General features: G+C 41.9%; 1 pseudogene across 1 annotated transcript; it reads right to left on the bottom strand.

Annotated features, from left to right (window-relative positions):
• Positions 1-26798: 26798 nt before the first annotated feature.
• On the bottom strand, positions 26799-29903 carry LOC308241157 (phosphatidylinositol 3-kinase regulatory subunit beta-like; annotated as a pseudogene). The gene is made up of 4 exons: positions 29795-29903; positions 28890-29686; positions 28231-28341; positions 26799-26803 (listed from the first exon to the last, which is right to left on the bottom strand). The product of its transcript is annotated as a phosphatidylinositol 3-kinase regulatory subunit beta-like (transcript).
• Positions 29904-72089: the final 42186 nt, after the last annotated feature.

Below are 72089 nucleotides of genomic sequence, written 5' to 3' on the forward strand. Positions count from 1 at the left end.
ACAACCACATCAAACCTACAACTAAAAGACAAAACAAATATCATCCAGAACCATGGGAAAGCTGGCTGAGTGGAAGTTTTACAACCAGAAGGAAAGAAAAACGTGCATTGAGACTGGTAGGAGGTGCAGAGGTGTGGAGGTGCAGAGGCGCATGCGAAACGGTCTGGCAACTGGATGTGCTGTTGTTTTTTTCAATCAGGAGGGAGATACAAGCTCCTGATTGCTCTGAACTCCAGTTCCAAGTGAGACTCTGGGGACCCAGACTTATACGGGGAGAAACTGGACTGTCTGGCATCAGGCCGGAATGCAAAGGCGGCTTTCTTTCAGAGGTGCTCACAGCGATCATTGTTTCTGCATGGGGCTGCGGGACACAGAGACCCAGGGACCTCTCTTGTGCAGGGCTGACTGGCAGCCATTGCTGTTTGCTCATCCCTGGTAATTCCTTGAGACCCCGCCCCACCCAATTTATAACCCCATCCAAGCTATGCGCAGTGGCTTTTGCATATGAATGGCCTGTCCTTTTGCAGCCTAAAACCTAACAAACTGCAGCTGGGTCAGAGAGCTCCGAAGCTTCCAAAAGAAGGCCCAACGCCCGGCTGCAGCAGCCTGCCTTGCTTCACAGCTGGGATGTTGTTAAAGTGCCAGTTTAATGAGGACACGCCTGCCTCATGTAAAGCTCCATGGGCCTGTGGAGGCTGTTTTGCCCATTGACTCAAAAAAGTACTCACTGAGCCCTTAGAATGGTAAGAAGCAAGTGTAGGGGGCATAGGGGTGAAGAGTGTCTGGCCTACCCTAGATGGGATTACATGGCCATGCCATCTTGGTAGCCCTAGCCTGTACTTGCATTTGGAAAACTTTCTTCACAGAATGATTCCATGTACAGGTCTCACCCAGCTACTCAACCAACATTGATGAGCTCCATTTTTGTTACTCATCTACAATAAAAATATGGGGAATCATAGGCATAGCCCAAGTATTTACTTGCCTTTCCTGTGAATCAGGACAGAAAATGGCCTAGATAGGCAGTGGGGCCATGCTTAGGGGGAGGTGTCCTTGAGAGGCAGGAGCTGAGCCTGTGGCTGATTTGCTGTGACTGGGGCTCCAAGATGACAGGCAAGATGGTAATGTGACCATTTATAATCACACTAGGGGCTCGGTGCATGAAATTCGTGTACTTGGTGGGGGGTTCCCTCAGCCCAGCCTGCCCCCTCTCACAGACTGAGAGCCCTCAGGGGATGTCCTACTGATGGCTTAGGCCCACTCCCCATGGGCCTAAGCCACAGTCTGGCCTCCCTCTGTGGGAGGCAACTGGGCCGATCAGGGGAAGGTGCCAGCCCCATCACCCCACTATTGCAACCACTGCCAACCACCACAGCTGCCAAGGTGTTTTCATCAATATGGACTCCAGTCCCTTCACCATGAAAAAATGACAACTTTCTTTAGGCATTTTCAAGATGTCTCTTTCATAGGATATGACATTTCTTACTTTCTTTCTTTTTTTATCCTCACCTGAGGATATGTTTCCATTGATTTTTAGAGAGCGTGGAAGAGAGAGGGAGAGACAGAGAGAAACATCAATGTGAGAGGGACATTTTGATTGGTTGCCTCCTACATGAGCCCTGACCTGGGCCCTGGCCAGGGAGAAGCCTGTAACCTAGGTACATCCCCTTGATCAGAATCAAACCCAGACCCTGCGGTTGGCAGGCCGAGGTTCTATCCACTGAGCCAAATCGGCTAGGGCAGGATATGACATTTCTTAGCCCCTCCAGCAGTGGACCTTCGTTTTTTCCTCCAGGAGTGTGGTGGAAAAACCCTAGATCACCTTCTTGGATTCTTATTACCCAAGTTACCATGAACACTGCAAGTGGCGGTATACAGGGAACTTAGCCAATGAGCAGTCAGAAAAGGTGTTTACGCTCGAACTGGTTTGGCTTAGTGGATAGAGTGTCGGCCTGCAGATTGAAGGGTCCCAGGTTTGATTCCTGTTAAGGGCATGTACCTTGGTTGGGGGCACATCCCCAGTGGGGAGTGTGCAGGAGGCAGCTGATCGATGTTTCTCTCTCATCGATGTTTCTGGCTGTCTATCCCTCTCCCCTCTTCTCTGTAAAAAATCAATAAGACATTTTTTTTTTTAAAGAAAAGGTGTTTCCTCTGCAGCTCATGTGCAGAGGATCTCGTGTTGTGTCCACTGGGCTAAGTGTGTGTCCCCGTGGCCCAAGGGGACACGCCCACAAGGCCAGCAGCCATCCCTGCATTGTGGGCACCAGGCCGGGGGCGTGGACCCGGGCCACCGCTTGGTGCCAGCGCACGAGCAAGCGACTGTAGGCCCAGAGTGGCCGGGGGTATTCTGGGACCCCAGCTGCTCAGGACCTACGTGCGGGCCTACAGGCTAGGAGCGGCCTGGGTCCCGAGGATATTCCTGAGACCCAGGCTGCTCAGTGCCTGCATATGCAAATCACCCCACCATCTTTGTTGGGTTAATTTGTATACTCACTCCTGATTGGCTGGTGGGCGTCACGGAGGTATGGTAAATTTGCATCTTTCTATTTTATTAGTGTAGATTCCTTATATCATACCATCCAGATGGGCTCCCTGGGGATCCAGAAACTGATCTCAAAGAGGAAAGTGGCCACATATTGCAAGGCTGCCAAGCCCTGGCTAACATAAGAGGGGATTTTGTGAGTGGCCTTGGGTGCTCCTCAGGGACAGAGCAACTGTGCGAGGCTCAGGGCCATCTGGGCAATGGGGGCCAGAGATGCATGGGCCCCTAGGAAGTCGGATGACAACATCTCCACCCAGGGTTCCCCATTCTGACTTTTGCTCTTGAGTACAACTTTAAAAACTTTTGTACATCCACAAAAATGAATCCACATTGAATTTCCAAGTAGGAAAATTTGAGCTTTCAATCAATGAAGAGTAGCTTGATCAACTGTGGGATGTGGGAAGAGGAGGATCACTTTGGAGAGGAAAAGAGCTGTGCAGGGGCAGGGCAATGGCTGGGAGGCACCCTACATCTCTACTTCTCCTCTGTCTCTTTCTCGTTAATTATGTATGTGTTTATATGTGTATATGCATGTGTGTGTGTGTACATGTATATGTATGTACTTAGGGCATGACTGTGGGATGCACAACTACTCCATGTGCTGACGGTGGAGGAGAGCTACTAGTATATTAGTGCATTGACACACCCACTTCCTTCTGCTTTTTGAGAGATAACCAGCCCCTCTCTAGTCTGTGGATCCTATTTCATTCGGCCAATCCCTCATGGTATCTGGTGAGTTCATTTCTGGACCTGGTGAGCTGGAGGGGAACCATTTTGCACATATTTACAGGAATTTAAGCCTTCTTCTCTGAGGTGGAAAGAGGGGTCCTGACAGCAAAGATGAGGCTTTGCCTTCAACAGTCACTTGCAGTTAATCTGTGGACATGCTCCCTGAAGTCTGGGATTTGCTAGTTTACAGGCAATTGAGCTTGGAGTAAATAGCTTCATTCAAGTTCTTGGGCGGGCCGAGTCTGCGGGGGCCCCCTCTGAAATGCAGTGGCTCACAAGTGGAGATGGGGCAAAACCACAGGAAACATTAGTGGTCTGTACAGTGCTTTCAGTAAGGAAGTTAGCATGTCTGGGCTACAATCTGGGATAGAGGGTGACTAGCCTTTGAATTTATGTACACCATCTCTAGGTCATTGCTCACATGAACTCTCCCTGCCCTAGTGAGCAGGAAGAAGCTGTTCAGCTGGCTCCAACAGTGGCTGGACACCTAGGACATCCTGGCGAAGGATAGGGACAGGCAGAGTCCTGAAAATACTTCAATGAGTTGGCATGAAGGCTGTTTGCTATATCTGGATTGGTCAGTGCCCTTGATTAAACGAGAAGAGCACTCTTTTCCCCAGATTGCCCTTGAGGGAGACTGACTCCTGGAGCACCTCACTCCAGGGGTGAAACTGCAGGGTCAGAAAATAAGATTTTTGTTTTGGTGACTTATCGAATTGCCTTTGGGAATTTGGAACCAAAGTTCCCCAAAGTCAGTGGCCACTTGCCTTCTGGGGTTCTGACTAGAAACGCAGCACAGCCCTTCCTGCCACCCCCCTCAGTCCTGAAATGCAGCCCAGGGCCCTGCTGTCCAGAAGACACATGCTGGACACACGCTGTGTTTCCTTCCTTTTATAAACTGGCACTTTAACAACATCCCTGGGTGACTCCCAGTAGCCCTTGGTTAGAACCACCCCCTTCACAGTAACATTTGCCACTGGGAGCTATTTTCTGGAAGACACACATTAAGGATTGCATCTATGTGACTGTCCCTCTGGGAATTTTTCTTAGGATAATTTTGATATGAAAAGAAATGGCTTATACAGTGGGCCTCACTTGACTTTTTAGATCTTTCTCACAGTTATTTTTCCCCGTTTCTCTTCTTATTTCCATGTGCAGGGTAGTGAGGTGGCTGAGGCTAGCCATGCTGACAAGCAAAGCAAAGCAGAAGTGGAAGAAGCTCAGTGTGTTTCTTTATTCAGAAGCTTTGGCACCAGTGCTGTATAGTCTGCTGCATGTCTGGAAGCAGGAATTCATAACATTTGAGCTGCAGGGAAGTTCAATGAGGAAATAGGTTCTTTGAGCACAAAAAAGAAGTTTAGGGAACAACTAGTTTAATGGTTTTCAAAACTGAATTAATCAGCAGGCCTCTGACATACAGGACAGATTAAAGTGAGGCCGATGCTGCTGATGTTGCTGAGGCTAGTGGGACCTCGATAGCTCCTGCTCGGTGTCACGTGTCCAGGCTGGCATTGATGGGCATGAGGCCCAGGCTGGAGCCGGAACTCCAGAGGGATGGTGGACATGTGGGAAGAAAACGTGAGAACATCTTTGTTTTTATTTCATATTTAAAGAAGTCATTTCTGCAACTTTTTACAACTTACATAATATCTTGATATAGTTGAACATACACATATTTATAATTTACAAATAAATATACACCTACTGGATATAGATATTCAAAGATTTTCCTGAAGTTGGAGTATATAATTCAAAAAGTTTTAAGGTCAGCGTGTTAATGGACACAGCTTCAAAAGCATCCTTCTTCCTGCTCTGAGGAGGGTGTGAAGGGAAGGTCTTTTCTCCTAGCAAACAGATGCTGTTTGGGAGTGAAGGCGGCTTCCAGCTCACACACCTTGTATAGCACACCTGCTCCCAGGCGTTGCAAAGAAGATTGTGAAAATATCAAGTCTTTTAGAAGAACTTTGATTGGCACAGTTACCACTGGATGAACTCTCATTGACCAAGTCCTTCCTTATCTGGCCAGTCTCAATCCCAGCCACTTCTTCCCTTAAAGAAGTTAATCATCTTTCTGTAACAAATATATTTTCTTTTTTTCTCCCAACATCAAACATTTTTTGAAAAGGACTAATCAGTGAGATGTAGAAGAGGAAAGGATGACCAAAGGTTGGATGTAGGTGTCAGGTGTCCATGATTAGCCTCCTCCATTTTGAGTTTGAGTTTTGTCTCAGAAACTGACAAAAGCTGGATAGAACTTCTTTGTGAAGAAAGGCTTGAACAGAGGGGTGTACAAATGCCTGCTGGGATTCTGATTGGGATGGCTTTGAATCTGCAGAACAAATTGAAGAGAATTAACATCTTAACAGCATTGAGTCTCTCAACTCAAGAACAAGGTGTAGCTCTCCATTAACATTAGAGTGATTTTTTATTTGTAGCAATGTTCCATAGATTTTGCACATCTTGCCTCAGATTTAGTCATAAGTTTGATGTCATTGTAAATAAATTGATGTCATTGTGTTGTATTTTTAATTAAAGTATCCAATTCTCATTCATTGCAGTATATAAAAAGGCATTTGATATTTTAATATTGGTCTGTGCCCTTCTCCCTTAATACTCTTATTAATTTTAGCATCAATTTGACTTAGAGTCCATTAGATTTTCTACATAGGTGATTATGTTGCTGTGATATTTAGTTTCTAAATATTCGGGAATTTTCCAGATATATTTCTGTTCATGAGTTCTAATTTAATTCCATTAGGATCAGAGAAGATAATTTGTACAACCTAAATGTTTTTACATTTACTAAGATTTGTTTTGTGGTCCAGAATATGGCCTATCTTGGTTAAATATTGGTCTACACTCTTAATTTTGCACAAAACTCCCTATTTTCCATGTAGTTACCATTTTCAGTGCTCTTTACTCCTTTGTGTAGGTCTATATTTTGATTTGTGTGCACTTGAAAAGAATGTATATTCTGTTATTGTTGGGTGGAATGTTCTGTTAATGTCAATTAGATCATGGTGGTTAATAGTATTGTTCAATCTTTTATATTTTTGTCATTTGTTTTACCAATTATGGAGAAAAGGTTTTTGGAATCTCCAACTATAATTGTGAACTTATCTATTTTTCATGGCAATTCTATTGTTTTGTTAGGAGCGCCATGTCCTCCTGATTGATTGACTCCTTTATTATTCAAATGATCTTAACTGACTTGGGAATATTCTTTGCTTTGAAATTCACTTTGTCTGATATTAAAATAGTTACTCCAACTTTTTTGACTGTAACTTTTTTTTCTATCCTTTTACTTTTAACTCATTTGTGTCTTTATATTTAAAGTGTATTTTTGGAAGCGACATAGTGTTTGGTCCTGTTCTTTTATCCAATCTGACAATTTCTGTTGGTGTGTTTAATGTGATATTTTTGGTTAGGTTTAAATGCATCATTTTGTTATAGTTTACTTACTGAATCTTATTCAATTTTCTTTCTCTGTCATTTTTTGACTGAGTTTAAATTATTATTTTTTTTTCCTTGTTGGTTTATTAGCTCTCTTTGCTTTGTGATTTTAGTGGTTGCTTTAGAAGGTATGGTATAGATCTTAACTTATCACAATTTACCTTCAAGTGCTATTATGTCACTAAATGTATAAGAACCTAACAATGTTTATTTCCATTTCATCCCTCATGTCTTTATTACATTGTTGTCATACATTTTATTTACACATTTATAATAATAAAAGCATAATATGCTAATTAGACTGGAAGCTGAATGACCTTTTAGACGTCCTTCCGGATGACCTCCTGGATGAAGCCACAGTGGCGGGGGTTGAGGCAGAAGCAGTTAGGGGCCATCAGGCAGGCAGGCGAGCGGTTAAAAGCCAGTGGTCCCAGATTGTGAGAGGGATGTTAGGATAGGGCCTAAAGTGGCAGTTGGACATCCCCCGAGGGGTTCTGGATTGCAAGAGGGTGCAGGCCAGGCTGAGGGACTCCCCCCCACCCCCCTGCACGAATATCATTCACCAGGCCTCTAGTTATTTATAATAGTCAAGATGAATAAATAAAAAAATATGTGATTTTATATATAGAGAGAAAAAATACCATCTGATGGTTGCCAGAGATAAGGGGATAGGATTAAGTTAGGTAAGGTGGTGGAGAAATGGATGAAAATGATGAAGGGAAATGCAGTCAATATAGTGTGAGAACAATGCCCGGTGACAGATGGTTACTAGACTTAATGTGGTAATTACATTGTTAGATATGTATATGTTGACTCCCTATGTTATACACTTAAAAATATAATATTGTACACCAACAATACTTTAATTTTAAAATATTCTGAATAATAATAACATCACAGAAATACAAAGGATCATTATTTAACACCATACACAAAATTCAAATCAGAATAGATTAAAGACTTGAATGCAAGCCTGAAACTGCAAAACTCCTAGAAGAAATATACAAATATTATTTAGCCATAAAAAAGGAGGACATAGATATAGAAAACAGACTGATGTTTGACAGAGGGAAAGGGACTTGGGAGACTGGGTGAAAAGGTGAAGGGATTAAGAATACAATTGGTAGTCACAAAATACTCATGGAAATGTAAAATACAGCGTAGGGAATATAGTCAATAATATTGTAATTACAATGTATGGTGCCAGGTGGATAATAGAAATATTGGGGGAATCGTTTTGTAAAGTATATGATTGTCTAACCACTATGCTATACACCTGAAACTAATACAAAATAATATTGAATGTGAAATGTAGTTGCAAAAGAAAAAGGAAAATTCTGCCATTTGAAACAAAGTAAATAGACCTTATGCTAAGTGAAATAGCTCAGATAGAGAAAGACAAATACTGTATGATCTCACTTAAATGTGGGGTTTGTTTGTGTGTTTTTAAGCTGAACTCATAGATACAGAGAACAGATTGGTGTTTGCCAGGGGCAGAGGGTGACAGAGTAGGCAAAATGGGTGAAGGCAGTACAAAAGTACAAACCTTCAGTTATAAAATAAAGAAATCCTGGGATGTGATGTACAGGATGATGACTATAGTTCACAGTATTATATATTTGAAAGTTGCTAAGAAGGTAGATCTTAAAATTTCTTACCACAAGAAAAATATTGTAACTATATGAGATAATGGATGTTAAATTTATTTGATAATCACTTCATAATACATACATATATCAAATCATTACATTTCAAACTTAAAACTAATACATTGTTATAAATCAATTATATCTATTTTTTTCTTTTTTATATATTTCAATTTTTTTAAAATGCTGTGGTCTCAGAGAAAGAAAATGTTCTCCTAGATCCTAGCTCCCAGTATGTGAAAAGTACTTTTTTTCAATGAAGAGCAGATTCTCTGAGACACCTGCAATCCTATCCTTGTCCCTTCACCTGATAGTCCAGAAATATGAGAAATTAGATGAAGGGATTTTATTTTTTCTTCCCCCCTACAAATACTATGACAAGTATTAATAATAAACAACCCCATCCTCATCCGAACCCCACACTAACATGGGTACAAATAGCCCTTTCTTTTATGCTGTCTGCTGCTGTCTTGACCACATATGACACACAGCAAAAAAATTTTAATGGAGAACCCTAAAGTGCTATTTTAATCCTTTCCATAATTTTTTCTTTAGGCATTTACCAAAACTTTTAAGAGGTGAGCAGCTAATTGCATTATTTATTTGCCCTAAAGTATCTCTCACAAAATCCTGAGGAAAAAAAGCTCTTGAGGAAAACAAATAAAAACATTTGTCAAAATATAAAAAACAACTACCTGGAGGCACTAGAGAGAGACCAGAAGCAGGCAGAAGTGTAGGGGAGTCCACACTGGAAGAAGGAAATCACTCACTAGATAGTGTTTGCAGTTTCAGTAGAGTCAGGTTAACTATGTACTAAAATAAAAATGCAATAGCAGGGGTGGGGAACATTTTTTCTGCCAAGGGCCATTTGGGTATTTATAATATAACTTGAGGGCCATCCAAAATTATCAACTTAAAACTAGCCTGCTATATATGGTCAAATATTTATTAACTCATCCCTAATGCCTTGGCAGGGCCAGAACAAATGATTTCATGGGCCTTATGCAGTCCCTGGGCCAGATGTTTCCTACTCTTGTTTTAGAGGAACATACCATAATCCAGAGTCCTTATAACAAATCCTAAATAATAAAGAGCTAATATGCAAATGGTCATCACGCCCTCACACCATCACACCATAATGGCTCAGACACTCAACACTGGGGAGAGAGGAATGCAGACCAGCCAGGCTGCAGCCCAAGAGAGGGACAAGCCACCCGCCCCATGGTCCCAGGCGCCTATGGCTGTGGCCCAGGCAAAGCCGCCAACACATGGTCCCCTGCAGCTGCAGCCGGCCCTGGTGAAGCCGGCCCTGGTTCAGGGTGCCTGTGGCAGGCCAGAGGGAGGGAAGCTCAGGTCCCAGGTGCCTGCAACCAGCCTGAGGAGGGAATCCTGGGTCCCAGGTGTGGTGTGACGCAGAGGTGGTTAGGGGGGGTCAGGCCAGCAAGGGAACAGTTAGGGGCAATCAGGCAGGCAGGCAGAGGGGTTAGGGGTGATCAGGCAGGCAGACAGGCAAGTGGTTAGGAGCCAGCGGTCCCAGATTGTGAGAGGCAGTTGGACATCCCCTGAGAGATCCCGGATTGGAGAGGGTGCAGGCCAGGCTGAGGGACCCCCTCTCCCCGTGCATGAATTTTTGTGCACCAGTCAATTATAATATCCAGAAAATTTGAAAAAAACTCAAAAGTTTCTATGGAAACTGACCCAAGATGACTTAGATGTTGTAATTAGCACATAGGAGTTTTAATCTCTGCTCTAGGACATAAAGGAAATCATACTTGTAATTAATGAACTAGAGAAGCTCATCAGAGAAATTGATATTTATTAAGGATCAGTTGGAAATACTAAATCCAAAAAACCCCCACCAGAATATAAAAAGAAAACTTTACTAGGTGCACATAATAGGACAGGGGCAGTAACAAATGATTCAGTGAACTTAAACATTGATCAATAGAAATCAACCAATCTGAAGAACAAAAAGGAAACAGATGGCAGGAAAAATGAAGAAAGCCTCAGTGTCAAAATTACAGATCTAAAATACATACAATTAGTGTCCTAGAAAAAAAAGTCTAGAAGGGAAATGGCACATAATGTTGAAAAAATAATGGCCAAAAATTCCCCAAATTTGGTAAAAGACATAATTTTATATATTCAAGAAGTTCAAAAGAGTACAAAGACTTTAAAGTGATAATGTTTCCAACATCTGTATTCAAGTACTTACCAATACTTTTTTCTTGCTTTGTGTATAATTAGAAAACATAATTCCATGACTGTTCAAGTATTCAATTGCTTCTTCTTATACCTGAGGTTATTATGAAAACCATTCTTTCTTTTATATTCTCATTCTTTTTGTCCTCATAGAATATGACCAGATCACTTCTTTTTAGGGCTTAGCTGGTCCTAAATTATTTTAATTTAACATATAAAAATTTTAACTCTAAAACAAAAAATTTAATTTGGTTTACTGTTGAACTTAAAAACATGGCATTCATTTGTAAGCAAAGAAAGCACAAATTTTATGACATTGAAGAAAGTTCATTATCTTTTGTTTGCATTAGCTTTCAATTGATCCCTCAAGATAATAAATAAAAGGAGTCCTGAAACCTCAGTGACTTCTTCTTTCCAAAAGGGAGATCTTAATTTTGCAACAACTAAAGCTGGATCATTTAATTTTTTGTGGCCTGTTTCTCCAGGCTTCGGACATAACGAGAAATGACCTCCATTGCATTATCCTTTGTCTCTTTGCTGAGTGCATGTCCTCAGAATCAGAATTCAATGCCTATGGCATGCTCAGGTCATCTAGAGATTATGTGAAATCACATAAGCTCTTTGGACATCATTACTTGGATGAGGCATGTCTAGCTACTGAAAGAAAAAAAAAAGTATACAGCTCTCAAGACATTTCTCCAGAACAAAGAGACTACAAGGCTTATTAAAGGTCTTCATTCTCTGTAGCTTGAAATCAGCCTTTCAACTTGGGCCAATGAGACATGTTTGTTTGGCCAACAGCACAGGCAAATGAAGCGTGGCTCAGGCTCTTGGAAATCAATCCATGGTGACATGTGATTTGAAGTCCTTGCTGCCAACATCAATCCCATTTCTGCAAGCTCCATACAGAGAATATAAAACTAGTCTTTTCCCTTCTTGTTAAATATCGCCTTTATTATTAGCATCATTATTTAGAGAAATTTAAAAATCATGCTGCGTTTTGCACAAAGATGCCAGCTGCCAACTTCTCTGCACGAGATGGTGGCTTAGTCACTTGGCACTGTCAGTTCTTCTCATTGACTTTGGCATGAAGGCCCATTTCTGCAGAGAAGAATCAGCATGTTAGCTCAGACATGTGATCTTTTCTCAGCGTCGCTGCTAGTGCCAACTCGTAGTAAATTGGGCGCCTAACTTATTAATGGTGATGAATCCATTAGAGCTGACAGGCACCAGGCTGTGCCACCTGGAATTATGTGAGCGGTCAGAAGTGCTGTCAGTGACGAGGCACGAAGTCAGATAACAACTGAAGTTTTTCCCTGGGCTTTTACAAACTTGAGAGTTTAAGAATCAGACAGACAAAGATACACACAATGTTTGCGATTGAAGATCTGAGTTAAAATTAGAAATATTTATGGCTTGGCACAAAAGCTTAAATTGCTATAAAAACAGGACATTAAAAAAAAACCACAACAACTCTCAACAGCTAGGCATAATTAGACTCTCTCTCCTGTTTCAAACACTTTCCTTAATGGCACAAAGAATTCAGTAAGACATGCCAGAAACCCTCTCCTGGTTGGCAGAATCACCACCTGCTTTGAAATCTAGTTTATTGCAATTGCCACACAAATACTTGGAAAAAAGTGATTAATGTATTTCAACCCAAACTCATACACCTTAGAAAAAGACAATGCCTGCCACTTTAACAGAACCCAAATATGCCTAGAGATGGGGCATGAATTGGGTTGGTGTAGACATTTACTAATAGGTATATTAGTATCTGAGCAAAGGATCAAAATGTACTTCTGTTTGATAACCACAAAGCATCTCAGAACCTGGCTGTGCTAGACACTAAGTTCTGTAATGCAATGTGAGTTTTGCTTTATATATACAGTGAGTGGAATTTTTAAAAATAATCTACTGCTTTTATAATATCAAGTGAAATGCAAAAATCCCTCAGAGTGACATTACACAATAGCAGCATCAAGAATTCTAATGACACCTAAATAGTCTGTTTTAAATTCTAGTGTCAGTCATTCTTGGTATATTCAGAAATTTGAGACTGTAAAATTTGCAATATAGGAGAGTAATTCATTGTAAATGATCTGAAACTGGAAACAATAAGTTTTACATTGCAGCACAGTGTAAAATTCAGCTCTATTAGTCAAGCTTGGTATTTTATCCCAAGCCCATTAGACATTAGAAATATTCAGAAAAAGAGAAAGTAAACTTCTCTTTTGAGAAGTTGACTTCTTTAAGATCTCTGGTCATTGACTCAGTACATTCCCAAATTGAAAAAATTATCCTGGTTATTTGAAGGAGTCAGAAATTGCCCAAGTTAGAAATGGGCTATTTCCTCTGCTAGGTGGTCTCATTGTGCCCTGAATTCCTCCCCCTCCCATCCTTACACAAAGCACCACCCATTATCATGTGCTAAGTGTGAGTCTTCTACCCCTAGACTTTCATAAGGGAGGAGAGTGTGTCTACTTTTTTCACCATCATATTCCACCTGTGCTATACATGTTGGTTGAAAGAATGGATGACATATCTTTAAGACCAACGGCATTAACCCAATTGATTTCTTCAGCTTCACTTATGTTAATAAACACTGAAAGTTGATGCTTCAGTTTAGATATGTGAAAAATGAAGGTTAGTAGTGGGCTTTATTTCTGTTTTCTAATTCAGTCCCACCCTAACTCTAATCTACTCTAAATTATATGGCTTCTAATAGGAACACATTTTTTTTTTTTTAGTTTTATCAGCTTATAGTTTTTATGCATAGTCAACCAAGCTACTAAAATTTGAAATAAAACAAACTATGCAATCCATAACTGAACTGTGGTAAGCTTAGAGTCTCTGATAATTTATAATTAATTACCTTTCCCCTTGACAAATTCATATAATTATATGACTATTATTTTATAAATGAGCCAAAGGTGACCTCTTTGTATTGGCCTCTAGGTTATTTCTCTACTGAAGGCTGAGACCCATTAGCACAAAAGCCTGTGGGCATAAAATTCAAATTTTTTACACATTCAATTATTTTTAAAATAGTCCAAACAAGCAGAATTTTGGCCATTTAGGGCATGTCTGCTTTGTATTCCCATGAAGCATCACCTGATAGCTGTTATTCATCAATAAAATAGGGCCTCCCTGCCATGCTCTGAGTGACTTCACTTTAGACAGGCAAATCTCTTCTCTGACCCACAGGAATGCACTTGCTTTCTTCTCTTTCTGGATGGTGACCTCCTTACTGTGAACCTCTGGATAGTCTTAGGGAATTCCACTTTCATGAAACCTTGTCCAACGACTGTCTAATAAAACTTTTGTGTGTTACTGCCCTTCTTACCATATATTTTTCCTTAATCAACCTCAAATCATTTGAACGCCTTTACAACGTATAGTTACAAAGAAGTTGACCCCTGAGAAGATACTGGTAGAAATGCATGTCTAGGGAACATCTTCACTGTAAGCACTTCATTAATCATAAAGAAAACATTTCACCACAATTTCAAAGCCAGTGCTCTTAAGCTAGAAGGATACATGGATGTACTTTCAAAGGTCTACAATCAGCACCCTTCCAAAAAATATTATAAACCAAGTGCTGTGTGTACAAACTTCATTTAGGGGAGAGAGTTCCTAGCCTTAATTTGATTTTTTAAGAGATTAAGAAACGTTAAAATTTAAGAAGTACTACTTTGCCATCTTCTGTAGGCTATAGTTATCCCCTTCATTTTATATGAGTACATCATGTCCTACTTTAGGCTGGACTTGGCTCAGTTGGATGGAGCACAGAGTGAGAGGGAAAGACCAAAACCAGGAGGCAAATTTATCCCAGAGTCCTGACCATTCCCTTTGCATGTATGGAATGACAGTTGAGTATAAGTACAACTTTGATACTCAACAATATAAGTGATATAAATACATGGCATGGATAGTTATACAGACTCAAGGAAAAGCAGGCAAGTGTTGAGATGATAACAGGAGCCATCAGCATGCATGAGTGGAGCCTCCCTCTAAATTCAGATCAGGATTGGTTGAGGGAATTGGGAGTTGTTGACAATCAAGGGATTCTCACAATGGGGGATGGCTGCAGAGGCAAGAACCAGGCTGGGCAGAAAAAAACCCCATAGTTTTACAGTAGAAGTCCACCAGGAAGGAAGGAAGGGAGGTAAAGAGGGAGGGAGGGCAAAAGAAAGAAAAAGAAACAGACAGAGAAAGAAAGACAGGAAGGAAGGAAAAAAGAAAGGGAAGGAAGGAAGGAAGGAAGGAAGGAAGGAAGGAAGGAAGGAAGGAAGGAAGGAAGGAAGGAAGGAAGACAACTATGGTTTCAAGATTCTGGATGCCAGACAGCATAGGACCAAGGTCCCTGAGAGATGGGAAACAAATGAGATGAGCCTTATATTTGCCTAAACTTAGTGCCTTGAGATAACCTGTCCTAGATAGAGAAAAGAAGATTCCTTGAATTGAAGAGATAGAGCTTAATGTTCAAGGAAAACAAAGCAACTATAGTTTTTAGAACAGAGTATTGAAGAGAAGACAGCCATAGAGACAGAACTCTGGGGGTCCTCAGAGGGTCCCTCTTGACTATTCAACATAGTACTGATAAGCACATGTGTGTAAGGAAACTAAAGGATCCTGAGGAAGAAGCTTCTGAAAGGATTGAGAATGGTCCACAGTGCTCACACAAGGCTGATAATAGTGCATGTTCCCACTAGCCAGGTTGGAAAAAACATAAATTATGGATATTCATTAAAATACTCAAAAAAGGTCTTGTCTCAGCAGTGAGAATTTATTAGCCTTAGGTGGACCACAGGTCTGGACTCACTTAATCAGTCAAAAAAGCAATAACTAAAAGACTCAAACTGTTTTCAAAAAAAGTTTATTTGCATCCTAGAACAAAGATCAAGAATATTCATGGTACAAAAATATCCAGTACCCAACAAAATAAAATTTCCCACAAAGATTACCAAGCAAATAAATAAGCATGAAACGTGACCCATAATCCTATATGATAAAAGTCTAATATGCAAATTATTCGACCAGGAGTTCGACTGCTTGCTATGACATGTGCTGACTACCGGGGTTGACGCAGAACATGGCGGGCATCCGCAATGCAAGTCTAGCAGTGGGCAGCAGTGGAGGCACTGCCAGCCTTGATGGGCCCAATGAAAGTGGGACTGCAGTGGGATGGTGGAGCAGGTGACCCATGGCACCAGGCCAAGGCAGGTGTGAGCGATTGCCCGATTGCCCCCTGATCACCCCACAGATGGCGAGCAGCAGGGGCAGCCGGAGACGGGGCTGCCACCCGGCTCCCAGATGCTGAGGGAGCCAGGCAGGGGGCCAGGCCCTGAATGATCGCCCTGCAGGAGTGATGGTGGAGCAGGTGAGGGGGCGGAACCAGGCCACAATGGGGTGCCAGGCGGGGCTGTGAGGCTGTGAGACTGGGGCATGAGCTGGGCCTGAGAGCCTGGGGGCATGAGCTGGGGCCCGATCCCCACAAGCCACCCCGAGGGACCCCACCCATTAAAGAATTAGTGCACCTGGCCTCTAGTAAGGATAATAATCAATTATCTGAAACCAACTCATAATTGACATATATTAGAATTAGCAGTCAAGGATATTAAAACATGTATTCCATTGTATTTCACACTTCTAGACATGAAAACTAAAATATGAGGTTAAAAATATACATTGAATCAAATTAATATCATTAATGGCAGAATAAAAGGTTAGCATAATCAAAGACAGCAATGTAAACTGTCCAAATGATACACAAACAGAAAATAGAACAGAAAAAAAAATTGAAAAAAGAGCAAGAGCATCTCTGGGCTTTGTGACCACTTTAATATTAGTGGCCCAGTGCATGAAATTTGTGCACATTAAAAGGGGATTAATTAGAGGAAATATTTTAATATTGCTATTTGCCCTTTCTCTATAATAGAAGTGTCAGAGATGAAAGAAAATTAGTAAAATGTATATACAAATCTTCTTCTTGTCAGAGTCTGGTGTGCGCCGTGGGACCCAGAGTCAAGTTCCCGCCCACCCATGGCTCCTTAAAATCGTGCGAGACCCAGACCCAGCCAGACCCACACCCATTGGGTGAGATCCAGACCCGGCTGGCCCCACCCCCATCAAGGCCCACTGGGCAGGGGGCACAGCCTCAGGTCCCCTGGCCTGGTGCCAGGCAGGGGGTGCAGACTTAGGTCCCCTGCCAAGCCCCGCAGGGTGGGGGGCACAGCCTCAGGTCCCTTGGCCTGGCGCCAGGGTGGAGGGAGTGGCTTGAGGTCCCCCAGCCTGGTGCCGGGGTGAAGGGAATGGCCTGAGGTCCCCCGGCCAGGGCTGGGGCAGGGGAGCATGCCTTGAGGTCCCCTGTCAAGCCCTGCCAGGTGGGGGCGGGCAGCCTCAGGTCCCCCAGTGAGGGGTGGGGGGGCGCAGCCTTAGGTCCCCCGGCCCAGCACTGGGTAGGGGCGCACCTTGAGCTCCTCCATGAAGCCCCGCTGGGTGTGGGGGCACAGCCTCAGGTCCCCAGGCCTGGCACTGGGGCAGGGGGGTGCACCTTGAGGTCTCCCCTCAAGCCCCACCAGGTGGGGAGCATGGCCTCAGATCCCCTGGCCTGGTGCCAGGGCAGGGGGTGCAGCCCGAGGTCCCCTGTCAAGGCCCACTGGGTGGGGGGCACAGGCTCAGGTCCCCTGTCCCGGCCCAGCGCCATGCAGCCTCAGGTCCCTGCTGATTGCTCCTTAAGGCTCATTATGGGAACTTGGCCTCCGCTGTGAGCACAGCCATCTTGTGTTACAGAAACCCCGCCTCTGCTATGGGTGCCTCCATCTCTGTGATGGTGTGATGGTCAATTTGCATATTCACTCTTTATTAGATAGGAGATATATATGTATGTATATATACTAGAGGCCTGGTGCATGAAATTCGTGCATGTGGGGGGTCCCTCAGCCCGGCCTGCACCGTCTTGCAATCTGGGACCCCTCAGGGGATGTCTAACTGCTGGTATAGGCCCTATCCCATATGGGGCCCAAACTGGCAATTGGACATCCCTCTCGCAATCTGGGACCGCTGGCTCCTAATTGCTCACCTGCCTGCCTGCCTGATTGCCCCAACCACTTTGCCTGCCTGCTTCATCTCCCCTAACCATTCGCCTGCCTGCCTCATCACCCCTAACTACTCTGCCTGCCTGCCTGCCTGATCACCCCTAACCACTCTGCTTGCCTGCTTGCCTGCCTACCTGATCACCCCAATTGCCTTTGCCTCAGCCCCCGCTGCCACGGCTTTGTCCAGAAGGTCATCTGGAAGTACGTCTGGAAGGTCGTTCGGCTGTCTGGTCTAATTAGCATATTATGCTTTTATTATTATAGATTATTATAGATGCTAAAGTGAAAAAAAGGTGGTATTGGTGGTAACTTGCTGTTTAATTTTTATTGTTTTGTGTTTTATTTTTCCAGTTTACTTCCTGTAGTTGATTTCTAGTTCCATTTCACTGTGGTTGAAAAATGTGCTTAGCCTTAGCCGGTTTGGCTTAGTGGATAGAGCGTCAGCCTGTAAACTCAAAGATCCCAGGTTCGATTTCGGTCAAGGGCTCATGCCTGGACTGTGGGCTCGATCCCCAGTGGAGGAAGTGCAGGAGGCAGCCAATCCATGATTCTCTCTAATCATGGATGTTTCTATCTCTCTCCACCTCTTCCTTCTTCTCTGAAATCAATAAAAATACAAAAAAAAAAAGAAAAATATTTTTAATATAATTTCAGACTCCTTACATTGTTTGAGCTTTGTTTTGTGGCCTAAAATGTGGTCTATACTGGAAATTTTTCCATGTGTACTTGAGAAAAATGTTTATTCTGCAGTTTCTGAATGAAATATTTTGCAGTTTCTGAATGAAATATTCTAGAAATCTCTATTAAGTCTATCTGGGGTAATGTGGCATTTAAGGCCATTATTTCCATATTAGCTTTTTGTTTGGATGATTTATTTGTTGAAGTATTAAAGTTTCCTACTATTATAGTACTGTCAATTTTTGCCTTTATGTCCATTGATATTTGATTTATATACTTAGGTGTTCCTATGCTGAGTGCATAGATAGTTACAATTGTTATATCCTCTTCTTGGATTGAACGCTTTATCATTATGTAATGTCCTTCTTGGTCTTTTTAAATATTTTTTGTTTTAAAGTCTATTTTGTCTGATACAATTATTGCTACCCCAGCTTTCTTTTGATTCCTATTTATATGGAACATCTTTTTCCATTCCTTTATTTTCAGTTTCTGTGTGTGTCTTTCAATCTAAAGTACAGTATTTAGATGGGTCTTATTTTTTTAATCCATTCAGCTACCCTATTTCTTTTGATTGAAACATTTAGTCAGTTTACATTAATTATTGATAATATGTGCTTACTTTCATTTTGCTAATTTTGTTTTGTTTTGTTTTTATAGTTCTCCTCCATTTCTTTTTTTCCTCTTGATCTCTCTCCTTTTTGGTTGCTACTTTTGTTCAGTATTCTGTTTGAGTTCCCTTCTCTTTAATTTTTGTGTACTTTTTGTCAATTTTTGGCTTGTGATTACCATGAGGTATATATTTATCTATATGTATAGAGTATACTTTAAGCTAATAGGCATTTTAGTTTAATGCATTCTGCAAGCACTACATTTTTACTCCCACCTCAATGCCTTTATGTTTTTGACATATTTTATATCTTTTTGTTTTGTATATTCCCTGACTATTTATTGTTTCAATTAATTTTGCTACTTTTGTTTTTTAATCTTTAAATTAAATTTTCAATTAGTTGATTCACTGTGGTTATTATATATTTACTTTACCAGTGTGTTCTTTTCCTGTATTTTTTTACTGATTTGAGAGAGAGACAGACAGACAGAGAGACATCAATATGAGAGAAAACATCAATTGGTTGCCTCTTACACACGCCAAGACTGTGGCTCAAACCCACAACCTGGGTATGTGCTCTGACAGGGAATTGAACCTGCCATCTTTTGGTGCATGGGAAGATGCTCAACCAACTGAGCCATAGCAGCCAGTGCTCCTATATATTTCTAATACTGGTTATGGCCTTTTCTTTTATGCATGAAGAAGACCCCTTAACATTTCTTGTAAAGCCTGGTGTTGGTGAAAATCTTTATCTCTCCTTCAATTCTGAATGATAAACTTGCCAGGCATAGTATTCTAGGCTGTAGGTTCCTTTCTTTCAGCACCTTAAATATTTCCTGCCACTCCCATTAGGCCTATAAAATTGCTGTTGAGAAATCGGTTGATAGTCTTATGGGGTTTCACTTGCATGTGATTTCTTGATTACCTCTTGCTCCCTTTAAGATTGTCTCTTTATTCTTAACTTTTGCCATTTTAATTATAATAAATCTTGCTCTGGGCATCTTTGGGTCCATCTTACCTGGGTGTCTGCTTCCTGCCCAAGATTAGAAAATATTTCAGCCAATATTTCTTCAAATATACTTTCTGCCCCTTTCTCTCTTCTCCTTCTGGAATTTATATAATGCAAGTGTCAGAGTGCTTGATGTTGTCCTATAGATCTCTTATACTATCCTCATTTTTTAAAATTCTTTCTTCATTTGCTGTTCTGAGTGGGTGATTTTGACTATTTTTTTTTTTCCAGGAAGCTAATTCCTTCCTCTGTATTAACTAATCTGTTTCAAGTCCTTCTAATGTAGTCTTTATTTAAGTTATGGTAGTCTTCATTTCTGATAGTTTTTATTATATTTTCTAACTCTTTGCTGAAGTTCTTTCTGGGCTCCTCTATTCTACTCTCCAGTTTGTATAACACCCTTATGACTGTTCCTTTGTCAGGCAGATTACTTACCTCCATTTATTAGAGTTTCCCTTTGGATTTTTCTCTTGTTCCTTCATTTGGGGCATATTCTTCTGTCACCCCATTTTGTTTGACTTTTTGAGTTTGTTCCTATGAATTATATGAAATAACTAGAGGCCCGGTGCACAAAATTCATGCACGGGGGGGGTGTCCCTCAGCCCAGCCTGCACCCTCTCCAATCTGGGACTCCTCAAGGGATGTCCAACTGCCCGTTTAAGCCCGATCCCATATTACTCTTTTATTACATAGGATAGAGGTCTGGTGCATGGGTGGGGCCAGCTGGTTTGCCCTGAAGGTTGTCCAGGCCTGCAGGGGAGGGCAGTTAGGGGTGACCAGGCCTGCAGGGGAGGGCAGTTACGGGCAAACAGGCTGGCAGGGGAGCAGTTAGTCACCAATCAGGCTGGCAGGTGAGTGGTTAGGGGGTGATCAGGCTGACAGGCAGAAGTGGTTAGGGGCAATCAGGAAGGCAGGCAGGCGGGATCGGGCTTAAACGGGCAGTCAGACATCCCTATCACAATCCAGGACTGCTGGATCCCAACTGCTCGCCTGCCTGCCTTCCTGATTGCTCCTAACCGCTTCTGCTTGCCAGCCTGATCACCCCCTAACCACTCCCCTGCCAGCCTGATTGATGCCTAACTGTTCCCCTGCCAGCCTGTTTTCCCCTAATTGTTCTCACCTGCAGGCCTGGTCACCCCTAACTGCCCTCCCCTGCAGGCCTGGTCACCCCTAACTGCCCTCCCCTGCAGGCATGGTTCCCCCCAACAGCTCTCCCCTGCAGGCCTGGGTCCCCCCCAACTGCCCTCCCCTGCAGGCCTGGTCACCACTAACTGCCCTCCCCTGCAGGCTTGATCGTCCCCAACTGTCCTCCCTTGCAAGCCTGGTCCCTCCCAACTGACCTCCCCTGCTGGCCTGATCTCCCACAACTGCCCTCCCTTGCAGGCCTGGTCCCTCCTAACTGCCCTCCCCTGCTGGCCATCTTGTGGTGGCCATCTTGTGTCCACATGGGGGCAGGATCTTTGACCACATGGGGGAGCCATCTTGTGTGTTGGAGTGATGGTCAATCTGCATATTACTCTTTTATTACATAGGATAGAGGTCTGGTGCACGGGTAGGGGCCAGCTGGTTTTCCCTGAAGGGTATCCCGGATCAGGGTGGGGGTTCCCTTGGGGTGTGGGGCGGGGGGCCTGGGTGGTTTGCAGGCTGGCCACGCCCCCCAGCAATCCAAGCAGAGGCCCTGGTATCTGGGGTTTATTTATCTTCTACAATTGAAACTTTGTAGCCTGGAGCAGAGCCAAGCCTTCTGCTTGCTCCGTGGCGGCAGCCTTTTCTGTTGGGATTTATGTATCTTCTATAATTGAAACTTTGTAGCCTTAAGCAGAGGCCTGGGCTGGCCAGGGTGTGCGGAAAGCTTGGCTTCCTCCATTGCTGGGGGGAACCCTAGCCTCCTGCTCTTTCCAGCTCCGTGGCTGCCACCATTTCTGTTTGGGTTTATGTAACTTCTATCATTGAAACTTTGTAGCCTTGAGTGGAGTCCTAGGCCAGCTAGGGCAGGCGGAAAGATTGGCTTCTTCCATTGCCAGGGAAACCCAAGCCTCCCTCCTGCTCTCTGTGTCCGTAGCCATCTTGGTTGGGTTTATTTGCATATTTGCTCCTGATTGGCTGGTGGCCATGACTGGTGGGTGTGTTTTGTGGGTGTAACAGAGTGATGGTTAATTTGCATACTATCCTTTTATTAGATAGGATTATGTCTCCCAATCTTAAAAAAAAAGTGGTCTTGTGTAGAGGTGACCTCTGTCTAGACTAAGTGCAGGATGGTTTTGGCAGTCTAGTTGGAGTTAGGGCAGGTGTGTGAAGTGCCTGGTGTTCTGTCTGCCGAGAAAAAGCTTGTTCTGGGTGGGACAGATTGGTGTATATGTATATATGGTAGCTTTCTATTGTTTGGGTGGTCCATGGCCAGAACAGAGTCAGAGTGGGGGTAGCCTGATGTGTGCATGCTTCTTTGCTCTTCTGATTTAGGCAAGACTGCCCAATGTGCACTTGGAATGCCCTATTACTTTAATCATGTGCTGCACAATTTAGGTTTGGGTGTGGCTTCCCTGTGTGTACACCATAGCACCCTACTGGTTCCACACATTCTCCTGACAGGGAAGCCTTGTGTGTGCATACTGTAGTGCCTTTCTAGTTCTATACTTTCCCTAGATGGAGCAGCCCTGTGTTATGCACTGTATGCCTTGCTAGTTATGCACTTCCTCTATGCAGAGCAGCCCTGTGTGTATGTGCTATGGTACCTTCTTGTTCCTGCTGGAGCTAGATTCAGGAGGGGTGGCTGGAGACACATTATAGCAGTCCTATAGGTTGACTAGACCAACTGGAAAGAGCTCCCACTCACTATGCAAGTTCAGGGGAAACATAAACAATGGTCCTCACCAGTTCCTATTTTCCTGGATTGTTCCCTCAGCTCCCAGAGAACCCTTAAGGCTCCCCAGCACTCTCTATACAGTTTCTCTGTCTCTCATTTCTAGTGCAGAAGCTGTTCAGTTGGCCCCCAGATGTCTCTTGGGAGGAATTGCTCTAAATATAGGTGTACATTTGATGTGTTCTTGGGAGGGAGTGAGCTCAATGTCCTCCTATGCCACTATCTTGGACTAGCCTCCATTTGATTGTTACTAAATGTCTGTTTCTCTGATGAGCTTTTTCATTGAATCTGTAGATTGATTTGGGTAAGTATGGTCATTTTAACAGTATTAATTCTCTCAATCAATGAGCATGTAATAACTTTCCATTTATTTGTATCTTCAAATTTTTTTTTTTCTTGACCAGTGTTTATAGTTGTTATCTATGGGATAGCTAGTCTAATGGGAGCTACTGCTCCACTTCCATAAATTTGAAGTCTTTGTACTCTTTTGAACTACCAGATTTTGGAAACATTTCTACCTGAGGAATCCATTTTTATGTGTAATTATGCATAAATCATATCTTTTTTATGGTATGTTTTTTTTAAATAAATCTTTATTCAGATTATTACAATTGTTTCTCCTTTTTGCCCCCATAGCTCCCCTCCACCTGGTTCCCACCCCACCTTCTGCCTTTACCTCCCCCCGACTGTCCTCATCCATAGGTGTATGATTTTTGTCCAGTCTCTTCCTGAATCCCCCCATACCCCTTTCCCCCTGAGAATTATCAGTCCACTCCCTTTCTATGCCCCTGATTCTATTATATTCACCAGATTATTCTGTTCCTCAGGTTTTTAATTCACTTGATTTTTAGGTTCACTTGTTGATAGATATGTATTTGTTGTTCATAATTTTTATCTTTACTTTTTTCTTCTTCCTCTTCTTTAAGAATACCTTTCAGCATTTCATATAATACTGGTTTGGTGGTGATGAACTCCTTTAGCTTTTTCTTATCTGTGAAGCTCTTTATCTGCCCTTCAATTCTAAATGATAGCTTTGCTGGGTAGAGTAATCTTGGTTGTAGGTTCTTGCTACTCATCACTTTGAAAATTTCTTGCCACTCCCATCTGGCCTGCATAGTTTCTGTTGAGAAATCAGCTGACAATCGTATGGGTGCTCCCTTGTAGGTAATTAACTGTTTTACTCTTGCTGCTTTTAATATTCTCTCTTTGTCTTTTGCTCTTGGCATTTTAATTATGATGTGTCTTGGTGTGGTCCTCTTTGGATTCCTTTTGTTTGGGGTTCTGTGAGCTTCCTGGACTTGTAAGTCTATTTCTTTTAGCAGGTGGGGGAAGTTTTCAGTCATTATTTCTTCAAATAGGTTTTCAGTATCTTGCTCTCTCTCTTCTTCTGGCACCCCCATAATTCTGATGTTGGTACGCTTAAAGTTGTCCCAGAGGCTTCTTACACTATCTTCAACTTTTTGGATTTTTTTTTTTGCTTTTTGCTTTTTCAGTTGAGTGTTTTTTGCTTCTTTGTATTTCAATTCTTTGACTTGATTCTTGTGTTTCTCTAGTCTGTTGTTGGGTCTCTGTATAATATTTTTTATTTCAGTCAGTGTATGTTTAATTTCTAGTTGGTCCTTTTTCATATCTTTGAGGGTCTCATTATATTTATCAGCCTTTTCTAGGATATTCTTGAAAAGCCTTATAACCGTGGTTTTGAATTCTATATCCAGTCGTTTGTTTTCCTCCATTTCTTTTGTTTGTGATCTGTTTCTTTGTTGCCACATTTTCACTGCTTCCCTGAGTTGGTAGGGTAGGTTTGTGTGCTAGGTTTCCTATATGGCCCAGTGGGTCTGCCTCCCCAGTTAACCTGAGGTGGACACTCTTGGTGCACCCCTTTGTGGACTGTGTGTACAGCTTTGTTGTAGTTAAGTCTTGATTGTTATTGGTATCACTGGGAGGAATTGACCTCCAGGCCAGTTGGCTGTGAGGATCAGCTGTGTCTACCCTGGGAGAAGTTTGGTGCTGGAGACAGCCTTATAGGATTAGACTTGCCAAATTGCAAAAGCCTCTGTGCTCAGCTTGGATGGGGTGGAGTCTCAGGGCGGAGCAGACAGTCTTGGCTTCCTGTCAGCCTTGCCCTTGTGAGCGCGCTTCCAGACCTCTGCCTTCCCCGGCTCCCGAGTCTCTGCCCGAGAGTCCAGATTTGTCCCTGTAAGAGCGTGGGTCCCCAGGGGCTCGCCTGGAACTGGGGTTCAGTGCAGTCAGAACTGGGGTTCAGTGCAGTCAGGAGCTTCGGACTCCCTTCTGCTAGGGAAAGCCTGTGGCAACCTCCGCAGCCTTTGTGCACACTGGCGCGCGAGGCCTCCAGACCCCTGCCCGCCGGGGCACCCCCGGGTCTCCCCTGAGTCTCCGATTCTCCGGGTGCCTTTCTCTCTGACAGTCCAGACTCCCCCTCTATGAGCCTGGGTCCATGGGGTTTCGCCCGGAACTGGGGTTCAGTGCAGTCAGAACTGGGGTTCAGTGCGGTCGGGGGCTTCCTTCCCCCTCCCGCCAGAGAAAGTCAGCCAGGCTCTCAGCCGCCCTTCCTCTCTGCGCGCACAAAGACCCTTTGCCGTACCTCCAATTCTCTGTGAGCTTTCCTCTTTCCCTCTAGTTGTAGAATTTCCACTCAGCCAGCTTTCCTGTGGTTCTGGATGGTGTCCGTTCTGTCTTTTAGTTGTAGTTTTGAAATTGTTGTGCGAGGCAGCAGTTTAGGTGCTTACCTATGCCACCATCTTGGTTTCTCTCTCTATGGTATGTTTTGATTGAGCTATCAAATACCATAATGTTCCCAAATCTCATAATATAATTTTTGATACAAAGTAGAACCCTATAAAATATATTTTATTTACACTTACTTTCCATTTATTTATTCATTTATTCACTTAATAAATAAATATTTGCTGAAGGCTTGGTATGTGCCAGGCACTGTGTTTGTGATGGGATACAATAGAGAATAAGACAGGCACAGTTTCTCTTTTATAAAATTTACATTTTAGTGATTTATCACTTTTCTATGTGTAAGAAAAGATGACAAGAGTGAGTGCAAATCTTGCTCCTACAAATTCTATTGGAATAAAATAAAACAAAATAATTTTCACAGGTCCTGGAAAATACCAAATATAGAAGTGTGGATGAATCTTGTTCCGGAACTATTATGATGGAGATCCTGAGCTCTCTCTACCCTCAATACTATAGTGATTTTATTTAGTACAGTATTTGACATATTTATCTTGAAGTTGTGAAGTTGTTGCAGTGTGAACTTTGTGTCTCATACTCAGATACTTTATCTTATGTAGTATGTTTCCACACAGCTGCATGCTAACAAACCTCTCCCTTCAAATCAGATGGGAACTCTAGGGGTAGCCATCACTTTTCCTGACTCTGAGTTTAAGGAAGATATTACCTGGCACTGTACAGGGTGTGGCAAAAGTAGGTTTACAGTTGTCCATTTGAAAAGTAATACAATAACCTATATATATATACAATCCTAATATGCAAAGTGTTCCCTCAGGAGTTTGACTGACCGGGAGTTTGATCGCTTGCTATGACGTGCTCTGACCACCAGGGGCGATGCAGAATGAAGGAAGGTCCTGGCCAGCAGTTGGCAGCTGGGGAAGGGAGGCCCCGGCCAGCAGTTAGCAGCCACTAGGGACCCTACCCATGCACTGGGCCTCTAGTTAACAAATAATAATACAAGAATAAACTGTGTGTTTCATGTACTCACAGCTGTAAATGTACTTTTGCCCCACCCTGTGTTTTGGGAGAAAAGTGGAGGCTTAAGATCAAAGTATAAGGAAAATGCCTGCTTGGGTGTCAGAAGATCTGATTTCCTTCCTCATCTGTTGACCACAGACTTGCCTCCCCCTCTATGGAACTGTTTCCTCACCCATAAAATATGCATATTCCAATTAAAATAAAATGTCAGTAAAAGATAAATGGGGCACTTTATTCTGAGAAGGAAAGAAATATCTGATTAAAAGAGAGGTATATCTGTAATAATAAAAGTGTAATATGCAAATTGACTGAATGACCAAACAGCAGAACAACCGTCCAAACGACCTTCTGGATGACCACACTATGACACACAGTGGCACCAGGCCAGCCAAGGCAGGTGCAATGCAACTGGTCGGGGGGCCCTGTCATCACCTCATGATCGTCCCAGAGAGGGAGGCCCAGGCCACTGGCCAGTAGGTTGATCGATCAGGGGGGCAATTTCTGCAATTGCCCCAATGATGGAGGCCCAGGCCACCAGCCAGTGATGCTGGTGGTGGGTGGGCGGGGCCAGCCAGCAATCACCCTGCAGAGGGATGCCCAGGCCAGCCAAGTGATCGCACCCCACACCTGTTGCCCACACAGGGAGGTGACTAGTGGCGGGGGAGGAGCAGCACTGCACAGATGGCAAGCAGTGGCAGTGGTGGGGCAGGGCCAGCTGCTGGCATTTGAGGGAAGGAAAGCCCCGATAGGCCCTGATCACCAGCCAGGCCTAGGGACCCTACCCGAGGGGTCCCGGATTGTGAGAGGGTGCAGGTCAGGCTGAGGGACACACCCCATGCATGAATTTCGTGCACTGGGCCTCTAGTTTATATATAACTAGTGGCCTGGTGCACAATTTGGGGGTCCCTCAGCCTGACCTGCACCCTCTTGCAATCCAGGACCTTTCTGGGGATGTTCAACTGTCTGTTTAGGCCCGATCCCGCAGATCACCCCTAACTGCTCACCTGGGTGGCTGATTTTGCCCCTAAAACTCAAACTTCTTTTTTTATTTTTAATATTTATATTTCTTCTTTATTTTTTATTTTAAAAGTCAAGCTTCTTGAGAACATGAGGCATTTAACATTATTCCATATTCCTTACAGAGAGCTAAGCATGGTAAACACAGCAAATACTTAATACTTATGGGCTTCTATAAAAACACTTTCCAACCAGGAATGTTTTAATAGGCAGTCTCCAAAAACTTGAATTGGAAAGTCTAAAAGTAGAGTGCTCAGATTTCAGGCATCAAGTGCTAATAGCAGGATTTATGTCCCAATTAAACTCTAATTCTTAGCTCTCAACAGTCTGGACAACTGCCCTTCACTGTCTCCAAAGTTTCTTATTCGTCACTATCCCATTTTCCTTTTTTTTTTTTTTTTTGAGTTCAATGTTTTATATCCACATCAGTATCAACATACCATACAAAACCCACCTGCCAGCCTAGCTGGGAAAGCAGGAGGGGAGTTCATGGCAGCATGGAAAACCGGGGTTCTTGTCCCAAAAGAGGAGAAAATGGGTTTACAGTCAAGGAAATCAGAACCAAACATGATCAAGAAGAAGCCTTGAAACTGCATTGAGCAGAGGTGCTGTGGACAGCGGTGCATCTTGGCTAGCCCAGCAGTACCTGCAGCAGCCTCGGTTCCCAGGAAGCCTGAAGTCAGATAGGGCCCAGCTCTTGGGGTATTTTTAATAATTTTGCTTTTGGGGGTGGAGAGCTTCTGGACAGCAGCTCCATCTGGAAGTAACCAGTACGGGTTTCACTTCAGGGTTTGGAGGGGAAGTTAGGTCTGTGGGGCGGGCCTGACCCGCCCGGCCCCAAATGTCACAGCTGAGGTTCTTGGAAGTGGCCCAGCGAAGTTCCTTCCTGCCTTCTTCCTGCCCTGATCCCAGATCTATGGCTTAAAAATCAGGGCACCAGGCTGGGGCTGAGCAACCCAGGGCCTTTGTAAACATGGCAGGTACAGACAGGGGGAGCTTGGAGGAACTGTAGGAACTGGTCGGGGAAGCCAGAGACAGGGGAGGGCAGTGCCCATGGGGAAAGGGGCATGGGGTGGAGGAGGTATGCTCCTCTAACAGAGACTTATAGGTACAGAGACTAAGAGAGACAGAGAGGACAGAAATGGGGATAGAAAGAGTGACATGAAGAGAAAGCAAGAGAGAGACTGAGACAGAGAAAGAGTCACAAAGAAGAAAGACATACAGACAGAAAGATGGAGTCCTGCTCTGTATGAGTCAGTGGGCTGTGTGTGTGTGTTGGGGGGCGTGGGGGAGGCAAGGCCTGGCCTGGGGCTCGCTTGGGATGTGCCAGTGTGACGATAAGTGCATGGTTGTGTTGCACGAGGGAGGTGTGCTGGTAATGCAGCAACAGCTCCTTCAGAGACCCGTACAGGTTGTAGGTTTCCGCAAAACCCAAGCCAGTGGCCGTGCAGTAGATGACACAGTGCTTGGTATCGCCAACCACAACCACAGAGCAGGCATAGCAGCCCCGCTGGCTGCTCTCACGGATGAGGAAGGCACCATCCCACTTACTGTTCAGCATTTCCTCAGCCTGTGTGCGGTTGATCTTGCCCACATACCAGGTTCAATCCTCATGGTGGGGGAGGTCATCCTCATCTTCCATCGGTGCATACTGGTCTTCAGTCTCATTTTTGATTCCTAACCACTCATTGATTTTCTTCTTCCAGGCGCCTTTTTGGGTGAACCATACCCGGTACTGGTCTCGGATCTTGCGCACCTGCATGAGGTCTGGCTTTAGGCTGTTCATGCGCTTTTTGATCTCCCAATTGTCCAAGGCCTGTGTCTGCAGCTCCTGTTCCAGCTTCATGTGGCTCTCATGGACTTCTGCGATGTGAGACTTGATTCTGAGTTCAGCAGGATCCTCTGCATCTCTTTTCCATTGCCCTCACACCGGAAGCACTCCAGATACTCCTTGCTGCACTTCTCTTGAGTCTAGCCCTGTTCTTCAAAGATCTTAATGGTTTCATTGAAGGCTTCAATTGTGGTGTGCTTCATCTGCAGTTCCTGGGAGGTGCGTGTGTACTCCTCATAGAGCTGGTCGTACTCGCGGTTCTTGTCCTCTGCTTCAAACCAAGGTAACAAACGAAACCTTTAATTCTGATCTTCCTCCCCACAAGGGAACAGCAAACCTCAATAGAAATAATTTCCCACCAGAACTCACATCCAAATACTGCGAGACTGAGGACTATAGGGCTGACTATGTACATACGCAGTAACAGGCTCATGGTCTAGCATAGGCACCCAGGCATCCTCCACAATCCCACAATTCTCTGGTTGCATACTTCCGGCTTTTTTAGCTCCTCCTTAAATGGTGTTTCCTTCAGTCAGGTTGCAAGTCCAGGGCCTCTAGTTGGAGAGGATTTTTCTGTTCTTTGACGTTGATAGCTGTTTACTATTTGGAATCAGTGAAGTTTTGGGAGTATTGCCGCTGCCATGAACATGTCAGTCCCAAGCACACTCATGAAATGATTGCCCATTCAGTCCACAGCTGGCGCCATCCTGGTTCACAATGACAAAGGTACTGTGCTGAGCCTTTTTCCAGTCGGATCATCCTCTTCCTTCCCCAGCAGACTCCAAACCTACTCCGGGCTGACCACCCCAACCCCGCAGACCCTTAAGACCTTCCCCTCTATTTCTTCAACTTTCCCCCATCAAACTCGCATCCTATCACATTGCCTAGGGATGCCCCTAACTGCTGCCTTGGGGGTGGGGCCAGCCTGGGCAAGGGGCCATGGTGTTCTGGTCTCTGGTTGTTCTGGTCATTTCGGTAGCTGGCTTTTTATATATATAGATATGACATAACTTCTTGCTCCTCCTATACTCCACCTTTCATTTTTAAGCCCAAGTGACGATGGCTCTCTAATTGCAAAGGCATAAAAAAATTTGGGGTCAAATGAAAATAGTTTAGAGATCAGGCAGGTCTCCTAGGCCTGTAAAGTATTTAGATCACACAAGTGCATGTGCACACATATGCGCGCACACACACACACATACACACACACTCTTAAGTCTAAGTCTAAGAGCATCGCTGAAAATGGATATTATTAAATCAAGAATTAAGACCTCTCAAAATTCTAAATTAAACTAAACTAACAATTCAGTCTGTAACTATTCTGTCCCTAAGGCTGTAGCATTCTGGACTTACTGCTGTTTATTTAGTGCTGAGTGCTGTGCCTGCTGTGTGTGTCAGTGCTGGAAATAACAAACCTATATTCTCTAGTCCTCTGGGGCATTCCTGGTACTCTGTGACTAACACACAGGACCCATCATGTGAGCCAAAGAAAGGTTTGTTGAATCATGCCAATCTGAGGTTCTAATGTGCCAACTGACTGGGAACATTAACAAGGAGCAAGCAGGAAATGAGACTGAGACTGGGCCCTGGAGGCAGAGGAAAGAGCTGTTGGAGGTAGGTGGTGACTATGGTGGTCTCGCTAAGTCAGTCCTTAAGGCTACTTAGAAATGTCACAGGAGGTGGTGCCACCCAGAACTTTAATTTAAAATCTTCCTTCTAGGAAACAGGCTTACAGAGATGGTTTCTGTCTAGATTTGGGATACACTTATTTGCCCCCAAATATTCAAATCCAAATCCCCTTTAGATTCTACTCCATTTGCTCCTCAAAGTCTACCCAAAACCAGCTGCATGCTTCAAGAAATGACTAGAATGTCTAGGTCAGGGTCTCTCTTCTGACCCTTGGTGAACCCTGTCAGAGTGTTTCTTCAGTGCTTCATGGTGTAAAAGAGCATGCTTCTGGGGACATGCTGTGTGCCCTACTTCTGTACCTGGCACAAATTCTCATATGCTCCTTAGAACATTTGTGTCACTAGGTTCCTACAAAAATTGTCCTTTGACTTACTAGTTTAGTGACAAGTTATCAGGCTTCTCTGTATTTAAATGACAAAGTGTGAATACCTCCAGCTAAACCAAAAGCCAACCTTCTCAATCTTAGTGTGCTCTACCACATACTGAAGAGATTTCTGTCCCAGGTCTCCTCTGTTGGAAGTTGAGGCTGAGGGTCACTGAATCAGCAGGAAAGGACACTCACAGTGATTGTGGTCTTCTTTCTTCACTGGGATTCAAAATACATTGCTGGTGAGGCAGATGTCTCATTTTCTTCAGTTTCCAAAACAACCTCAAAAACCAGGAGGTCCTTCCAGAAGTGAGGATGCTGTCAGCCTGATTGAACAAATAGGCCAATTAGATACTTGATGAAGCAGGCTTGAATCTTGTATCTTGATTCAATATACAAGTTGAGAGCACTTAGTGAAACAGTTTCAATGCGAGTTTGTAGAAAAAGAGCTCTGAACTTAGTCGTTGAAACACATGGTTGACAAGCCCATCCTGCATTGTGGCCTCAGATTGAGAGGGTAGTAAGCTTTGAAGCCTTTCTTTCTGTGAGGGCGGCCATGGCAGGTCTTAGAGAAAACCCCTACTTCCACTGCTATAGCTGCCTGGACACTGGACATGCGAGTCAAAGGCAATCACCCATAGTTTGGATGAACCAGGAGAATGGCCTATACGAGGCTTTACTGGGAAAACCAGCCCAATAGGCAGAGTGAGCTCGGCAATCATTTTTCTCTTCTGGGAAGAGTGAATGAAAGTTCACCAAAGAAGTTATTCTCCCAAACAATGCTATACCCCAAACTCCATGGAACTGATGTTCTTTTCTTCATCTGAGTGGCCAGTTGAATTTCTGTTTTGGAAAGACTGTGGCCTACAGTCACTCCATGGCCCTAATACTTCAGTAAATTCCTGGCAATTAACACCCAATACTGAAGACTGTGCCATTCGCTGGCAATTTTAAACAGTCAAAGAAAGAAAAGCACTAAAGCACATTTTCATTTAAGTTGGGGGGAATAGTAATCATGACATCTGATCTTTTGGGGTCAGATATTTTATCAAGGAATTATATTTTGGAATAAAAAAACCTAAGGAAACAAAAGGATCTTAAGCATTTTGGTCATCCTCTGAGCTGTCTATAAGCTTTAGGAGCTGGAAGCAAAGACTAAAGCAGCACCTCATATCCATCCCTTAAGTTCTGAGCTCCAGGCCTCCAAAGGTGGCTCTTCACAGTGAGCTAAGCAACTCTGAAAGCATATTTCTCCCATCAGGAGGAGTCTTCTTTTTCTTTGAGACCTAACCTCTGAGATCTGAGCATACCTTCACATCTGCCTGCTCATGGTTCTGTAAGCACTGTCTGAGAATTGTACTGGTTTGCTGTGGATATTTGTGATGGGTTCGAGCTAAAGAAGCCTAATGGGTATCCTCCACTTCATGTATATCAACCATAGACTGAAATGTGTGAAGCAGAGCTTCGTACTTTTTCACCATACCCTGAAATAAAAGGGCCATGGGTGTGCAGCAAATCACTATATCAGGTATGTGTCAGTGAGTGCAGACATTTTACCTGTATCTTCTAATGTCAAGGTGTAATTTCACAGGACTGACTTTCTCACAACATTCTCCCATCTGCCCCTAAATAGTCTGTCACTGCTGAGCTGCATTCTTAAATGTGAAAATATCAAGTTATGACATTATGTGTAACCCTGTCTGTCTCTCTTCAGCTAGTTCCCAACAGTATCCCTTTTCATCTAAATGGAATGTTAGGATTCTTTGTGTGTGTTTTTAAACCCTCATCCTAAACATATTTTTCCCATTGATTTTTAGAGAGAGTGGAAGAGAGAGGGAGAGACAGAAAAAAAACAACAAACTTTAATGTGAGAGTGACACATTGATTGGTTGCCTCCCACACAGGCAGAACCCTGACGAGGGGTGGGGATTGAACCTGCAACCAAGGTACCTGCCCATGACTGGAATCAAACCTGGTACTCTTCAGTCTGAAGGCTGATGCTTTATTCAAAGTGGCCAAAGCTGTCAGGATTCTTAAGCTAAAGCAAGTTCACTTGGGAAAACATGCTTTCCAGTCATATTGATGAGAAGCAGGGAGATCAGGTCTTTAAACGGTAGAAGATGATATGTGTGTGTGTAGTGTACAGGACAGGTGTATTTGGACCATGGTGGCCCAGACCTCTGAGTAGCAAGGTCATGCAGATGGTATTAGTGGCTTTTCTTTTCAATTTAAATCACCTTCTCCCCAAATTGTTGGGCTGCATTTGTAAAACTACAGAAGACATATAAAACTACATGTATTTATTATGAAAGGAAATATAGTCTAGGGCACAAAGCAGCGGTGATAAGAACAACTATATAGCTGCCACAAGGGTAATATTCAATATTACATTTGTTTCAGGAGTAACACATAGTGGTTAGACATTTATATAACATACAAAGTGATCCCCCTGATAACTCTAGTACCCCCTTCACATCATACATACTTATTACAAGACTAGAAGCCCGATGCACGAAGATTCGTGACAGAATGGGCCTTCCTTTCCCTGGCTGCCGGCACCGCTTTCACTCTGGTCTGGAGCGGACTTTCCACCTTCCTACTCTGCTCAAGGCCCCGCCCCTGGCCGCTTGGTGGCCACGTATGCAAATTAACCACCATTTTTGTTGGTTACTCACTCCTGATTGGCTGTGGGCATAGCGAAGGTACAGTGAATTAGCATGTTTGGCTATTATTAGGTAAGATTATTATTTTTTTTTAAATTTCTTTATTGATTAAGGTATTACATGTGTCCTCATCCCTCCATTAACCCCCCCACTTTCGCCCCTGCCCACTCATGCCCTCACCCCCCTGGTGTTCGTGTCCATTGGTTGGGCTTATATTCATGCATACAAGTCCTTTGGTTGATCTCTACTCCTTTCCCCCAACCTCCCCTATCTTCCCTCTGAGGTTTGGCAGTCTGATCCATGCTTCTCTGTCTCTGAATCTGTCCCTGTTGATCAGTTTATGTTGTTCATTATATTCCACAAATGAGTGAGATCATGTGGTATTTATCTTTCTCTGCCTGGCTTATTTCACCTAGCATAATGCTCTCCAGTTCCATCCATGTTGTTGCAAATGGTAAGAACTCCCTTTTTACCACAGCGTAGCATTCCATTGTGTAGATGTATCATGGTTTTCTAATCCACTCATTTGCTGATGGGCATTTAGGCTGTTTCCAAATTTTAGCTATTGTAAATTGTGCTGCTATGAACATAGGGGTGCATATGTCCTTTCTAATTGGTGTTTCTAGTTTCTTGGGGTATACTCCTAGAAGTGGGATCACTGGGTCAAATGGGAGTTCCATTTTTAATTTTTTGAGGAAACTCCATACTGTTCTCCACTGTGGCTGCACCAGTCTGCATTCCCACCAGCAGTGCACGAGGGTTCCTTTTTCTCCGCATCCTCGCCAGCACTTGTCATTTGTTGATTTGTTGACGATAGCCATTCTGACAGGTATGAGATGGTACCTCATTGTCGTTTTGATTTGCATCTCTCGGATGATTAGTGACTTTGAGCATGTTTTCATATGTCTCTTGGCCTTCCTTCTGTCCTCCTTTGAAAAGTATCTATTTAGGTCCTTTGCCCATTTTTTTATTGGATTGTTTATCTTCCTTTTGTTAAGTTGTATGAGTTCCCTGTAAATGCTGGAGATTAAACCCTTATCAGTGATGACATTGGCAAATATGTTCTCCCATTCAGTGGACTTTCTTGTTGTTTTGTTGATGGTTTCCTTTGTTGTGCAAAAGCTTTTTATTTTGATGTAGTCCCATTTGTTTATTTTCTCTTTAGTTTCCATTGCCCTAGGGGCAGTATCAGTGAAGAAGTTCCTTTGGCATATGTCTGAGATTTCGCTTCCTGTGGATTCCTCTAGTATTTTTATGGTTTCCCATCTTATGTTTACGTCCTTGATCCATTTTGAGTTTATTTTTGTGTATGGTGTAAGTTGGTGATCTAGTTTCATTTTTTTGCATGTATCTGTCCAATTTTCCCAACACCATTTGCTGAAGAGACTGTCTTGACTCCATTTCATGTTCATGCCTCCTTTGTCAAATATTAATTGGGCATAGTGGTTTGGGTAGATTTCTGGGTCCTCTATTCTATTCCATTGATCTATATGTCTGTTCTTGTTCCAGTACCAGGCTCTTTTAATACAGCTTGATATCTAGTATTAAGATCCCACCTTCTTTGTTCTTCTTTCTCAGGATTGCTGCAGCTATTCGGGGTCCTTTTTCATTCCAGATGAATTTTTGGAAAGTTCATTGTAGGTCTGTGAAATATGCTGTTGGTATTTTAATGGGGAGTGCATTGAATCTGTACATTGCTTTGGGTAGTATGGACATTTTGATGATGTTGATTCTACCAATCCATGAACACGGTATGTTCTTCTATCTGTTTATGTCTTGCTCTATCTCTTTTTTCAGTGTCCTGTAGTTTTCGCATATAGGTCTTTTACCTCCTTAGTTAAGTTTATTCCTAGTTATCTTAATTTTTTTGGTGTGATGGTAAATGGGATTGCTTTTTTAGTCTCTCTTTCTATAAGTTCACTATTGGTGTAAAGAAATGCCATAGATTTCTTGGCATTAATTTTGTATCCTGCTACATTGCCAAATTCATTTATTAAGTCTAATAATTTTTTGATGGACTCTTTAGGGTTTTCTATGTACAATATCATGTCATCTGAGAATAAGGACAGTTTTACTTCTTCTTTTCCAATTTGGATGCCTTTTATTTCTTCTTCTTGTCTAATTTCAATAGCTAAAACTTCCAGTACTGTGTCGAACAGGAGTGGTGAGAGTGGGCATCCCTGTCTTGTTCCTGTTCTTAGAGGAAATGGTTTTAGTTTTTGTCCAATGAGTATGATGTTAACTGTGGGTTTTTCATATATGGCTTTTATTATGTTGAGGTATGATCCTTCTATTCCCACCTTGCTGAGAGTTTTTATCAAGAAAGGGTGTTGGATTTTGTCAAATGCTTTTCTGCATCAATTGAAATGATTATGTGATTTTTATCTCTCAATTTGTTTATGTGATGTATCACATTTATTGATTTGCAGATATTGTACCATCCTTGCATCCCTGGGATAAATCCTATTTGGTCATGGTGTATGATCTTTCTGTTGTATTGCTGGATCCGATTTGCTAGAATTTTGTTAAAGATTTTGGCATCTATGTTCATGAGGAATATTGGCCTATAATTCTCTTTCATTGTTTTGTCTTTATCTGGTTTTGGTATTAGGGTGATGCTGGCTTCATAGAATGAGCTTGGAAGTGTTCCTTCCCCTTTAATTTTTTGGAATAGTCTGAGGAGGATAGGTTTTAGTTCTTCCTTGAATGTTTGGTATAACTCCCTTGTGAAGCCATCTGGCCCCGGGCTTTTGTTTGGTGGGAGCTTTTGATGACTGCTTCAATTTCTTCCATAGTTATCGGCCTATTGAGATTTTTAGAATCTTCCTTATTGAGTTTTGGAAGGTTGTATTTTTCTAGGAATATGTCAATTTCCTCCAGGTTATCTAGTTTGTTGGAGTAGAGTTGTTCATAGGATTTTTTTTAATGATCCTTTGTATTTCAGTGGGGTCTGTTATTTTGCCTCTCTCATTTCTGATTTTGTTTATTTGAGTCCTCTCTCTTTGCTTCTTGGTGTACCTGGCTAGAGGTTCATCAATTTTGTTTATCCTTTAAAGAACCATCTCTTGGTTTCATTGATCTTTTGTATTTTTTATTTTTTTTGTCTCTATGTCATTTATTTCTGCTCTGATCTTTATTTTCTCCTTCCTTCTGCTCACTCTGGTCTTTTCTTGTTGCTCTCTTTCTAATTCATTGAGTTGTAGAGTTACATGATTTACTACCATTTTTTCTTATTTTTTTAAGGTAGGCATGTAGAGCTATGAACTTCCCTCTCAGGACTGCTTTAATTGTGTCCCATAGATTTTGGATTGTTGTGTTTTTGTTGTCATTAGTTTCCAGGATGCTTTTAATTTCTTCTTTGATCTCATTGGTAACCCAGTCATTATTTAATAGCATGCTATTCAGCTTCCAAGTGTTTGAGATTTTTGGATTGTTTTTATTGTAGTTTATTTCTAATTTTATGGCATTGTGGTCTGAGAAGATGCTTGGTATGATTTCAATCTTCTTGAATTTGGGGAGACTTTGCTTGTGACCCAATATGTGGTCTATTTTTGAAAATGACCCATGTGCACTTGAGAAGAATGTATATTCCATGCCTTTGGGATGCAATGTTCTGAAGATGTCAGTTAAGTCCATCTGATCTAGTGAGTCATTTAGGATTGCTGTGTCTTTGATGATTTTTTTGTCTAGAGGATTTATCCAGTGATGTCAGTGGTGTATTAAAGTCCCCTACTATGATTGTATTGTTGTCGATATCTCCCTTGATATCTTCCAGGAGTTTTTTTATGTATTTGGGTGCTCCTGCGTTGGGTGCATATATGTTTATCAGGGTTATATCCTGTTGTTGTATTAATCCCTTTAGTATTATGAAATGGCCTTCCTTATCTCTTGTTATGGCCTTCACTTTGAGGTCTATTTTGTCAGATATAAATATTGCCACCCCAGCTTTTTTTCATTTCCATTTGCCTGAAATATGTTTCTCCATCCCTTCACTTTCAGTCTGTATGAGTCCCTTGTTCTGAGGTGGGTCTCTTGTAGACAGCATATATATGGGTCGTGTTTTTATCCATTCAGCCATTCAATGTCTTTTGATTGGAGCATTAGTCTCTTTACATTTAAAGTTATTACTGAAAAGTACTTGTTTGTAGTCATAGCTATTTTTGTGTCTGTGTTCCTTCTTACCTTTTTATTTCTTCTTTTTACAGTATTCCCTTTAGCATTTCTTGCATTGCTGGTTTGGTGGTGATAAACTCCCTTAGCTTTTTTTTGTCTGTGAAGCTCCTGATTTCCCCTTCAATTTTGATTGATAATCTTGCTGGATAGAGTATTCTTGGATTCAGTCCTTTGCAACACTTTGTATACCTCTTTCCATTCCCTTCTAGCTTGATGTGTTTCTGTTGAGAAATCATTTGATAATCTGATGGGGGATCCTTTGTAGGTAACCTTCTGTCTCTCTCTTGCCACCTTTAAGATTCTCTCTTTGTCGTTAATATTTGCCATTGAAATTAAGACGTGTCTTGGTGTGGGTCTTTTGGGGTTGATCCTGCGTGGGACTCTCTGTACTTGTGTAACTTTTTTCTTCCCCATATATGGGAAGTTTTCTGTCATTATTTCTTCAAATAGATTTTCTAATCCTTGCTGCTCTTCTTGTCCTTCTGGCAGCCCTGTTATACATATGTTACTTCGTTTCATGTTGTCCCGAAGCTCCCTTAGGCTTCCCTCCTGCTTTTTAATTTTTTTCTCCAGGTGCTGTTCAGATTGGGCTTGTTTCTCTACCTGATCTTCTAACTCACTAATTTGATCCTCTGCTTTTTCTAGTCTACTGTTGAAACTTTCCATGGTATTTTTGATTGTAGCTATGTCACTTTTCATTTCTTCCTGATTCTTGCATAAGTTGTTGTTTTTCTCATCCACCCGATGTATGAATTCCACGACCATTACTCTGAATTCATTTTCAGTCATGTTGCATGCTTCAATTTCACTAATTTCCTTTCTTGGGGACTCCTCATTTTCTTTCCTCTGGGGAATGTGTCGTCTCCCCATTCTGACTATCACCAGAAGGTTCAAACTTCGAGTTGCGTGGACCTGGGCCGTGTGCCGTGGGAGCTTCGCACCACCCGAGTGTCACTGAAGTGCTCCGACACTAGGATGTGTGGCTGCCATGGGTTGGTGGGAGCCAGGCTCGCCCAGGGTCAGTGTTACCAGCGTTCAGTGTGGTCTCGTGTGCGCACCTAGAATCATGGACCCTGCCTGCACTGCGCTGTTGGCACATGCCAAAAATGAGTCCCCTAGCGCTTGCCAGAAGTCAGAGTTTCTCTGTGTCTGTACCAAGAATCAAGTATCAGAGACTCTGTTGCCTCGTGCAGCTTCTCACTGAGAATCAGGGTCCCTGTGTGCACATGCACCAAGAATTGGAGTCACTGGCTCTTAGTGTAAATCCACTATGAGTCAGGGATCCCAGGCGCGCACAGTAAGAAACTGAGTTAAGTAGGTGGTGCTCAGTGCTGCCTCTTTCTGGGAGAATCTGAGTCCCGGTCACCATGGGGGACTGGGTTGCACAGTAGCACTGTGGCATGCCTGCACTGCAGAAAACAGAATTCCGTGTGCGCTTGCTCAGAATCGAAGTCAGGTAGCACTGATGCCCTGCATGGGCTTCGGGTTTGGTCGCCCGATTGCATTGTGGGGAGCAGATTCCAGTCTCTGTGTGTGCACTGGCTCAAATTCCCATAGCAGCGCTGAGGTCCGTTCACGTGCTCCCAAACTCAAATTCCCTTAGGGGCGCTGCGGCAGGAGCGAGGGGCAGGTCTATCAGTTACTATGGCGCTATCCACGATCCTGTGTGGAGGGGGATAGGCACTTTGACTCACAGAAATCTGTGGCTGGGAAGTCTGGATTCTTGTTGTCTGTTGGTTTGAAGCTGTGATCACAGTTCTCTGTCCCCAGTGGCTGCAGAGTCCTGGTTTGCATCTGAGACGCGACTGGGTGGTGCTGAGGCCAGGATCCTAGTCTCAAGCAGCTCTGTTTTTCAAGATGGCATGGTCTCTGTGCCCGCACTGGCCACCCAGAAGTGTCCACTTTGTGCACGGGGCTCCGCTGTCTAAGACTGCCCGGTTTGGCAGCCCCTTGGAGGACCTGCAGAATCTAACTGTCCCTAGCTCTCACACACACACACACACCACACACGTCTACACTCTCCTCTATGGTTCCCTCACTCTCTCACACTCTCTCCCTCCCTACCTTCCTGCTGGTCGCCATCTTCCAATCCTCCATTAGGTAAGATTATTGACTATATTTCCTATGCTGTAATTCACATCCCTATGACTATTTTGTAACTGACAATTTGTTCTTCTTAATCCCTCCACCTTTTTCACCTTGCTCCCCAGCCCCCTCCCACCTAGCAACATTAGTGTGTTTTTTTTCTGTATCTATACATTTCCTTTTGTTTTGTTTATTTACTTTATTTTTTAGATTCCACACCTAAGTGAAATCATATGGTATTTTTCTTTCACTGTCTGACTTTTTCATTTAGCATAATACTCTCTAGGTCAGGGGTGGGCAAACTTTTTGACTCGAGGGCCACAATGGGTTCTTAAACTGGACTGGAGGGCCGGAACAAAAGCATGGCTGGAGTGTTTGTGTTAACTAATATAAATTCAAAGTAAAGGAGCTGAGGGGAGAGCAAGAGAACCCTCCACTCTTTCGGCTCCGCGGCCCGGATAGAACAGCCGAACGGGCCGGATCCGGCCCGCGGGCCGTAGTTTGCCCACGGCTGCTCTAGGTCCATCCATGTTGTTGCAAATTTCATTTTTTATAGCCAAGTAATATTCCATTGTGTAGATATATGTACCACCTCTTCTTCATCCAGTTGCTTATCGATGGACACTTAGGTTGTCACTGTATCTTGGCTATTGTAGGTAATGCTGCAATGAACATAGGGGAGCATATATCTTTTCAAATGAGTGTTTTGGATTTCTTGGAATAAATATATAGAAGTGAAAATGCTAAGTCATAGGGCAAATCTATTTTTAGAGGAACCTCCATATTGTTTTCTGTAGTAGATGTACCAATTTGCAGTCCCACAAGCAGTGTAGTAAAGTTCCCTTTTATCCTCACCAGTACTTAGTATATGCTTCCATTTATTTGTATCTTCTTCAATTTTATCTTTCAATATCTTAAAATTTTCTGAGAACAAGTCTTTTACCTCCTTGGTTAAATCAATTCCTAGATATATTTTTTTTTATGCAATTGTAAAATGTAATTGTTTTCTTAATTTCTCTTTCTGATAGTTTGTTATTGGTGTAAAAAATGCAAGCAATTTCTGAATATTAATTTTGTATCCTGTGACTTTACTGAATTCATTTATTACTTCTAATAGTTTTTTAGGTGGAATATTTATATATATACTAGAGGCCCAGTGCACAAAAATTCATGCACTTGTGTGTGTGTGTGTGTGTGTGTGTGTGTGTGTGTGGTGGGGGGGGCGGTCTTTCAGCCCGGCCTGCACATTCTGGCAGCCCTGGAGCCTTCAGGGGATGTCCACCTGCCAGATCCACCCTGGGGAGCGGGTCTAAGCTGCAGTTGAACATCCTTAGCACTGCGGAGGAGGTGGGAGAGGCTCCTGCCACTGCTGCTGTGCTGGCAGCCATCAGCCCTGCTTGTGGCTGAGCAGAGCTCCCCCTGTGGGAGAGCACTGACCACCAGGGGTCAGCTCCTGCATTGAGCATCTGCCCCCTGGTGGTCAGTGCACATCATAGCGACCGGTCATTCCCAGTCGTTCCGCCATTAGGGTCAATTTTCATATTACCCTTTTATTATATAGGATATTTGCATGTATATGTACACACATATGTATCTATATACATCCATGTAATTATTCAAAGTATGTGTATACATGCATATACACACATACATATTCATATGTGTATATATTTAAAAGATTTTAGTTTTAATATATGTATATATATCTGTATATACAGGGTACACACACTTTAACAGCTGGTAGATCAATTCTGAAAATGAGATGTATTTTTATAAGCACTGCCTTTAGAATTATTCAGAGCATGTATAGACATTTTGGGGGATACCCTCTATACTTAAAACTAAAGTTGTTTGTACATGGGGCCTTTTGGGGAAGGTCGCTGGGGGACGGCTCCCTAACCTTCACTGCTTATCTCTCTGCGATGGGTTAGAGTTTCCGTAATTGCTGCATCCCATCCTTAGGAGGTATCACCTTTCTGGGTGGAGCTGAGGCGTGGGGAGTGCTGACTCAGGCTGCAAGAACCAGGTGGTGGGGACAGAGAACTGTCCTCCTGGTGCCTCCCGGGTTGTGAGGTGGGGCCGATGGGTGAGTGAGCCCCTCCCAGCTCCTGAGAGGTGGTGGGCAGGTGCCAGTTTAGATAACAGAGGATCTGAGAAAGGATTTGTGATGCTGTATATGACTGCAATCCACCTTCTCCGTGGCCATTTGCTGGGGAAGAGGGTTATTTTCGAGAGTCCCCTGGGGAGAGCAGGCAGCTTTTATTTCATGCCATGGCTAGGTAACAGCCCCCTTACTCATCACAAGATAATGTTCCCAGTCCACTGCAACATGCAACTTTTTTTTTTTTTGGATCTCTTAATACTCTAATTAATAAATCCACCGTCTGAAGAGGTCAAATATACATCACAACCAAACTCAGGAACTGCAATCTTAGAATTTGATCAAGTTAAATGTTCTCTAATTGCTACAGATAAATCCAGCATTAACAAGTGAAACAATTGCATATTTTCAGCATACCTCCCGACTTTTCAGTATTTATTATACTAGTACTCTGTGTCATATCATGGACTTTACTGCAGGCAGACTTCATTCTTGAATATGATGCTGAAAATGGGGCTTTGTTATTTTTCTTCTGCACTTGCTGAGAAAGGGCATAACAAACATGTGAATGGATCTGAGCACAACAATGAATCATTAAACAATGACATCATTAATATTTAACACAACTGGAGCAGGTTTCATTTGCATAATCACCTGCCATCATTTTTGTCTCAGATCTTTGACATGACCCAGAGCAGTCACTAGAATGTTTTTTATTATTTTAGAAAAATGTCTTCAACGGTGATAAGAATGTCTTGAAATCTGGCTTGCAAAGATGCCCTTCAGGGTGGTGCATTTGACCTCTCAGAAAGGAAGACCAGGAAAGGTTTTCAGTTTATATATATAAGTCTGGAAAATGGAATGCATTATTTGTCAGTACCAACTCTATCACTCTTTCTGTTCAGCTATAGAAAGTCTGGAACAAAAAACAGGCAAATGTGCATGAATGCATTAAATTCAATATATTGCTCTGTCTCAAATCCATAATAAAAATAGTTTGTAGTCACCTGAAGCAATTTTACCAAATTGTCCAAACATAGACAGGAAATCCAGCTCCTATCCACTACCAGGATCCTAATGTGTTTGGATGAGCCAAGAAATCATTTTTCTTTTTAATTTTCTGATGAGTCTTTATCATGAATGGTATGAAAACAAAGAATGTAAAAACAAGACAGTGAAGATTTTTAAATACAGAATCAAAAAAATCTGTTTGATAGTGCGTTTCTGAGGCAGCCAAGGTGACTTTTCTACCATAAAACTCTGATTACGTCACTCTTATGATTTGAAAAAATCTGATGGCTCCCCACTTTTCTTTTCTTTTTTTTTTTTCTCAAATTTTTTATTAAGGTATTATATGTGTACATATCTTACCATTGCCCCCCCCACCCCACTCCCATACCTGCCCTCACCCCGCAATGTTTTGCATCCGTTGGTTACTCTTATATGCATGCATACAAGTCCTTCAGTTGATCTCTTATTTCCCCCACCTCTCCCTAACCTTACCGCTGTAATTAGACACTCTGTTTGATGCTTTACTGCCTCTGTAACTATCTTTTGGTTCATCAGTTTATAATGTTTTTCATTATCCCTAAATGAGTGAGATCATGTGGTATTTTTCTTTCATTGACTGGCTTATTTCACTTAGCATAATGTTCTCTAATTCCATCCAGGTGTCTACAAATGGTAGTAATTCCGTCTTTTTTATGGCAGCATAGTATTCCATTGTGAACATGCAACTTTTTATCTTAGAAAAAGGACAGAACATAATGCTGGATGCACCAAGGGGTCATTTCAGAAGGTGTTTTTTCTGCTGCTCAGGGTCCATTTCTCTCTTCCCATTGTCAGTGGAATTAAACAAGGACTAACACAACCCGACGGAGGTAGCCATGAGGGCCAAACAGACTGCATCTCAGGAGAAAAAAACATTCAGAAGTGTATGTCCTATGTCACAGCATGGCCTGTCAGCCATTAGAACCATGTGTAACATGTATGAGCGTCACACACTGCCAGGCACTGGCTTGCGTAGCCCTCACTACCAGCCCCGGAGCCCTGCAATGGTTCCATTGCACAGAGGAGCAAGCTGAGCCCTCGGAAGGTCCCTGGCCCGGAGGCCCCAGCAGGATGGGATTGGGAAGCAAACTCCTCCCTTCATCCCTCCTAAATCCCATCTCATTGGCCACCATGAGAGTAAGTCTTATAAGATGGGTTCTTAGGCAGACGCGGCATTCTCCTGGTTCAGCGGTGGGGAAGGGTTTCCGACTTTTCATGATAATGCATAGAGTGAAGATGGAAATGCTGGTGGGGCCCACCCACATGTGAAAGCAGCCTTTCTGTCCACCCCTTCCTTTGGGGTTTGCTGGGGTAGCCTTTCTCTGCTGGGGAGACCATTTGTCTGCCCAGGAGTCAGGCCCCGGCTTTGCCGTTCCTTTTGGATGCTGAGCCTGGTTGTGGGAGGCGCCCAGCCGCCCCGACCTCTGGGGTGTTCCCCAAATGCGGCCCAACCCCACCACACTCCTTGCCCCTGGCCTCCACAGCTCAGCATGGGTGCAGGGTCGCTCTCCCTGGGCACCTCTGAACCCTGCAACCTGTCATCGGCTGTGCCTCTCCCCCATGGCGTGCCCACCATGGCGAGACTGCTGGTGCCCACATCACCACCCACCTCACAGTTGCAGCATTGGACAGCCGGCATGGGCTTGCTGATGGTGCTCATCATGCTGCTCATCCACTTGCCTTATTGTAAGCTTCCTGGCCCGGCCACTACCATCTTTGTCAGGTCAATTTGCATATTTCCTCCTTATTGGCTGTGGGTGCCACCATCTTTGTCGCAGAGTTATGGTTAATTTACATATTACTCTTTTATTAGATAGAATAAAGTATATATATATATATATATATATATATATATATATATATATATATATATATATATATATACTAGAGGCCTGGTGCAAGAAACACATGCACGGGTAGGGTCCCTAGGTCTGGCAGGTGATCAAGGCCAATCTGTGGGGTGACTGGCAACGTGATTGGGATCCCCACTTGCACCCGCCTTGGCTAGCCTGGCATCGCCAGCTCACTGGTTCTGCCCCCCATTGCCGCCACCAGTCAGGGCCTGGGGGCTGGGGACAGCTCCTGTGTTGAACGACTTCCCCCTGGTGGTCAGTGCACATCATAGTGACCGGTCATTCCGTAGTTTGGTTGATTTGCATATTAGGGTTTTATATAGGTAGATATTAATGTTATCTGAAAATAATTTGAATGCCTTTTATTGTCTGAATGCTATTGTCTGAATATCATGTTGTTTGAATATCATGATGCAAAAAGTGGTGAATATTCTTGTCTTATTCTCAGTCTTAAGGAAAACATGTTTAGGTTTTCACCTTTGAGTATGTTATTAGATTGGGCTTGTCATATTTGGATTTTATTTTGTTGAGGTTTGTCCCTCTATTCCCACTTTGCTGAGAGTTTTTATCATAAATGGTGCTAGATTTTGTCTAGTGCTTTTTCTGCATCTATTGAGGTGATCATGTGATTTTCATCTTTCATTTTCTTTACGCTGTGTATTGCATTAATTGATTTGCAGATATTAAACCAAATTTGCATCACAGGAATAAATCTCACTTGATCATAGTGTATTATCTGTTTAATATATTGCTGAATTCAGTTTGCTAATATTTTGTTAAGGATTTTTGCATTTATGTTTATCAGGGACATTGGCCTATAATTTTTTGTAATGTCTTTGTCTGGTTTTGGAATCAGGGTAATGGTGGCCTTGTAAAATCAGCTTGGGAGCCTTTTTTCCTCTTGTATTTGTTGGAATAGTTTGGCAGGGATAAGTGTTAAATCTTCTTTAAATGTTTGATAAATTCACCTGTGAAGCAGTCCAGTCCAGAATATTTTTGTTGGAAGTATTTTGATTACTGATTTAATATTGTTGGTATTAATTGGTGTGTTCAGATTTTCTGTTTCTTCTTGATATAACAAGATTGCATGTCTAGAAATTTACCCATTTCTTCCAGGTTGTCCAACTTATTGGCACATAATTCCTCATAGTATTTTCTTCTAATCATGTTTATTTCTGTGGTGTCACTTCTGATTTAATGTATTTGGATCCTCTCTCTTTTTTTTTTTCTTGATGAGTCCAGTTAAAGTTTTATCAATTGTGCTTATTTTCATACTGTACTAGCTCTTGGTTTTATTAATCTTTTGCATTATTTTTAGACTCTGATCATTTATATATGCTCTGATCTTTATTATTTCCTTTCTCTGACTCACTTTGTGTTTTCTCTATTGCCCTTTTTCTAGTTTCTATTGGTGTAAGGTTAGATTGTATATTTGAGACTTTCTTTCTTTTATTTTCTTTCTTTTTTTTTTGGACTGCTTTTGCTGTGTCCCATAAAATATGGGTCATTGTGATTTCATTTTCATTTCTCTCAAGGCATCTTTTGATTTCTTCCCTGATCTCATTGTTTACCCATTCATTGTTTAGTAGCATGCTATTTAACCTCCATGTATTTGTGTGTCTTTCATATTCTTTCTCATAACTGATTTTAATTTCATACTATTGTGGTCAGAGAAAATGCTCAATATTATTTCAGTCTTCTTAAATTTATTGAGGCTTCTTTTGTGTCTTAACATATGGTCTATCCTAGAAAATGTTCCATGTGCTCTTGAAAAGAATGTATATTCTGTTGTTTTTGTGTGAAATGTTTATTAAAATATCAATTAAATCCATGTGTTTTAATGTGTCATTTAAGTCCACCGTGTCCTTGTTAATTTTCTGTATGGATAATCTATCTATTGATGTCATTGGGACATTAAATTCTCCTATTATGACTGTGTTATTATGGATTTCACCCTTTATGTCCATCAATATTTGCTTTAAATATTTAAGTGCTCCTATGTTGGGTGCATACATGTTTATAAGAGTTATATACTCTTGTTTGATTGATGTATTTATTATTATGAAACACCCTTCTTTGTTTCTTTCTATAGCTTTTGTTTTAAAGTCTGTTTTATCTAATGCTGGAGGCCTGGTGCATGAAAATTTGTGCACTCAGGGGGACCCTCAGCCCAGCCTGTACCCTCTCCAATCCGGGACCCCTCGGGGGATGTACAACTGCCAGTTTAGGCCAGATCCTGGGGATCAGGACTAAACCGGCAGTTGGACAACCCTCTCAAAATCAGGGACCACTGGCTCCTAACTGCTCACCTGCCTGCCTTCCTGATCACCCCTAACTGCCCCCCCTGCAGGGCTAGTTGCCCCCAACTGCCCCCCACACTGGCCCGGTTGCTCCTAACTGCCCCCCTGCCAGCCTGGTTGCCCCTTACTGCCCCCCCGACAGTCCAGTCACTCCTAACTGCCACCCCACTGGCCTGGTCACCCCTTACTGCCCCCCCATGCTGGCCTGGTGGCCCCCAACTGCCCCACCCTTGCTAGCCTGGTCACCCCTCACTGCCCCACCTGCTGGCCTGGTCACCCCTCACTGCCCCCCTTGTGGGCCTGGTCACTCCATGCAGCCTGCTGCTCAGTCATTTGGTCGCCCCTCACTAACCCCCCTGCTGGCCTGGTCGTCCCTCACTGTCCCCCCCTGCTGTCCTGGTCACCCCCAACTGCTCCCACCCTGTGGTCCTGGTCACCCCACACAGCCTGCTGATCAGTTGTTTGGTTACCCCTCACTAAGCCCCCTGCCAGCCTGGTCTCTCCATGCAGCCTGCTGCTCAGTCGTTTGGTCGCCCTTCACTGACCCCCCTGCTGGCCTCCTAGCCCCACACAGCCTGTTTGGTTGTCCATTTGGTTGCGATGGTCACTTAGACTTTTATACATATAGAAGATAAGTATTGCCAACCCAGCTTTTTTTCCATTTCCATTTGCATGAAATATCTTTTTTACATTTCTTTACTTTCATTCTGTGCATGTCTTTTGATCTGAAGTGGGTTTCCTGTAGGCAGCATATGAATGGGTTTTGTTTTCTTATGCATTCAGCCACCTCATGTCTTTTGATTGGAGCATTTAATCAATTTAAAATATTTATTCATGGGCATGTAACTGTTGGCATTTTATTAGACATCTTTTAAAATTTCTTCTTCTTCTTCTTCTTCTTCTTCTTCTTCTTCTTCTTCTTCTTCTTCTTCATCCTTTCTCCTTCTCCTTCTTAAAAAAATAGTAGTCCCTTCAACATTTCTTGTAATACTGATTTGGTGGTAATGAACACCTTTACTTTTTTCTTATCTGGAAAGGTCTTCACCTTGGTTATAAGTTCTTGTTTTCCCTCACTTTTTATATTTTGTCTCAATCCCTATGGTGTGCAAAATTTCTGTTGAGTAATCAGCAGTCTTATGGGAACTCCCTTGTAGGTAACTTACTATCTCTCTCTTGCTGATTTTAAGTTTCTGTCTTTGTCTTTAAACTGCCATTTTAATTATGATATGTCTTGGTGTGGGCCTTTGTGGGTTCATCTTGTTTGGGACTCTCTGCATTTCCTGGACTTGTATATTTGTTCCCTTCACCAGATTAAGGAAATTTCCCATCATTATTTCTTTTTTTTAAAGTATATTTATTTATTTAATATATTTTTAAAATTATTTTTAATTGAGTTTATTGGGGAGACATTGATTAACAAAACCATACATGTTTTAAGTGTACAAATCAACAAAACATCATCTGCATACTCATTATGTGTCTATCACTCAAAGTAAGGTCCCTTTTTATCCCAATTTATCCCTTCTTTGCCCTCTTTCACCCCTGGACCTACCTTTCCCTCTGGCTATCATTGTATAGTGTTTTATATATTGCTTAATTTCTTCGCCTTTTTTCACCCAGTTTTCCAACACCCCCTTCTGCTAACAGCTGTCAGTCTGTTCTAAATATTTATGCTTCTATTTCTATTTTGTTTGTTTATTTTGTTCATCAGATTCCACATATAAGTGAAACTATATGGTATTTGTCTTTCTCTGACTGGCTTATTTTACTTAGCATGATAATCTCTAGGTCCATTCATGCTGTTGCAAAAGGTAATATTTCCTTCTCTTTTATTGCCCATTAGTATTCCATTGTGTAAATGTCCTACAGCTTTTTTTATCCATCCATCTACTGATGGGCACTTGCGCTGTTTCCATGTCTTGTCTATTGTAAATAATGCTGTAATGAACATAGAGGTGCATATATTCTTTTGAATTAGGGTTTCAGGTTTTTTTCAGATATGTTCCCAGAAATGGAATTGCTGGGTCAGAAGGCAATTCCATTTTAAAAATTTTTTGAGGCAAGTCCATACTTTTTCCACAGTGGCTGTACCAGTCTGCATTCCCACAAAAGTGCAGGAGGGTTCCCTTTTCTTCACATCCTCACCAGCACTTGTTATTTATTGATTTACTAATAGTTGCCATTCTGACAAGTCTAAGTGATAAGTCATTGTAGTTCTAATTTTCATTTCTCTGATAATTAATGACATTGAGCATCCTTTCATATGTTTATTGGTCATCTGTATGTCCTCTTTGGAGAAGTATCTATTCAGATTCTTTGCCCATTTTTTAATTGGATTGTTTGTTTTCTTGGTGTTGAGTTGTGTAAGTTTTGTATATATTTTGGAAATCACCCCCTAATCTGATATATCATTGGTGAATATGTTCTCCCATACAATGGGTTCCCTTTTCATTTTGTTGATGGTTTCCTTTCCTGTCCAAGAACTTATAAGTTTAATGTAGTCCCATTTGTTAATTTTTTCCTTTGTTTCCCTTGCCTGAAGAAATATATCAGCAAAAAATATTGCTATGGGAAATGTCTCAGATTTTGCTGCCTATGGTTTCATGACTTACATTTAAAACTTTAATCCATTTTGTTTTTATTCTTGTGTATGGTGCAAGTTGATGGTCTAGTTTCATTTTTTGCAAGTATCTGTCCAATTTCCCCAACACCATTTATTTCAGATTGTCTTTACCCCATTGTATATTTTTACCTCCTTGGTGAAATAATTATTGACCAGAAAGGCAAGGATTTATTTATGGGATCTCTATTCTGTTCCATTAAATTATATGTCTGTCATAATGCCAGCACCATACTACTTTGATTACTATGGCCTTGTAGTATAATTTGATTTGCAGATATTAAACCAAATATCAGGCATTATGATATCTTCAATTTTGTGTTTGTTTGTTTTTTTTTTCTCAAGATTGCTGAGGCCATTTGGGGTCTTTTGTGGTTCCATATACATTTTCTGAATATTTGTTCTAGATCTGTAAAATATGCCATGGGTATTTTAATCGGAATTGCATTGAATCTATAGATTGCTTTGGGTAGTATGGACACTTTAATAATGTTAAGTTTTTCTATCCATAAACACAGTATATATTTCCACTTGTATCTTCCTCAATTTCTTTACTTAGCATCCTATAATAATTTGAGTACTGTACTTTTCCTCCTGGGTTAAATTTATTCCTAGGTACCTTAATTTTTGTGTTGCAATAATAATTGGAATTGTTTTCTTAATTTCTCTTTTTGATGGCTCATTATTGGGGTATAAACATGCCACCTATTTCTAGATATTAATTTTGTATCCTGAACCTTTACCAAGTTCATTTATCAGTTGTAGTAGTTTTTTGGTGGAGTGTTTAGGATTTTCTATATACCATATTATGTCATTTGTGAGTAATGATAATTTTATTTCCTTTTCTAATTTGAATGCCATTCATTTCCTTTTCTTATCTTATTTCTGTTGCTAGAACTTCCAGTGCTATGTTGAATAAGAGTGGTGAAAATGAACATCCCTGTCTTATTCCTGTTCTTGAGGGAGATGCTTTTTGTTTTTGCCCATTGAGTATGATGTTGGCTGTGGGTGTGTTATATATGGCCCTTATTACATTAAGGTATGATCCCTTTATTTTCACTTTGCTGAGAGCTTTTATCATAAATGATTGCTGGATTTTATAAAATGATTTATTTACAACTATTGATATTATCATGTGATTTTTATCCTTCATTTTGTTTTTGTGATGTGTCACATTTATTGATTTACAAATATTGTACCACCTTTTTATCACCGGGATAAATCCCATATGGTCATGGTGTATAATCTTTTTAATGCAGTCCAGGATCTGGTTTGCAAATATTTTGATAATGATTTTAGCATCTATCATCATCAGGGATCTTGGTCTATAATTTTTTTCTTTCTTATTTTTGGTTTGGAGTTAAGAAGGGGCTGAGGTCATCCGTTTTTGAGTAACAGCAGCTGAAAAAGGTTCCAGTCTTTGCCTGAGCTGGGTGGGGCAGGGACTCAAGAAAGTACCAGGATGACATGAGTTTGATGGAAACTCAGATATGGCCCTCACCTGAGACTGCTCCCTCATTGGGTGGTGGGGTCAACAAAGCACCTGCAGATACTTTAGTCGTAAGATACAGCAGCCCCTCCTGCCAACTCCCTGAAGCCAGACAATTCAGTTCCTCCCCTTATGTCCCTGGCTATTTTTTGAGCTGTTGAACCAGCACTGGAGCTCAGAGTGAGTGCATCCATCAGTGAGTAAGTCTATGTGCAGGCCCTTTAAGAGGAATGCCTGGGACTTCACCAGCCCTCTATCTTACATGGGCTGAATACATGCTGTTTTTCACAGCCAGATGTGGGAACTCCTCTTTCTGGCACTGGTGGTCTAGGTTGGGGAGCCTCGTGTAGGGCTAGGATGCGTCACTTCTCAGGTAGATCTCTGCTGCCCAGATATTCCTCCCCATTCTTTTTATTAAACACTCACCCGAGAATATGCTTTTATTGATTTTTAGAGAGAGAGAGAAACATTGATGTGAGAAACATTGGTCGGCTGCCTGCAGTATGTGCCCTAACTGGGAATCAAACTCACAACCTTTTGGTGAACATGTAGGGGACAATGTTCCAACCAACTGAGCCACCCTGGTAGGACATTCCTCCCCATTCTTAACTGGCACACCTGCATGTGACACCAGCCTGTTTTACATCTCCACCTCTCCCACCAGTCTTTTTCTTTATGTCTTTTGTAATAGGAGTTCTGTTCAGCTAGTCTACAGGTGGCTTGGAGTGGTTGTTTTATAATTTACTTGTCATTTTGATGTGGTTGTGAGAGGAGGTGAACATAGCATTTACTTACTCTACCATCTTGACTGGAAGCAAATCCCTGAAAGCATATCTTATTTTACACAAGATATGACTATAAAGCAATAAGAGTAATTCAGTAAGATTTTCTCCATTCTCAGATCCTTAGGCCCAACTGGCAGGAAACCAAGAACTCATTAATAACCTCTTGTGTCTTCCCTTCTCCTTACAGCCAATCAGTGACTAGGCTGAAGGACACTGCTATCGGCAAGCGTGCTAGCAGGAAAGACTATTCTTTTGATGACCTTCCCTCATCTAAATGTTACCCCCCCACCCCCGTCCCCTGCCAGTGGAGGTTTAACATGCTAATAAGACATGCAATTCATGAAGAAGCATGTAGTTAAATTGTACAAGTGCCAAAAAGCCCTCACTTTTACATGCTTAGGTGTCACCTTTCCTGCCTAAATGTTAAATTCTCCCCAGCCTTTGTTTGGGGAGCAGATGGCTTCCTTTCCCTTTGCAGTGCTGGCTTCCCTTGTGCACAAGTGGATCTTTCTCACTTTCAGTTTCTGGTGATCTGTCTTGATTTGCAACTTGGGAGCTCACAAGGACCCAGAGGGTTTAGTAATAGAAATCTTTTGTTTTCCTTTTCTTTTCTTTTCTATTTTTTTAAAGAATAGTTTATTTATTTTGAAAGAGAAAAAAAGAGGGGACAGAGAAACATTGATGTGGAAGCGCAACATTGATCGGCTGCCTCCTGCACGGCCCCTATTGGGAATTGAGCCTGCAACCTGGATATGTGCCCTTGACTAGGAATCAAACTGGCAACCTTTTGGTGCATGGGATGATACCCAACCAACTGAGCCACACTGGCCAGGGCTAGTGGTGGAATTCTTACCTGTCATATGGAAGGCCTGGGTTTGATTGCAGCCAGTGCCCTGGGCTTTATAATCAGGGTCTGATGACCTCTTTTAATTTCTATCCTGGGAGATTTCAAGAATCCAGTCAGTCACCAGTAAGAGTTTGAGGATATTCATTGAAAATTCTCAACTAAGGAAATCATATACAGCCCGTGGAAATGATGATGAAATTCAGTCTTTCTCACAGTTTTCTTTTTCCTTTTTTTCTGGCTCTGCCTTCTCCCTGTAACCACATCCCCGCCCCTTGCCCCACATCAGTATGCCTCATTGCCACTACCTGCCTCCTCCCCAAGTCATGCACACACATATACTTGATTAGTTCTCCCTGCAGTGGAGAACTGCTAGGTTTTGTGGTTGTTGCTGCTGCTGTTATTGCTTTGCTGGCCAGTATCAGTATTCCTTTATTGTCTCCCCTGATGCATGCATCTTAGTTGGAGGCAGGGTGCTCTGTCCATTACCCTGAAAAAGCCATTCATGACCTCTTCTGTCTGTGGTATGTTGGATGTGGGCCAGACTTGGTCAACTGTCTGGTTCATGAGGGACTCAATATTGAAAAAGAAGTTAAAAGATGCAAAGCCTATAGGAGACGATCCATGAGAGGGGTCAAGGCAGAGCTGGTTCTGTGGATGGGCCTTGGGCATTCCTCAGCCACGCGGAAGATCTTGCTTCCTACCTATTTTACAAGCCTGGTTGTTGACATTCCTGATTATTCTATGGCTACTTTCTAGTAAATTCTATTCTTTTTTTATTTTACTGCACGCCAAGTCTATTTTATTATTAGTCATCCAGAATTCTGACCAGCCATGGCCAGTTGGCTCAGTTGGAACATTGTCCTGTACACCAAAAAGGTTGTGTGTTCAATTCAGAGCACACACCTAGGTTGTGGGTTTGATCCCTGGACTAGGCACGTACAGGAGACAACCAATTGATGTTTCTCTCTATCTCCCCTGACCAGTATACAGGGGTCCAGAGCATCTCTATTTTTCTCCATTTCTAAGTTTTCCATGAAATAATTTGGTAAGTGGTCATTATTGTTTATTATAAAGATCCAGAAAATGCATATTCAATATGTGTAGGGATCATACTCCTGTTGAGTGTGGAAAGGCATACCTAACTTGCTCTCAGTTGGCAAGTTAGTGCTACTATTAAAGCCTCGGAAGCTGATAAATGTGTGCAGTTCGGCAGTTGGCCTGTTTTCTGTCTAAAGCACCCAGATCTATTTGTCAAGTCCCCCCCATTACAGAGGTCTGGATGAGAGAAGTGAGCAAGGGTCCTGTTCTCATCCCACACGTGGGACTGCCTTCCACCTCAGTCCCAGTAGGTCCATTACCACCTGCATTCAGTTCTATAAAAAGAGACTACCTTGCAATCTGCATATTATGTTATCAGACAATGAAAACATTATAGTTAAACTTGTTTTTCATTTCAGACCTGGTTACTAAAATTCTCACAGCTAGGTTTGTTACTCAAATGTGGTTATCTTTCTGTCCTGGGGCCTGTAAACCTTGGTCCTTCTGCCTCCGTATGTAATATATTTTTCTTTATGCTGTCATTTAATTTCTTAGCCCACAGGAGTTGCAGCATAGAGCATAATGGTAAATGTGTCTGACCATTGGTGGGCACATGCATGCAGTAGCGCCAATACCTGTGTATAGAGATGTCAGCAGTTCCTGGCTCCACCTGGGCCTGACCAGACTTTGGAATAGAAAGGGGTCTTTCTTTCCTAGTCTCTTTATAAGGGGCTCCAAGCAGATACATCCTTCTTAAATAAGAGCCAGCGAACACTCCCCCACTTCTCTCCTTTCACATGGGTCCAGTGTTGAGTTGGTATAAAATGGTAAATTTCTGAATAGAGTATGAATCTCTGTGATAATTCATTCAGATATTTTGTATTAAACTATACCATGTACCAATACACTGAAAAAAGAGCTGTTCTTTGATATTTGGAAAAAATAAAAGTCTGACTAATATTGGAGACAGGCACAGGAAGGGAAACTCCATGGATTAAAATGGAAAATGATTGGTTTGACCATTGAAGTCATCCAATTAAGCAACAAGTTCAGTGGGCCTTTCCCCTCAGAGATAGGTTATGAGGATCCAAAATCTGTAAGGATGCTACAACTTTGGTTTTTTAATTGGACAGAACCAGTAGGTAATGGACATTTTTATGCATTTCTGATTCCCTGGCAAGCTGCAGGACCAGCACTGGTCTGTGGTCACCAAAGACACCATCGGCCAGCCCAGCACTATAAGCACATCCCTAGCTTCTCCGGAGAGGTCACGAGCCTGGGAGGTCCCCCTCTTCCTTCATTGTGTCCCTTATTTCTGTTGGCTTATCCCCCTATCCACAGCACAGCAAATTCTTCTAACATGCTCAGTACCCTGAACTTGGCAAAGCCAGTAACATAGCATTGCCATTACTTGGTGACTTTGGATGAGCCAGCTGGTTTTTCAGGCACTACTTCTACATTTATAAATGATCTCAGTGATGTCTCAGATTTCTCAGGTCCCTTACATTTTCAGTCCTTTCCATTTTGGAAGGACTTGGAATCCATTACAATTTCATTAGGTGGCACAGGTTGTATGCATGGCCCTGAAGCTGTTGAGCTTCAACAAGTAAATACTTGATTCTTGGGTGGCAGCTCAAGCATGTTTACACTTGACTTATAAACTGAAATCTCTCAAGTACTTTACACCCACCAGTGGCAGTGCTCACCTTGCCTGAATCTGAGGCAGGCATTCAAAGGAGCCCCTGTGGGGAAAGGTTGGCTCACCTTCCTGCCTTGGAATTTACCTCTGCTAGATATCCCAGCGCAGGGATATTGGGGTTTGTCTGCTAAAATTATATATCTACAAGTACCTCTGTCATGTATAATAGTGTAACCCAAGTAAATCATTTTCTATATATTTCCAAAGGATTCATTGCTGAAAACTTGTTAATATGGAATATTTTTAAAGGGAAAAATGAACAATTTCTTTTTTTTTAGGACTTACTGGATTTGTTCTATATTCATATAACAGTAACAAAACTATGTCTAATATAGTAGTTCTGATGCAATAGTGAAATTATTATTGATATTTTCCACAATATATAGTTCCCAGAATTTTATTTTATTTTTTAAATTTTATTTTATTGTTTAAAGTATTACATATAGTAACACATATATCTCCTCCCCCCCCCATAGAACATCCCCCAGCCTCCCCTACCCCCTGTCACATGCCCTCATCCCACCCCCACAGTGTCTTGTGTCCATTGGTTGTGCTTATATGCATGCATACAAGTCCTTAGGTTGATCTCTTTCCCACCCTCCCCAACACTTCCCAGCCTTCCTGCTGTAATTTGACAGTCTGTTTAGTGCTTTACTGCCTCTGTGTCTATCTTTTTGTTCATCAGGTTATAATGTTCTTTATTTTCCATAAATGAGTGAGATCATGTGATATTTTTCTTTCATTGCCTGGCTTATTTCACTTAGCATACTGCTCTCCAGTTCCATCCATGCTGCTGCAAATGGTAAGAATTCCTTCTTTTTTATAGCAGCGTAGTATTCCATTGTGTAGATGTACCATAGTTTTCTGATCCAGTCATCTGCTGATGGGCATTTAGGCTGTTTCCAGATATTAGCTATAGTGAATTGTGCTGCTATGAACATAGGGGTGCGTATATCCTTTCTCATTGGTGTTTCTAGTTTCTTGGGATATATTCCTAGAAGTGGGATTACTGGGTCAAATGGGAGTTCCATTTTTAGTTTTTTGAGGAAACTCTATACTGTTTTCAACAGTGCCTGCACCAGTCTGCATTCCCACCAGCAGTGCACGAGGGTTCCTTTTTTTCCGCATCCTCTCCAGCACTTGTTGTTTGTTGATTGTTGATGGTTGCCATTCTGACAGGTGTGAGATTTTGATTTGCATCTCTCAGATGATTAGTGACTTTGAGCATGTTTTCATATGTCTCTTGGCCTTCCTTCTGTCTTCTTTTGAAAAGATTCTATTTAGGTCTGTTGCCAATTTTTTTATTGGATCATTTATCTTCCTTTTATTAAGTTGTATAAGTTCCCTGTAGATATTGGACATTAAACCTTTATCAGTGATAACATTTGCAAATATGTTCTACCATACAGTGGGCTTTCTTGTTGTTTTGTTGATGGTTTCTTTTGCTGTCCAAAAGCTTTTATTTTGATGTAGTCCCATTTGTTTATTTTCTCTTTAGTTTCCATTGCCCTAGGAGCAGTATCAGTGAAGAAGTTCCTTCAGCATATGTCTGAGATTTCGCTGCCTGAGGATTCCTCTAGTATTTTTATGGTTTCCCGTCTTATGTTTAAGTCCTTTATCCATTTTGAGTTTATTATTGTGTATGGTGTAAGTTGGTGGTCTAGTTTCATTATTTTTGCATGTATCTGTCCAATTTTCCCACCACCATTTATTGAAGAGATTGTCTTGACCCCATTGTATGTTCATGCCTCTTTTGTCAAATATTAATTGAGCATAGTGGTTTGGGTCGATATCTAGGTTCTCTATTCTATTCCATTGGTCTATATGTCTGTTCTTGTGCCAGTACCAGGCTGTTTTGAGAACAGTGGCTTTGTAATGGAGCTTGAAATCTGGTATTGAGATCCCACCCACTTTGTTCTTCTTTCTCAGGATTGCTGTGGCTATTCAGGGTCTTTTTTTTATTCCAGATAAATTTTTGTAGAGTTCTTTCTAAGTCTGTGAAATATGCCTTTGGTATTTTAATGGGAAGTGCATTGAATCTATAGATTGCTTTGGATAGTATGGACATTTTAATGATGTTGATTCTACCAATCCATGAACATGGTATGTTCTTCCATCTTTTTATGTCTTCCTCTATCTCTTTTTTCAGTGTCCTGTAGCTTTCTGCGTATAGATCTTTTACCTCTTAGTTAAGTTTATTCCTAGGTATCTTAATATTTTGGTGCGATGGTAAATGGGATTGCTTTTTTAGTCTCTCTTTCTGTAGGCTCATTATTGGTGTATAGAAATGCCATAGATTTCTTGGCATTAATTTTGTATCCTGCTACATTGCCAAATTCATTTATTAAGTCTAATAGTTTTTTGATGGAATCTTTCGGGTTTTTAATGTATAATATCATGTCATCTGCAAATAAGGACAGCTTTACTTCTCTTTTCCAATTTGGATGCCTTTTATTTCTTCTTCTTGTCTAATTTCAATAGCTAAAACTTCCAGTACTGTGTCGAACAGGAGTGGTGAGAGTGGGCATCCCTGTCTTGTTCCTGTTCTTAGGGGATATGGTTTTAGTTTTTGCCCATTGAGTATGATGTTGGCTGTGGGTTTATCATATTTGGCTTTTATTATGTTGAGGTATGATCCTTCTATTCCCACCTTGCTGAGAGTTTTTATCAAGAAAGCGTGTTGGATTTTGTCAAATGCTTTTTTTCTGCATCAATTGATATGACTATGTGGTTTTTATCTCTCAATTTGTTTATGTGATGTATCACATTTATTGACTTGCAGATATTGTACCATCCTTGCATCCCTGGGATAAATTCTACTTGGTCATGGTGTATGATCTTTCTGATGTACTGTTGAATCCGATTTGCTAGAATTTTGTTGAGGATTTTGGCATCTATGTTCATGAGGGATATTGGCCTGTAATACTCTTTCATTGTGTTGTCCTTATCTGGTTTAGGTATTAGGGTGATGCTGGCTTCATAGAATGAGCTTGGAAGTATTCCTTCCTCTTGAATTTTTTGGAATAGTCTGAGGAGGATAGGTTTTAGTTCTTCCTTGAATGTTTGGTAAAACTCTCCTGTGAAGCTGTCTGGCCCCGGGCTTTTGTTTGCTGGAAGCTTTTTGATGACTGCTTCAATTTCTTCCATAGTTATTGGCCTATTGAGATGTTTAGCTTCTTCCTGATTGAGTTTTGGAAGGTAGTATTTTTCTAGGAATATATCCATTTCTTCCAGGTTGTCCAGTTTGTTGGAATAGAGTTGTTCATAGTATTTTTTAACAATCCTGTGTATTTCGGCAGGATCTGTTGTTATTTCACCTCTTTCATTTCTGATTTTGTTTATTTGGGTCCTCTCTCTTTGCTTCTTGGTGAGCCTGGCTAGAGGTTCATCAATCTCGTTTATCCTTTCAAAGAACCAGCTCTTGGTTTTGTTGATCTTTTGTATTGTTTCTTTGGTCTCTATGTCGTTTATCTGTGCTCTGATCATTATTATTTCCTTCCTTCTGCTTGCACTCGGCTTTTCTTGTTGCTCTCTTTCTAACTCTTTGAGTTGTAGAATTAGGTAATTTATTACCATTTTTTCTTATTTTTTGAAGCAGGCTTGTAGAGCTATGAACTTCCCTCTTAAGACTGCTTTTGCTGTGTCCCAAGATTTTGGATTGTTGTGTTTTCATTTTCATTAGTTGCCATGATGTTTTTTATTTCTTCTTTGATCTCTCTGGTAACCCATTTATTGTTTAATAACATGCTATTTAGTCTCCATGTGTTTGATTTTTTTTGGATTGTTTTTATTGTAGTTAATTTCCAGTTTTATGCCATTGTGATCTGAGAAGATGCTTGATATGATTTCTATCTTCTTGAATTTAAAGAGACTTTGCCTGTGACCCAATATATGGTCTATCTTTGAAAATGACCCATGTGCACTTGAGAAGAATGTATATTCTGTGGCTTTGGGGTGAAATGTTCTGAAGATGTCAATTAATTCCATCTGGTCTAGTGAGTCATTTAGGATTGATGTTTCTTTGCTGATTTTTTGTTTAGAGGATTTGTCCAACGGTGATAGTGGGGTATTAAAGTCCCCTACTATGATTGTATTGCTGTCAATCTCTCCCTTGATATCCTCCAGGAGTTTTTTTATGTATTTGGGTGCTCCTGTATTGGGTGCATATATGTTTACCAGAGTTATTTCTTCTTGTTGGATTGCTCCCTTTAGTGTTATGAAGTGGCCTTCCTTATCTCTTTTTATGTCCTTCACTTTGAGATCTAATTTGTCAGATATAAGTATTGCTACCCCAGCTTTTTTTTCATTTCCATTTGCCTGAAAAACCTTTTTCCATCATTTCACCCTCAGTCTGTGTGTGTCTTTTTTTCTGAGGTGTGTTTCCTGTAAGCAGCAGATATATGGGTCATGTTTTCTTATCCACTCAGTTACCCTATGTCTTTGGATTGGGGCATTTAATCCATTTACATTTAAAGTTATTATTGATAGGTACTTGTCTGTTATCATTTTTATTCTTTACCCCTGTGTACCTTCTTCACTTCCTATATTTTTCTTTTTACAGCAGACCCTTCCGCATTTCTTGTATTGCTGGTTTGGTGGTACTAAACTCCCTTAGTCATTTTTTTGTCTGTGAAGCTCCTTATTCCACCTTCAGTTTTAAATGATAGCCTTGCTGGGTATAGTATTCTTGGGTTCAGTCCCTTGCTTTGCATGACTTTGTATATTTCATTCCATTCCCTTCTGGCCTGGTGTGCTTCTGTTGAGAAATCAGTTGATATTCTAATAGGAGATCCCTTGTAGGTAACTTTCTCTCTCTCTCTGGCAGCATTTAAGATTCTTACTTTGTCATTGGTGTTTGCCAATTTAATTATTATGTGTCTTGGTGTCGGTCTTGTGGGGTTCAACTTGTTTGGGACTCTGTGTACTTCTTGGACTTGCATAGTTTTTTTCCTGCCAATATCAGGGAAGTTTTCTGTCATTATTTCTTCAAACAGGTTTTCGATTCCTTGTTTCTCTTCCTCTCTTTATGGTACCCCTATTATGCGAATGTTGTTTAATTTTGTGTTGTCCCAAAGCTCCCTTAGGCTCTCCTCTTGCTTTTTTAAGTCTTCTTTCCAGTTGCTGCTGTGTTTGTGTGTTTTTTCCTACCTTGTCTTTTAATTCACTGATGCAGTCCTCAGCCTCTTCTAGTCTACTGTTTAAGCCTTCCATTGTGTTCTTTATTACAGCTATGTCATTCTTCATCTCCTCTTGGTTCCTTTTCATGTTGGTGACATTCTCATTCAGCTCCTTATAGTTCTCATTGAGTTGCGTGTATTTGTCATTGAGTTGTGTGTATTTGTCATCCAGCCGTTTAAACATCCTTATAACCATTACTCAGAATTCTTTCGCTGATAAGCTGCTAGCCTCAATTTCATTTAACTCCCTTTCTGGTGATTCCTCATTTTCTTTCCTTTGGGGATTGCTTTTTTCTTCTCATGTTTTGCTGTAACGTTTTAATTGTAGGTCTGATTGGTTTGATACTTAGGTTCTTTTGGGGATGGTGCTACTGGTGTAATCTCTCAGGTCTCCTGGGCTTGGTGAACTAGTGTAGCTCCCTACTTGAGCTATTTGGGTTATCTTGATGTGGGCCTGTGAGCTGGAAAGGTACAACTGCAGTGTCTAGAAGTTAGCAGCCATGAAGGGGGGTGTCCCAATTTTTGCTGTCTTGCGCCCTTGATTTAAATTGCACGTGTGCAGCAGGGACTCACAGTGGCACCCAGGAACCGTCTGTTGGGGTGATGGGTCTCAGGAGGCCTGCGTTCTGGAAAGGTGTGACTGTGGTGTCCAGAGTTCTATAGTTGTGGGGTGGGCAGACTCAGCTTTTGCTGTTGCACCTGTGGTGGATATGCACACACTCCCAGTGGAGGATCACAGGTGTACCCGTGGTGCGTTTGCCAGTGAGGGGCGCTGAAGTATTCTCATGGGCCCTGGCACTGAAGCCGCATAATTGAGTCATCTGTGTGCAGGTATCCAGGATGAGTGAATTCAGAATTTCTACTGCCAGGGGGAGTGTGTCCCTGTTTGTCTAAGATCACACCCAGCAAGGACTCACAGCAGCTCTCACAAGCACCCTGTGGATAGATAAAAAAGGAACACTTTCAACCCTGTGGAATGAATCCCAAAACTGCTGAAGGGGAGCTCTCATGGCCACCATCCTTTCTGTGGCTATCTCCTTTCTGAATATTGTCTGGGCCTGTGCATTTCCATATGGAGGGATCCTCAGGATGCTGTCCTCATCTCTCTCTGTACCAAGTTGGAGAAAGTCAGTCTACCTCTTTGAATAGAGTAGAGAGAAAAAAAAGGGAACACAGGAATTTACTTATTGGCTGTGTTTTAAATCTAACAAACCCACTGCTCCAGAAAAATGGTGAAAAAAAAGAGATTATTAAAAAATAATCAATGTGCCCTGACTGGTTTGGCTCAGTGGATAGAGCGTCGGCCTGCTGACTGAAAGATCACAGGTTCGATTCCGGTCAAGGGCATGTATCTTGGTTGCAGGCATATCCCCAGTGGGAAGTGTGCAGGAGCAGCTGATCGATGTTTTTCTCCCATCCTCTCTGTAAAAAAATCAATAAAATATATTTAAAAAATAAAAAATAATCAATGTTTACCTCCTATGATAATAAAAGAGTAGTAGGTCATGAGAAAACTTGAAAAATACTGTCTTTTCTCATCTAACACAATGGAGCATACATTAGAATATTGGCCCCAACCTTTGGAGCCAGTATGAAGATATATCTGGCTTTGGGTAGATATAGAAAGTCTTAGGGATGGGCATTATCCAAAAAGGTATTGGAGATCATGGAGTACACCCTAAGAAGTCCATTCATGTGGTCAATTTCCAAGTTGACTGTGCACGCACAGTGGGTTGCCCAGGGAAATCCCAGCTTATGCCCAATGTACCAGTTTATTTATTAACAGCACCTCATTCACCCAGATGTTTGGTTGATAAATTATGTGCCCATCCTCTCTATTACACTGGACTACAGATTTTTTTTTTTTTTTGCTTGTTGTTTTTTTTTTTTTTCATTTTTTTAAATATTTCCATCCAAATTCGCATGCCTCTGGCAAGTTGATTTTCCTTAAGCACCACTGTTACCATATCACTCTACTGCTTTATAGTTGCCTACAGAGAGACGTTTCCATCCACAGATGGACATTTAAGCCCTACACAACCCTCACTGAGATATCTACTTAGTGCCTACTGTTCGAGTGATGCTGTGCTCTGTACAGGACTCCCTTAGAAAAGCCCACAGCGCCCTCCACTTCTCTGGCTTCTTGCAATTCTGCCTGTCCTTCAAGGTTGTGCTCAGGAGACATCTCACCTTGAACTCTTGCACCTGTGCTACTCTTGTTTCCTCTGCCCCATCATTTGTTCCTCACTTTGCTCTCATCCCTTCACTTCACACACACAGACTTTTTGTTATAAAATTGTCTTTTAATTAGTTAAGTTATAGCCTAAACTGTTGTTTAAAAAAGACCCTAAATAGAGTAGATTAAGTAAAACAAAGTTACTTTCCTGTTGATGCTCCTGGTCCAGAAGCGAGTGGACTAAAGTTGGCACAGTGGCTCTGCCATCCTCCAAGAGGGCTTGATTTTTGCCATTCCTAACCAGTAGGAAAGGGGCAGGAGGATTTATCTTTAGTAGATTGCACACAGTTTTACACTCCTCTCCTACTCATGGCCTGTTGCCCTTAACTTAGTTACACACCATACCTAGTTACAGAGGCCAGCAAAATTATTTTTTTAACATTGGAACCATATGCCTAACTAAATCTGAGGGGTCTGTTACTGAGACAGAGAAGGGAACACTGAAGACAATGAGCAGGTTTTGCTACAGCATTCATTTAAACTATTCTGTAGGGTTAAGGATATTGAGGTTATAAAAAAAATCAAGATGTGCTTTATATTCCTAAGAAACAAAAATGTCTGAGACGAGAAGGATGTGAATATCATTTTTTTCTTTTTGTAGTGGTTTACCCCTTTCCCACCCATTCCATGACCTCCTCCTCATTGGTAAACATCAACTGGTTCTCTATAAATGTGAGTCTGTTTCTATTTTGTTTATAATTTCATTTTGATATCTTTCAGATTCCATATATAAGTGAAATTATATGGTATGTATATATTTCACACATTCTTTATCCGTTTGTCTATCAATGGACACTTAGGTGGCTTCCATATCTTGGCTATCCTATCTAATAAAGAGGGAATATGCTAGTTGACCATCATGCCCTCACAAAGATGGCGGCACCCACAGCCAATAATGAGGGAATATGCTAATTGACTACCATGCCCTCAAAGATGGCATCACCCACAGCCACAAGATGGCAGCGCCCAGTCCCCTCAGCCCTGCCAGGACGGCAGGCATGCGGCACAGCCGGGCCCACCCCAGGTGGGTCCGGCTGCTCTGCGTGCCTGCCTCCAGATTCCCCCAAGTCCCCTCAGCCCCCTAGCTGCCCAGGGCCAGCCCAAGGTGCAGGCAAGCCTCAGATGTCGACTGCCCAGCCGCCCAGGGTGGGCCTTAGGCGCAGGCAAACCTTGAATGGCGGCTGCCCAGACGCCCAAGGCTGCCTGAGGCTCAGGTAACCAGGGTAGCCAAGTCTTGCGCTGCCGGCAGTGGCAGCAGCAGAGGTGTGATGGGGGCGTCGCCTTCCCCTGATCGCCAAGTTGCCTCCCATCCCAGAGGGCTCCCAGACTGTGAGAGCGGCAGGCCAGGCTGAGGGACCCCCTGCTCCAGTGCGTGAATTTTCATCCAACAGGTCTCTAGTAAAAAATTCTGAAATCAACACATTGCTACATATATATATATATATTTTCAAATTTGTGTTTTAGATTTCTTCAAATAAATACCCGTGAGCAGAATAGCTGGGTTATATGACAACTCTATTCTTAAAATTTTTTGAGGGGCTTCCATATTGTTTTCTATAGTGGCTGTATCAATTTGTATTTGCACCAACAGTGCATGAGGGCTCCCTTTTCTCCACATCCTCACCAGCACTTGTTTGTTGATTTATTGATGATAGCCCTTCTGGCAGATGTGAGGTGATACATTGTGGTTTTAATTTGCATTTCCCTGATGGTTAGTGACAGTCAGTATATTTTCATATGTCTGTTAGCCACCTGTATGTTGTCTTCAGAGAAATTTCTATTCAAGTCCTCTGTCCATTTTTAAATATTTTGGTGTTAAGTTGTCTGAGCTCTTTATATATCTTGGATATTAACCCTTTATCAACGTATTCTTTGTGAATACAATCTCCCATTCAGTGAGTTGCCTTTTTATTTTGTTGATGATTTCTTCACTGTGTAAAAATATTTTTAGTTTTATGTAGTTCCATTTGTTTATTTTTTCTTATGTTGCTCTTGCCTGAAAAGACATATCCAAAAAGATATTGCAAAGGGCAATATCAGAGTTTACTGTCTGTTTTCTTCTAGGAATTTTATGATTTGGGGTCTTAACATTTAAGTCTTTAATCCATTTTGAGTTTATTTTTGTGTATGGTGGAGGAAAATGGTCCAGATTTATTTATTTATTTATTTATTTATTTATTTATTTATTTATTTATTTACTAGAAGCCCAGTGCACGAAATTCATGCACGGGGGAGGGGGGTGTACCTCAGCCCAGCCTGCACCCTCTCCAATCTGGGTTCCCTCTCACAATCCCGGACTGCTGGCTCCCAACTGCTTGCCTGCCTGCCTTCCTGATTGCCCCTAACTGCTTCTGCCTGCCAGCCTGATCACCCCCTAACCACTCCCCTGCCAGCCTGATTGATGCCTAACTGTTCCCCTGCCAGCCTGTTTTTCCCTAACTGCCCTCCCCTGCAGGCCTGGTACTCCACAACTGCTCTCCCCTGCAGGCCTTGGTCCCACCCAACTGCCTTTCCCTGCAGGCCTGGTCACCCCCAACTTCCCTCCTCTGCTGGCTTGGTCTCCCCCAACTGCCCTCCCTTGCAGGCCTGGTCCCTCCCAACTGCCCTCCCTTGCTGGCCATCTTGTGGTGGCCATCTTGTGTCCACAGGGGGGCAGGATCTTTGACCACATGGGGACAGCCATCTTGTGTGTTGGAGTGATGATCAATCTGCATATTACTCTTTTGTTAAATAGGATAGAGGCCTGGTGCACGGGTGGGGACCAGCTGGTTTGCCCTGAAGGGTGTCCCTGATCAGGGTGGGGTTCCCTTGGTGTGTGGGGCTGCCTAGGAAAGGGGCCTGTGGTGGTTTGCAGGCCAGCCACGCCCCCTGGCAACCCAAGCGGAGGCCCTGGTATCTGGGGTTTATTTATCTTCTACAATTAAAACTTTGTAGCCTGGAGTGGAGCCAAGCCTTCTGCTTGCTCCGTGGCAGTAGCCATTTTTTGGGGGATTTATGTATCTTCTATAATTGAAACTTTGTAGCCTTAAGCAGAGGACTGGGCCGGGGTGTGCGGAAAGCTTGGCTTCCTCCATCACCAGGGGCAACCCTAGCCTCCTGCTCTTTCCAGCTCCGTGGCTGCTGCCATTTCTGTTTGGGTTTATGTATCTTCTATCATTGAAACTTTGTAGCCTTGAGTGGAGGCCTAGGCTGGCAAGGGCAGGCAGAAAGCTTGGCTTCCTCCTTTGCCAGGGAAACCCAAGCCTCCCTCCTGCTCTCTGTGGCCGTAACCCTCTTGGTTGGGTTTATTTGCATATTTGCTCCTGATCGGCTTGTGGGTGTGGCTTGTGGGCGTGGCTTTGTGGGTGTAGTGGAATGATGGTTAATTTGCATATTACTCTTTTATTATATAAGGTTTATTTATTTACTTGAGGCCCACTGCACGAAATTCTGCATTCGGGCGACAGAAGGTCCCTCCGCCTGGCCTGCTCTCACAGTTTAGAAGCCCTCAGGGGATGTCCGACTGCTGGCTTAGGCCCACTCCCCCATGACTAAGCCGTCAGTCGGACATCCTTAGTGCTGCCACTGAGGTGGAAGAGGCTGCTGCAGAGGCGGGAGAGGCTCCCACCACCACCGCTGCACCCTCCAGCCATGAGTCCGGCTTCTGACTGAGCAGCACTCCCCCTGCGGGAGCGCACTGTCCACCAGGGGGCAGCTCCTTCATAGAGCTTCTGCCCCTGGTGGTCAGTGCATGTCATAGCAACTGGTCGTTCGCCATTCGGTTGAATTGCGTGTTAGCCTTTTATTATATAGGATGGAACTACCTGACAGTCAATGTGCCCCTCTGAGTGGTCCCGGATTCTGAGAGGGTGCAGGCCAGGCCAAGGGACCCCACTAGTACACGAGGGATGTGGGAAGTTGGCCAGGTGGAGAGAGACTGCGGGAGGGCTCCAGGGTGTGTCCAACTCTCCTTGCTCAGTCCCGATCGGCTGGACCCCAGCCCCGATCGGTTGGAGCATCTGCCCCCTGGTGGTCAATGCATGTCATAGCGAGCCGTTGAGCAGCCTTAGCATATCATTAACATATTACACTTTGATTGATTGAATGGATGACTGGACACTTAGCATATTAGCTTTTATTATATAGGAATTTATTTATTTATTTATTTACTTATTTACTTATTTATATGACTCTATCCAACAGCACTCATGGAAGAGACTGCCTTTACCGCATTATATGTCCTGGCCTCCTTTCTTGTGGATTAATTAACCACATAAGTGAGAATTTATTTCTGGGTATTCTATACTATTGATTTGTACGTGTTTTTATGCCAATAGCATACTGCTTTAATTACTGTAGCTTTGTAGTATAGTTTGATATTAACAAGTGTGGTACCTTCTACTTTGTTCTTTCTCAAGATTTCTTTGATTATATGGAGTGTTTTGTGGTTCCATATACATTGTAGGATTAGTTGTTCTAATTCTGAGAAGAATGCCATTGACATTTTAATAGGGATTGCATTGAATCTGAATATTACTTTAGGTAGTAAGAACATTTTAACAATACTAATCCTTCCAATCAATGGGCAAATTATAAGTCTTCCATTTATTTGTATCTTCAATTTCTTCAATGCTCTATATTTTTCATGGTATAGTCTTTCGCCTCTTTGGTTAAATTTATTCCTAGGTATTTTATGCCTTTGATGCAATTATAAAAGAGATTGTTTTTTAAAATTTCTCTTTCTGCTCATTTGTTATTGGTGTATAGAAATGTAATATAGTTCTGTTTATTGATTCTGTATCCTGCAAATTTACTGAATTCATTTATTAGTTCTAATCATTTTTTTGGTGCAGTCTTTAGGGTTTTCTATATATAGTATTATGGCACCTACAAATAATGAGATTTTCTTATTCCTTTCTGATTTGGATGCCTTTTATTTCTCTTTCTTGTCTGATTTCTGTGGCTAAGATTTTCAGTACTATGTTGAATAGAAGTGGTGATAGTGGGCATCCTTGTCTTGTTTCTGATCTTACAGAAAAGGCTTTCAGCTTTTCACCAAAGAGTATGATGTTAACTGTGGATTTGTTGTTTATGGCCTTTGCTATGCTGAGGTATGTTTCCTCTACTCCCACTTTGCTGAGAGTTTTTATCATAAATGGATGCAGAATTTTGTCAGAAACTTTTTCTGCATCTATTGAGATGATTATATGTTTCTTTAATCTCTTATTTTGTTAATATGATATATTGTTATTGGAGGGGAGTGTGCCTCATCTTCCCCCATTGCTAGTAGGAGTGGGGTTTTTGGGGTACCACTGGAATAAGCATTTCTGGAGGCCCCCATGGGAGGATGAGATATGATAGAAAGTTCTATTTCTGTTGAATTACACACCTGGGTTTCCAAATACCTGTTTCCCTTAGTCCATCAATAGAAGTGTAGCTGGGGTTTCAGTAGAGCTAAAATAAAAGCCATTGTCCAGAATTTCCTTTACATGTTTAAGCTGGGTCCAATTTAGCATCAAGCCCGCTGCAGTACATTAGTCCATTGCATGTGGGGTCGGCATGTATGTGGGCCATACGGGTGAATGCAAGACAAGTAAGAGAGTGTGTTCTGAGCAGTAAGAGTCCCAAAAGTCCTGAAAACACAAGAAAATGAGGTCTTTTGTTCAGCTGATTATGTATTCCAAATGGCACTTGCAGTGGCCATGACCATTCTGGCCAACCATCTCTGTTCCCAGGTGTGATTGACAATCAAGTATCTTCCTTATGTCATCGCAATTTTAAGGGGCCTGCATCTATCTTCCTTTTGTTGGATCCTTTCCCTCCCTGGGAGTGTGAAATTGCATTTTCCTGGTGAAACTGTCTAAATGACATGCCTATAATATTGGCCTTTCCCTTGCTCCTTTCCCATTATTAATAACTTCCTAATTACAACTGTATCGTTGTCACATTGATGGATTTATGGATGTTGAACCATCCTCGCATCCCTAGGATGAATCCCACTTGGTCATAGTGTATAATCCTTTTTATGTGTTGTTGAGTTTGGTTTGCTAATATTTTGTTGAGAATTTTTGTATCTATGTTCATCAAGGATATTGGCCTATAATTTTCTTTTTTTGGTAATGTTTTTTCTGGTGTTGGTATCTGGTTAATGCTGGCTTCATAAAATGAGTTTGGATGTGTTCCTTCTCCTGTGATTTATTGAAATACTTTAAGAAGGAGTCCTATTAATTTTTTGTATGTTTGGTAGAATTCACCAGTGAAGCTGTATGGTCCTGGACTTTTATTTGTTGGTAGTTTATTTTATTTCTGCTTCAATTTAATTGCTAATAAGCAATCTGTTTAGATTTTGAATGTATTCCTGGTTCAGTCTTGGGAGGTCATATACTTCTAGAACTGTATCCATTTCTTTTAGATTGCTAAATTCATGGGCATATAATTTCTCATGGAATTCTTTAATGATTCTTGGTATCTATGTGGTGTCAGTTGTGACTTCTCTTTCATTAATAATTTTATTAATGGCTCTCTTTTGTTCTTAATGAGTTTGGCTAAAGGTTTGTCAATTTTGTTTGTCTTTTCAAAGAACCAACTCTTAATTTCATTGATCTTTTCTATTGTTTTTAAATTTTGTATTTATTATTTTGTTCTGATCTTAACTATTTCCTTTCTTCTGTTTACTTTGGGTTTTGTTTGCTCTTCTTCTACTGGTTTCTTTAGGTGTAGAGTTAGATTGTTTATTTGGTATTTTTCTTGTTTCTTGAGGTTGGCCTGTACAGCTCTGTACTTCACTCTTAGAATTTCTCTTGCTGCATTCCATAGTTTGAAAAGTTGTGTTTTCATTTTCATTTGTTTCAAGATTGCTTTTACTTCCTGTTTGAATTCCTCTTCAATACATTGGTTGTTTAATAGCATGTTGTTTAGTCTGCACATATTTGAGGGTTTTTTTCCCAGTGTTCTTCCTGTAGTAGGTTTCTAGTTTCATGACATTGTGATATAAAGAAAATATGCTGGATATGATTTCAATCTTCTTGAACTTATTAAGGCTTGTTTTGTGGCCTAATATTTGATCTATGCTAGAGGATGTTCCATGTGCACTTGAGAAAATGTGTATTCTGCAGTTTTTGGATGAAATGTTCTAAAAATGTCTATTGAGTCAATCTGGTATCATGTGGCATTAAGGCCATATTTTCATTAATGTTAAAATCCTTTACAATTATTGTATATGTGGATTTCCCCCTTTATGTCCATTAAAAATCACATTATGCATTTATATGCTCCTATGTTGGCTGTGTAGATATTTATGACTGTTACATTCTCTTCTTGGTTTGACCCCTTTATCATTATAGAATGTCTTTCTTTGTCTTTTTTTTCTTTTAAAATTTTGTTCAAAGTCTATTTTGTCTGATATGAGCATTGCTACCACAGCTTTCTTTACGTTTCTATTGAGATGGACTATCTTCTTCTACCCCTTTCAGTCTGTATGTATTTTTGGATTTGACATGAGTCTCCTTTTAGCAGCATGCAGGGGGTCATGTGTTTTAATCCATTTAAACACCCTATGTCTTTTTTTTTTTGAAGCATTAATCCATTTACATTTAAAGTAATTATTGATAAGTATGTACTTATTGCCATTTTGGTCATTGTTTTTTTGGTTGCATTTATACTTCTCTGTTCCTTTGTTCTCTCTTGACTTCTTCCCTTGGGGTTTGCTGTTTCTCTTTAGTGCTTTATTTGGGTTCCTTTCCCTTTGTCCTTTGTATATCTTTTGTAGGTTTTTGACTTGTGGTTACCATGAGGTTTCTGAATATAATGCCATATCTGTAGCAGTCTATTTAACCTGATAGGCATTTAAATTTGAACATATTCTATAAGGACTACATTTTTACCCTCCCTCCCCCGACACACTTCATGTTATTAATGTTCTGTTTTAGATCTTTTTAGGTTATGTATCTCCTAACTCCTTAATGTAGTGTGAGTTGAGTTTGATACCTTTTTTGTTTGACCTTTGTAGTAGCTTTTTAAATGTTTATTCACTGTTTTTTATTAAATATTGGCTTTACCTGTGAGATTTTTGCCTTTCTCATATTTTCTTATTTCTGGTCACAGCTTTTCTATTTTTGGCTTAAAGAAGACCCTTTACCACATCTTGTAAAGCTGGTGTAATGGTGATGAACTTTAGTTTTTGCTAATCCAGGAAACTATCTTTCCTTTAAATCTGAATGATAATCTTTCTGGGTAAGTTTTTCTAGGTTATAGCTTATTTACTTCCAGCATTTTAAAGATGTCCCGTGACTCCCTTCTGGCCTGTGAAGTTGCTGCAGAGAAATCAGTGGAGAGCCTTATAGGGTTTCCTTTGTGACACTGGAGCACTTACAGATACTGATATTGGAGTCTGCCTTCTGTGCTTTTCTCGTGCTGTGTACTTGAACCTAGGTCAAGAAATTGAGGTCAGAATTTGGTTGTGGCACTCCATGCACTTGGATTAGAGCTGTATGTCTCCTTGACCTGGACCAAAGGTAACAGTGG

The sequence above is a fragment of the Plecotus auritus genome (genome assembly GCF_963455305.1).
Source record: "Plecotus auritus genome assembly, chromosome: 2".
Classification (NCBI taxonomy): Eukaryota; Metazoa; Chordata; class Mammalia; order Chiroptera; family Vespertilionidae; genus Plecotus; species Plecotus auritus.